Here is a 66,289-nt window from a genome sequence, read left to right as displayed (position 1 = left end):
ACTTTTCTTAGCAGGTGAGCTGTCCTTTGAGAAAGAGATCTCACTCTCACTTGAGGTAGGTGAGTTCTGCAACCATATTTGTGCACAATGTTTGTTATAAACACATTCTAACCTTTGAAATGTGTACCATACTGAACAGGTATAAAACTATTTAGGAGTATGCTGTATCCTTTACCACTCTGTCTTTGAACCTTAAGAGCAAGTTGGAGAGGTGCTCCTGCTCTGTCTCTTTAAGAGCTGTGCAGAAGGTGCTGAAAGCTCGGGGGCCACGTTTCGGGAGAAGTGTCAGCAAACGCCAGCTCCTCTTTTGGGATGTTGTCTCTGCCTACAAGATTCAATTCAAGGCAAAGTCAAAAACGTTCTACAGAGACTCTTGTACTGTTCCACCATAAACACACTTCATAGATCAGTGACCACAGATACGTACTGAAAGTATAGTCTGGGATATCTGATGATTTATACAGAAGTTGTTTAAACGTATTTGATTATTTCATACCCTTTATTGAAAACACCTTAACTACAAAAGCTGCAGGTTTCCAACCCTGATCTGGGAGTACACTTTGCCCTCGACATTTTGTGTTTTCCACACTGTTCAATTAAAAGCCCTTCTAGAGAAGATGTGTGTTGGGAACAAGAAAAACTCAAAGAATGTGCAAAGCAGAGTTGGAAACCTGTGGCCAGGGCCATAATACCCAACCACTACCGAATTAGAGAGCCTTCTAAATTGCCAGGCAATCAGAGTTGCATCTTTGTGTCATAACTCTTTGCCCCAATCCCACTTAGAGATCAGTCATCTTTTCTTCCCATGACCAGATATTTTGTTGACCGCCATTGTAAAAACTGCTTCCCAATATATTACAAAATCCAGTTTGAACCCAGTTCAACCAATTTTCCCATGTCCTGCAAATTAATTGCATATGCCTGCAGAAGCTACAACACAAACTCAGGCCTTACCAGAATGGTTTCTGCCATAGCCTCGGTGAGGATGCCTTCAGCCTGTAAATACTGAATGAGCAGCTCATCCACCACCAGTTCTTTACAAAGTGCCACCGAGTTCTTAATCAGGGTCACCTTGTCGAGCTCCTTCATGCCACAGCCCCCGAGCATGGTGCTGTGGAGTGGAGTGGAGTGAAGTGAAATGTGGTTGAAGGACAGACTGACAGAAATTTGAGTCTGTACCAATAAACAACCAGGTTCTAATAGTAATCAGATACACACAACACGTTTTCATAAATGGTTACATGGCCAGCAATATTATCACAGTAACTAGTTAGCTGTTTAATGATGATATACTATACACCTTTTGTTATTGTTTAAATCAATATACCTGCTTTGATGCACTGGTTCACTATCTCGATCATCTGTTATTATATACAGCGTGTTAGTATTGGTTATATACAATACATAAAGTCTTACCGTGTTTTAGTTCACTGGTCCACTTCTAATATTAGAGGACAATTCCTTTTTTTTAGGTACACAGTTACACCAATGTGCTGAAAAGCCTCATTAACAGGAATTCAACTTTTCTTTGGAGGAACCTGAACACCTGAAGTTAGCTAGCAAGCTGTTTCCTTTAGCTGGAAACACACACACACACACACACACACACACACACACACACACACCAAACATTTAAAAACACGATAAGATTCGGTGTAAACTTGTCAAAGAAACGATTTTTCCCACCTGAAGTATTGCAAGCTAGTTAGCAATTACTGTATGCATCTAGCTAGAAACAAGCTAAAGGCTAGTCAAAGTTACTAGATAAAGAAAAAAGCATAGCCTTGCTAACGACTCGCCTGCAATCTGTAATAAACACAACGCATTACATTACACCGAGTTACCGCATCTAATGCTGCAGGAGGCTTTCGTGAAGATTCATCAGCATGCACAAAAAGGTTATCTGAGGTTACAGGGGAAAATAGGTTTTAAAAAAATAATTGACAATACAAGCAGTGTCTAGGAGCAACTTCCGCGCCACTGGGCAGCGAATGAGCGTTTTCTTCCCTTCTTCATTCTCTTCAGGTTGAACTGTACTACCCGTGATTACTGCCACATACTGGTGTTAGAAAAAACCCAAACCAGAGCAGGGAGTGTTGTGCGAAAACAATAATCAACGAGGGATTGGAGAAACAACAAAGAAGTGTTACCACTGTGAAGCAGTTTTATCTCCCCACTAAATCCATTTGCTCTAGTCTATTGCCAAACATTACAGTTGATCACTTATTAATGATGTCTTAGTTCCAAAATCTTGTCCAATTTTGATTAGCTTGTGTCCACTGTAATCTCTTATACATTTGAAGAACGGGCGCTTTTGAGGATGGATTGGATTGTAGTTAATGTCAACAGTCTGCTACATCGACTCAGGACTACTTTTTCGCTTCTGATCATCATCACTGTACCACGCAACATCTTATGTCTGCTATAAATGGACATTCGGTGCAACCCACATAAGGATGGGTTCCCTCGTGATTCTGGTTCCTCTCAAGGTTTCTTCCTTATGCCATCTCGGGGAGTTTTTTCTTGCCACAGTCGCCACCAGCTCGCTCATCAGGGACGCTGGAAACTGTAACTCACATTATATTAATATATTAATACAAAAGAATTGAACATTTTGTTATCTAATGAATGTATCCAGTCTGAACAACCACCACATAGATCACAAGCAAAGAAATGACGATGATCAGGTGATCAGAAATGTTTCTGTTCCCAGTCATGTTTACATCACTGATTTCCTCTGTCTCATCCATGTTAACCACAGACTTCTTGTTGCGTTCTTCCTTGCTTTCTGTTAGCTTCGTAAACTAGTCTACGTCTGTGGTGTATGAGGAAATGATTCACCAGTGGTAGATTAAAAAATCCACGAAATGACACGAAATAGGTTGATGGGCTGAAAATGGTGTGCAATAATAAGAAAAAACATTGATCATGTCACCAAATAGATTCAAACTCAAGTAACGAGCCTGGTTTTAAAATTTAAGAAGTTTAAAGTAGAGATATTTGTGTAAAAATGAAGAGTGAAAGTAAAAAGTTATCAGTAAAATAAATAGTGAAGTAAAGTACTGATGCCAAAAAAATCTGCTTAAGTACAGTAATGAAGTAATTGTACTTCCCATCTCTGCTGTACTTTACTGGTCAGTGCTACAGTGTTGCCGTGTTTACTGTCTGTTTGTCTTATGATGTCCTCTTTCTTCTGCAATAAATGCACATGTGCACTTTATGTAGTTAGTTTTGACTTTTGTTAAGTTCTGGAGTCTATGCTCCTTTTGTGAATTGGGGGAACATTGTCAATTCATCCACTTCATATCACTTAATCCACAGAACCAGTGCTTGAATTGAGTCAAGTCTAATGGGGGGATCCACAGTTGTTGGGATGGGGGTCCCAAGTTGTTGGGATGGCGGATGGGTCTTTCTGTCAGATTCAGCTATTTACAATGTAACGCAAAACATTGTGAAAGTGTTTAAGGGCCTGTTTAAGGATATTTTTTATTAGTTAAAACATCAAAAGGATGGCAAAGTATCAGGCAATGTCAGGGTAAGAACACACGTTAATGCGTAACTTTTACACCTTGAACAGGCGATAGTGGTCTGTCTGGTTTTGTCTGTGCTTGGCTTCCTGTCTTGGTTGCAGTCGATCTTTTGAGTGCAAACTCAAATATGTACTGGATTTTTGCCACATTCTTTCCGTAAATATAGGCTACTAGCTTCAAATGAGGTTTGCTTTCGTCTGAGCACCCCTACATAACCAGGCCTATTAATAATGAAGAATTAGTCATTTATGTTGAATAAAAAACCCCTGACATGAAGTAAACAAATATAGTAGAAAGGCAGAAAGTGAAAATTTCATATTTTTCATATCCATTTCATAACTGGCTTCAGGTAGCGGCGCCAAACAAGCGGTAAATGATATCACGCGTATGGCGGTTTTTAGATGTGGGGATGTTTGCATTTTAAAGTCACATGACAACTATTTAAATAAACAAGCTTATGTCACACAAAATTTACCATATCCTAACTGCTTAAATTTAATCAGATGTGTAATTCATATATTTTTACTAAAATAATCCCCCCTCAATTCGAACACTGCACAGAACTGTCACTCACTCACTCACTCACTCACACTCAATCTTTGCTTTTGCTTTGTCTGACACCATCAAAAGCCACAGTTATAGTCACAGAGATTACACTTTCCCATTCTGATGACTAATATAAATATTAACTGAAGCTCTTGACCTGTATCTGTGAGATATTTTGCATTATGCTGCGTCCACGTGATTAACTGATTGGATAGCTACATTGATTTGTATACAGGTATATAAAGAATAAACTGGACAATATATATAAATATTACACTCACTGAACACTTTTTTAATTAGGAACTCTATATTAATACTGGGTAAGACCACAATTTGTTTTCAAAATAACCTCAATTCTTTATGGCATGGATTCTACAAGATTTTAGAAACATTTTGTTTAGAGATTCAGGTCCATGTCATTATTGAGCACCTTCACACTGTGAATCTCCTGTTCTATAATCTTATTCTACAGGTTATTCTATTGAATTCAAATCTGGTGACTGGAAGTAGCCATTACAAGATGGGCTGTAAAAGGCTGATTATGGACAGCAACAACACTCAAACAGTCTGTGACAGTCAAACGATTTTGTATTGTTATTAACAGGCCCAAAGTGTGTCAGGAAAACATTCATCATGCCATTTGACCACTTTTACCAGCATAGACTGGGGACAAAATGCACAGGTTGGACTGGTGGATTCATGCTGTTGGCCTCAAATTCTAGTTTTACCATCAGTGTGCCTCAGCAGAAATTAAAGTTCATGACAGCAGGGAATATTTTTCTAGTCAAATGTCCAGTTTTGGTGAGCTGACTTCTGCTCCAGCCTTAGCTTTATTGTTTTGTCTGTTGTAATCCATCTGCCTCAAAGTTTGACATATTGTGCATGAAGTATGTGTTGTGTGTTGCTTTTCTGCAATTCTTTAATTGTGCAATTGAGTGCTTAACTGTTATTGTGGCCTTTCTGTCAGCTGAAAACACTCCATTCTTCATTGCATTCTCTCCTCAACAAATAGTTTCTTTTCACAGAACTGTTGACTGGCATTTTTTTATTTATTGCAGAGTAACTCTATAGACTGTAAGTATAGAGTAACTCCATAGACTGTTATGGGTAAAAAAAAAATCCCAAGAGATCATATAAAAACCTTTGGCATCAACGTCAGACATGTTAATATAAACCATCAGAAAGAGGAAAAACATGAAACATTTTTTCCTCTTTCTGATGGTTGACATTAACACGTCTGACGTTAACATTGCTTGAATGAGTTGGTGTACAAGTGTAGTATTAAAGTGCAATCACTAAGCACATGCGTAAGAGAGAGATAGAGAGAGAGAGAAAGAGAGAGAGAGAGAAAGAGAGGGAGAGAATAAGCTGTTATGATTTAGGAGAATGCAATTTGTAAAGCAAATCTTTTAGTAATTCATCAGAATATCAGTGTTCAGCTTATTGTAAAAAAAAAAAGGCTGAGCAGGCTGATCATCAAAGCTTTATTAATTTTCTCCCACTGCCAGCAAAACTAATTTATCCCACACCATAGAAAGCTCAGTATTTAACATTCTGTTTAGATGAACATTCAGACGTGCTAACAGTTACAAAAATTGTTGTTGAGTCGTACCTTGTGATTTTGACCACAACAATCCTTAGGAGTTTGTATCCTATTGTGAAACACACCTACAGTCTTAGCCAGAGTCCTAGACACCTAGTTTCCAGATTCCTACACACAGACAGAGCCAAAGTTTTAAATTGGAAGCAATTAACAAGTCAATATCCTGGAAATTACTACTTAAACTTCAGTATGAGTACATAAGTGGTTAAATCTTCCTTAAAATAACTTTCAAACTAAAAATGAAGTGCAAATAAATTCCTTATTATACAACTTTGGAAGTGCTTTTTTAAAGGTCAGATCAGTTTTATATCTCGTTCTATTTCTTTGTGCAAACATTTAAAGTGAAATCTTACTCCACAGAGGAAAACCCCCCCATCTTATTTAGATATCTATAAAGCTCAATAAAAGGAAAAGAAAATACAACAGAATTAATAATGCTGCACATATTTGCAATAAGCATATAGGCTTGATTTCTGGAAACACTTTTAATATTCCATCGCAAACATTCTTTCAATTTCAGTCAGTCTTTCACGTCTTCAAATTATTCCAAAATTAAGCCTTGTCACTTAATGACAATTATCTTTAGAATGCACATTGCATACAGTATTGGACGATTTTTAACTCTCCATTGGCTCACCAACCGCTCTGACAAAAACTTTAATAATACATAAACAGTAATATTATAAAACGCTGTAACATTTTGAAATCAGTCACTGAGTATGTCACTTCAGCACTGTGGTGTGTTTTCCAGTGTTTTCAATGCAGAAGTAACAGGTAAATCAATAGAATCTATATTTACATCAGCAGAATTGAGGCATTCAAAAAAGACTTGTAGAGCAGTAGCAAAAAAAAAACCAGACAGTTCAATAATATCAACTGGAAGTAATAACTAATAACATTGAACCACTAAGCAAATTAATATTCAATTCAATTTGTAGGCTTCTTTGGGAATAAACTGGATTTGAATGCTAAAGTATGTCTCAAACGAGTCAAAAGTGTCAACCGTTCTGCTGCACATTTTACAAGGAGAAAGATAAGATTGTGTTGAAGCACAGTATTAATTGCCTAAGAGCAGTACAGGAAATACATAATGTGGGAAGTGCTTTATTTGAATAACTCAAATATGGAGAAGCCTTCCTGGCCTATGCCTCGCTAAGCCAATGCTCAGCACACTCAGTCACATGCCATGATCACATTGGAAGCAAATGGTCGTCCCTTTCCTCTGGCTCTTCTAACGGCTCAGTAACCACGCCCCTATAAGTGGGTGGTTCCTCTCTGCTGCCACGGGAGCGGCACACAAAGTCACATCCGTCCTGTAAAAATACAGAAATTCATTTAGAAGTAAAATTATTAGAAATAAATACAAAGAGGTATAAAAAACAATAAAAAATAAAAAAAACACACCCAACACCTCAAATATGGTAACTTTTTGTAATTACTCAACATTTCATTCATTTGATGAAAAAAGGGCTTTATTTACCCAGCTAGTCTCTATAGCATCACTGGCTAAAAACTGTGCACAAGAAGAGCTCTACTTTTACTGTCTAGCAAATAGTACTACTAGTACTTGAGCAAAATATTATAGTGCATGCGTATTATAGTGCATATTGTTATTATCTCTTTAGGCTCTGTAGCTATTCTGGTTTGGCTGCATTCACCCCAACCCTAACAATACTCTGAGTTACTTTAGTACTGTTCTCCTCTAAACCTTTGATTTGATTTGATTGATCTCCAAGATTGCACTACAGATGTCTGCCTCGGTGTGGAGCGATTTTTAATTTTAAGCTATTTTTGTTTATATTTTGAGATAATCAGTAGCTGTACTTATAGAAGACACTGTAAATGACATTCTGGAATCAATAAATGAGAAAAAAAAAAAGAACATTCTGTGTATAGCTGTGATGTAAATAGTTGGCGGTTTTAAAATAATTCCATATTCATGAATTCATTAACAAAACAAATAAAAGGAGTGAGAAGGAGGGACTTACGGCTGATAAATTGCCTATTTCTGACCAAAAGCCGGTGTTTGGAAATTGTTCAACTCCTTTTGCTCCAACAACCAATCGTTGGTAGAGAAATCCACTGATGAGGTAGACAGCCAAGGAGGAGATGCATCTAAATAATAATAATAATAATAAAAAAAAAAAACATTGTTTTCAAGTATGATTCTATACTAGTGTTTTGTGCAATTCCAGTCTAAATCTATGCTGCAGCTGGTTTGATAATGATTGCTATACTCACACCATGAGAAGTATGGATCCAGTGCTGAGTTTGGATTCAATCTTAGGACACACAGCGCTGGAGTCCATCTCGAACAAGTAAAAGCAGTCAGTGTCCCGCTCTCTGTCCTCCAGAATCACTGACAGCTGTCCCTAAAGAAGTGGAAAAAAGGCATGTGCACAGTAGGGGTTGAAACTGAATAATTAATCAGTTACAGGGCCAATTATAAAAAAAAAAGTTTACAGCTAGATTTTGTGTCCTGCTGTAGGTGGATGTGGTTTTAAAATGTAAGCCCTCGCACTTTATCATGGGTGAGTGGGACTTAGCATATTTTAATGTGGTTGGACATTTCTTCTTCAAATTTTCAGAACAGGCAGGATTTTTTTTTAAATAAGGATGTAACTAATGATAAAGAAGTAGTAAAGTCAAACGGTGAGCTCACTGCAGCCTTAGATCTGTCACAGGAAATCATGATCATGGCTTTCCTTGACTCCTGTGTGCAATGCTCATGATAACGATCTCCACCCAGGTAGATCAGCATTATCCAGTCACCTGTGAAGAAAAGACAAACAAACAAACAAATAAATGAATAAAATATATATAATTACTTTAGGCAGCTACATACATATTCACTGATCTAATCATGTAGACAAGGAAATGTTTCTTTGTTGGCATTGGTATTTCCAAAAGTATGAATTTTGGATATTAATAAGGTGTGCATCTAATTGAGCTTTCATATTTGATCAATTATTGCAGTATATTAAAAAATTAAACAGCACTAAACCCGCATTTGTCGTGTTTTTGCGTGCATGTGTTGAACACATTTTTTTACGTACTTCCTTTAACAGCCTGTGTTGAATTGTACCTCCCGATGAACACTTTCTTGTCGTCCGAGCTCTTCTGCACCACTCCTGCACCTTTCACCCCATCAGCATCCCCACACACCTGGAACACGTACGTGTACTTATCCTTTCCCACTTCGGTTTCAACAGAAAAACTATCAGAAAAGAAGTAGAAAAGCGTTGCACTTTTGTTGCAGATCTCCTGGATAAGGATACATTTGTGTGAAGCAAGCGTGGCAGCAAACATCTGCTTACTTCTGATTGGTAAGTGGCTCCAGGACTTTGAGCACATCTCTCTCAGATTGGTTCTCATGGGCTAACTTGCACTTCTGTGTGTTGTCACTTGTTAGTGCTTCAGTGGCCATTAGTACAAGAAAAGCCAGCAATCTCAAATACAGAGGCTGGGCCATACCTGGAACCTGCACAGAGGTGCATTATATAGTTATTATAACACAGTGTGGCTTTCTAAAGACAAAGCCAGTCACGAGATTTGACCATCTAAGATAAAGAAACTTTACATGGAGTAAAAGTATCAAGCAAACAAAAGTCTACATTATGGATCAGACATGCATTTAAGTATTGGGCTGGAGCACATGGAGGACAGAGAAGGGATCAGTCCATCATTGTTTACATCTATTGTCAAAAGGACAAAATGAGGTAGACAAGAAATCATAATAAATGTTCATGAAAAATCTCATTACTAAAAAAAAGCTAAAACAAAAGCAGATAACCATCAGGAGGAAGAACATACCTTGACAGTTATCCAAGCTGTTGTATGAGACACGATGGAGCAATATGAAAGTAAACTAGCCAAAGCTGGTCAGGTGACTTGGGGTAGCTAGCAAGTTCCTGCTACCCGGATTAACAAGCTTGTTCCAAAACAAGTAGATTTTACAGCAATAAAACAGGTGCACACGTCCACGAGCAAGCGTTAAAGCAACAGATCACGGATATAAATTATGGTCACTGTTACACATCGGTTTCCACTTGGTAGCTAACGAAAAGTCTCACCATTCCGTTTATCGCCCCTGAACGCGGAAGTGAAACTGGACCACTGGCCCACGTGACTGCACAAGACGCGGAACCTGGCGTTGTCCATGGGAGGTTGAGTTTCACTGAATTCACCTCGCATGTATTGGAAGTGTTTGGATGTTGGTGGTTGCTGCGCACTTTGTGAAAGATGAACTTTGAACTTGCTCAACTAAACCTGCTATGGCTGATTCAGTAGATGTGAACTGTTAGTTTTCTAATTTGCTCATCTGTAATGGGAAATAAACACAAGGAGCATGTCATTTAAAACCAGTTTTACACATGCGGGTTATACACGTGGTAGAAAACCTAATATTTAATACCATTTCCATACCATAAAAAAAAAAAAAAAAAAAAAACACCCTTTCACTCATGTTTTGTTTCATCATGAGTAGATACTGTATGAATATTATAGTAGATTATAAACTTCTGGAAGGCTCATTTTTGTATACAGCTTTGCTTATTAATTGCCTGTTTTATGCCCTAAAAAATATGGGGGTTTGACTAATGAGTTATCACACAAGATTAGCAAATTTACTTTTACTTTTTTTTTTTTAGATTACTCAAATACACAAATACACTGCTGAATTTCAGCACAGGGATCTCCATTTTGTCAAAAATGATTCGTTCTGACGTGCATCGTGATCTTTTGTAATACTTATTTAGCATTCATTTTTATGCTGTACCAGGTCTAGTTTCTGTTTCCACCATAAATACAGTGCAGTGTTACAATCTTAATCTCAGCAACATTAAGATTAATGTCCTATCAACACCCATTGTAGAAATTTAAATGCACATCAGTCACACCCATTTCTTTGACCTGGCTGCCATCTGTGATCTGTCCTTACAGTTTACGAATACAATGGGAACAGTAGGTTTACCAGATTACTTTGGCCTTGTTTGACTTCGTTCAGGGATCCAAAGGTGCATGTCATCAGTTGACAGATTCACTTATCAGCTTCGGACCTTTGAGCTGGATACATGATTGATCTGGATTTCAAGTGAAAAGAATGAGTGTATTTTCAAAATCATCATAATGAATGCAATCATAAAATTGCATCATTCACTATAGTCTTTTTCCCCTTTCTGGTTTTGTAGTGTGAAATGTAATTGCTTTATGAAAAACTTGTCCCTGTTTATCTGCCTTTAGTGTTGGCAGTAACTTTTAATATTGAATTTTTCCAAGTTATCTCTTACACACTTTCAATGTTTCCAGTTTCTCCTTTCTCCCTTCCCCCTCACCTTTTACCTGTTTATACCTGCCTCAGCATGGAGACACACCCAACACCTCTCATCTTACCAATCACAGTGCAGCCGAGACACACTTAAAAGGTCCACTTCCGGTTTCTGTGTAAGAAAAGAGTCTTATCGAGATGTGGGAGGAAAGGTGATATGTCTTGGACTATAGTTGGGCAGCTGTTTTAGTTACACTGGATTGCTAGACAGTTTGAAGGAGTTCCGGAACACCTTACCCTGAACAGAGACGTGTGTTCCTGTATTCCTTATGTCCAAGTGACAGAGAAAGTGAGAAGGAAAATGAGGGAGGATCCATGTCTCTCTGTTCAGGCTTGTTTGGGAATTTGAGGAGGGAGGAGGGGAAGGAACCCTGAGAGAGTGGAACGCGGAGAGTTAGTCCTGTAAACATTTGGAGCTTATGTTTTAGAAGAACAGAATGATTTAAAAAGACGTAGGTCAATCAAGAGTATCAGTAAAACATTTATCTCACTCTCCACACTGATCCACTCAGTGAGCAGGCGCAAGTATGTGGAACTTTTGTGTGTTGCGCAATTCCTTTTAGTTCTACAGTGAGAGTGAGAGAAGAACGCTGTCTTCTCCAGGGACACTGCTCAGGTGAGATTTATGTGAAAAGTCTTTAACATTCTCCCTTTCTTGTGTTCTAAAATTGACAATGCTGTGATTTCCTTAAGAATTCAGTAAATGACTCAGTTTGACTGAAGTTAGCAGTGCTTTTGGTATATGAGCTATGATTTATTCGTAATGTTGTCAGCCATGTTAAAATTCTCATGGTTGTAGACTGTTTTCATTGGCTTTGCTTTTGTTAGGTTAATGAAAGTAAAATCATTAGTTGTTTATATTGATTTAAAATAGAATGTATACATTTTTATAAAAAAAGAAAAAAAATTAATTGCAGTCCTTACAAAGTGATTACAAAGTACTTACAATTGTGCTAAAAGTAAAAAATATGTTATAATGCCGATTTCTTTCGGATGTTGTACTGATGTTTTCATGACTGCATAATTATCCAAAGAATTCTAAAGCTTGTTATGCAATGTAGACATTCTGATATAGTTCAGTTTCAGAATTATACACCAATATATTTACAACAATTCTGCTCTTGTATATTAGCCTAGAAAACATTAATCATAAAACAATATCATGTTCATGTGCCTGTTTTGTTATTTGGCGTCTGGTACCTCCTTTTCTAAAAAACTTGCATAGCAGACAAATCAACATACAACGATAAATAAACGGTGAATGTCAGTAATATAATTATCCCTGACAGGTTGTCTAAATTATGTTGCCATGGGAACCAAACGCACAAATCGGACCATCGAGGAGTCTTTACAACTGCCACACAGCCCAGCTACTCCTGACAGGGACAATCAATCTAATGAGTGGATAAGTTGCGAGGCCAGACAACAAGCTGGTCCAAAAATTCAAGTTGAAGAGAGAGCAAGGGCAGAACGGAGAGCTAGAGAGATGGACGGATGGGACAGAGCAAGAGAGGGAAGGAGGGATTTGGAGCAAGACCAAAGAGAAAGGGAAAGATTTGCTCAATTGAAAGGTAGACTAGAGGAGATAGACTTGAGAGTAAAGGATAGAAGGAGAGAGAAAGGCAGATACACAAATGGAAGAACCACCTTTATTGAACATCATGAAGAGGACAGAGAAAGAGAGAAAGGAGACACTTTTCCCAGGACAATGAGACCAAGTAATGAAAGAGAAGGAAGAACGAGACATTCTCTTGATCAGAGTTATGAACTGATAGAGAGAGGCAAAATTGGAAGTTCGAGGGAAATAGACATGATTGAAATTGAAAGAGAGAGAGAAAGAGAACGAGCTAAGAAAAAAGATAAAGATACCCAGCGATACAGAGAAATGGAAAGGCAGAGAAAGAATGAGCGAAGAATTTTAAGAGAAGAGATGAAAAGAAATGCAGAAAGACAATTAGAGAAGGAGGATTTTGACAGACTACGATGGGACCCCAGTAAAAGGGGGAGAAGAGAAGAGAGATACAGAGATGTCAGTGAAATTGACCAGCAGGTCTTAAGAAGGCGAGAAAAAGACCAAGATCGAAACAGACCCAGAGACAGAGAAGACCGGTATTATTCTCCACAAACAAGGAGAATTAAAGTGGGAGAGAGAGAGAACTTTTCAGACAGAGATGAGAGAGATGAAAGGAGGAAGGCAGTGCAGAAAGAGAGACATAGATACACAAAAAGTGATGGAGAGATGAATGCTGAAAAAAACAGGGAGGTACCAAAGCAAGAGGATGTTGTGGCTGTTAGACTAGATGCTAGAAGTGAGGTAGATAAGGAAAAAGACAGAACCAGGGACAAACTGAGAGAAAGAGAACGGCGTAGAGAGGTGGAGAAGCAGAGGGAAAGAGACAGAAGAAAGGAGAAAGAAACAGTTCTCCGATCTAACAGGGGAGAGCTGAATGAAGAATCTGTGATGAAAAGGTACAGAGAGAGAGAGATAAGAGAGAGGGGTTCGGGCACAGATGATAGAAGACCTGATGCACAAAGAGATCGATTAAAGGGCAATGAAGACAGAAGAAGAGAGAAAGAATTAAATGAAAGAATGTGGAGAGAGCATGGCAGAGAAAGAACACGCATACCTCCTGCAGAGAGAGAGAAGGACGTGTATGTGGAAAGGGCAGACAGGCAGCGACAAAACTATAATGAGGAAGAAGTGACAGGAAGAATTAGGCAAACACAGAGGGAGACAGACAGAAAGGAAGCCCCAAGCATAAGAGAGCGGATACCAGGAAGTGATGTAGAGGCAGACCACTGGAGGAGAAAAAAAATAGATTACTTTGAAGAGAAAGAGAGAAAGCATGCTTCTGCGGGTGACAGGGAGAAAAAAAGAAGCGAGGAAGGAAATGATGCGGCATGGGGTCTAAGGAAAGAAGAGGTAAGAGAAGGCACTGAAAAAGAGGAAACAGAGATGGATAGAGAAAAAGAACAAGAAATATTGGAGGGCAAAAAGAGACAGCACAGGAAAATGTGGCTTGAGCCTCGGCAGAAGAAGGAAGATGAATTCAAAGAAAGAGAGCAAGCCAGGGAGAGATATGCACAGCGATACAAAGAGCACAAAACTTCAAGAGGTGAGGAAGAAATATCCACTGAAAGTAAAAATGGAGGAGAAAAAATATTGTTGGATAATAAGGATGTGGATAATGAGAATTTGGATGAAAGGATAGTAAGTAATGAGACGGTGTTTGATAATGAACCATGCATAGATATCTTGCAAACAGAGGCAGAAAATATGGATGAAATCCTGGAGGAGAGTGACAGAGAGGAAGAACAAGGGAGTGATAGATATGTTAATTCTGAGGGTAAAGAAGAAAATGAGGGAGTTTGGGAAGATTTGAGGGACAAAGTGACGTCAGGAGATGATGGTTTTGTGACAGTTTCCAGTGGTGCTGAAGAGGAGGATGAGAGTTATGAGGATTGCACAGAATTCTGGGATGATTCGGATAGAGAAGGTCTAGCCAGGCAATTACCCAGACGCCCCCATTTAAGGGAGCAAGAGATTGAAGCCAAAATGACCAAAGAGAGAAGTGACCACACAGTCACTGTCTTTTGTGTGGTTGGTCGAACTCTTCCTAGGTCAGGATCCATCCAAAACCCACTCTTGGATCACATGGAGCAGGAGGAGACGAGTCAGAACTCATCTTTGGAAATGGGTGGTATTGCTGGTGATCAGGATGAAGCACCAAGCAGAGACACAGAGGCCAAAGGCACGAGCGCAGACCTCGGTTTGCCCGAGGAGGACATGTCTATCAGCTATGAGACTAAATCCGATAATGCAGAATCTGATCAAATGGCCAAGGAAGGTATCCCATCAGAGGACTTAGTAATTTCTGGGGATGTAATTGCAGAAAAAGACACTGAACCATACCCAGCAGAATCTATTGAGACATTAACCAAAATAGAGGATCATTGGAATACTCAGGTGAAAATGACAGATGGAGAAAACCAAGTGGAAGGACAAAATGAAATGGAAAGTAGTTGCCATTTAGAGGTGACAGAGAATACAGAGAACAGTAAGCGCTTCTCTGCTGCTCCACATGTCAAATGGGCTAAGAATGTGCTCAGCGAGATCTTGGGTTCTACTGAAGACGGGACCAATATTGTATCTCAGCCAAGCACACCTTATGAGCAGGTAGGTGAAGGAACTCCAGCTGAGATGGAAAGTCAAGAAGAATCACCTCTCTATGGCATCGTCCAGAAACCTCGCAGACACAGCCATGAGAGAAAACACATCGACCATGAGTTACTGCATTTCACACAAGAGGACATGAAGATAGACATAGTGGTAGAAAATGTTCTTTTACAGGTAGCGGCACAGTCAGAAGGTGAAGAAGAATTGGATCAACTGTCCGTCAGTCCGGACCAACATAGTCTCTCCTCTGATAATGAGACAGATAAGGAGGGAAACAGTAAGAAGGAGAAGAAACAAAAGAAAAAACCAAGGTGGAAAATTCTAGGCTCTAGCAGCTTCAGAGACTTGGGGCACGAAGTATGGGGAAGGAGGCCTGGGATTCGAAGGACAGTGCAGAAAACGAATCAAGAGGAGGAGGAGGGAGAAGGAGTTGGAAGGGACCGCAGAACCAGAATCTTCACAACAGGTGAGACAAGGCTGAATGTACAATGGTCTTTTGAATAAGTTTTACAAGTGTGCAGCAAAGATTCTAACATGGTTAAAAACAATATGGACACTTTTAAACATGTTTATTACACTGTGACACATTTTGTTTAAGGCAAAATTCTCTTGTAAAGAAATATATATATACAGTGAGGAAAATAAGTATTTGAACACCCTGCTATTTTGCAAGTTCTCCCACTTAGAAATCATGGAGGGGTCTGAAATTGTCATCGTAGAGAAATTGTCACTGTGAGAGACGTAATCTAAAAAAATAAAATCCAGAAATCACAATATATGATTTTTTTGACTATTTATTTGTATGATACAGCTGCAAATAAGTATTTGAACACCTGAGAAAGTCAATGTTAATATTTGGTACAGTAGCCTTTGTTTTCAATTACAGAGGTCAAACGTTTCCTGTAGTTTTTCACCAGGTTTGCACACACTGCAGGAGGGATTTTGGCCCACTCCTCTACACAGATCTTCTCTAGATCAGTCAGGTTTCTGGCCTGTCGCTGAGAAACACGGAGTTCAAGCTCCCTCGAAAGATTCTCTATTGGGTTTAGGTCTGGAGACTGGCTAGGCTACGCCAGAACCTTGATATGCTTCTTACAGGGCCCCTCCTTGGTTATCCTGGCTGTGTGCTTCGGGTCATTGTCATGTTGGAAGACCCAGCCTCGACCCATCTTCAATGCTCTAACTGAGGGAAGGAGGTTGTTCCCCAAAATCTCGCAATACATGGCCCCGGTCATCCTCTCCTTAATACAGTACAGTCGCCCTGTCCCATGTGCAGAAAAACACCCCCAAAGCATGATGCTACCACCCCCATGCTTCACAGCAGGGATGGTGTTCTTGGGATGGTACTCATCATTCTTCTTCCTCCAAACACGTTTAGTGGAATTATGACCCAAAAGTTCTATTTTGGTCTCATCTGACCACATGACGTTCTCCCATGACTCCTCTGGATCATCCAAATGGTCATTGGCAAACTTAAGACGTGCCTGGACATGTGCTGGTTTAAGCAGGGGAACCTTCCGTGCCATGCATGATTTCAAACCATGACGTCTTAGTGTATTACCAACAGTAACCTTGGAAACGGTGGTCCCAGCTCTTTTCAGGTCATTGAACAGCTCCTCCCGTGTAGTTCTGGGCTGATTTCTCACCTTCCTTAGGATCACTGAGACCCCACGAGGTGAGATCTTGCATGGAGCCCCAGTCGAGGGAGATTGACAGTCATGTTTAGCTTCTTCCATTTTCGAATGATTGCTCCAACAGTGGACCTTTTTTCACCAAGCTGCTTGGCAATTTTCCCGTAGCCCTTTCCAGCCTTGTGGAGGTGTACAATTTTGTCTCTAGTGTCTTTGGACAGCTCTTTGGTCTTGGCCATGTTAGTAGTTGGATTCTTACTGATTGTATGGGGTGGACAGGTGTCTTTATGCAGCTAACGACCTCAAACAGGTGCATCTAATTTAGGATAATAAATGTAGTGCAGGTGGACATTTTAAAGGCAGACTAACAGGTCTTTAAGGGTCAAAATTCTAGCTGATAGACAGGTGTTCAAATACTGTATCATACAAATAAATAGTTTAAAAATCATATATTGTGATTTCTGGATTTTTTTTTTTTTAGATTATGTCTCTCACAGTTGACATGCACCTACGATGACAATTTCAGACCCCTTCCTGATTTCTAAGTGGGAGAACTTGCAAAATAGCAGGGTGTTCAAATACTTATTTTCCTCACTGTATATATATATATATATATATATATATATATATATATATATATATATATATATATATATATATATATATATATATACATCTGATATATCTGATATAAATATAAAAGCTAGCAAAAAATGTGTATATGTATATATATATATATATATATATATATATATATATATATATATATATATATATATATATATATATATATATATATATATATACACACACACACATTTTTTGCTAGCTTTTATTTCCTATACATTGCCCTTTATTTCCTATACATGTTTGATCTGATATAAATATAAAAGCTAGCAAAAAATGTGTATATGTATATATATATATATATATATATATATATATATATATATATATATATATATATATATATATATATATATATATATATATACACACATTTTTTGCTAGCTTTTATATTTATATCAGATCAAGCATGTATAGGAAAACAATAGAATAAAGCACAGAACACCAACAAATAATATGCTCTTAAAATTTAAATAACACCATTTTCAGCATCTGATACTTTGCCCCAACTAAAACTTTTTGCAGACACCGGTAGAAGTCACTAAACTTATCTGAGAGTCCTATTTTGTAAAAGAGGAATTTTATGTTTAGGATACATAAAAACATGCATTACCAATAGGCTCCCATGATAATTTTAGGATCATCATAATAGATTTCACAAAGAAAAATGTTTAACACGTCGCTTTTGATGTGAGTTATTCATATACCTTTGAGCACCACATTTCAGGGACATTGCAGGTACTCTCCTTCTGTGGAATTGGACTTTTAATACTGAGTCTCAGGAATGTATAGTTTTGTTTGTTGACACTGTCTTCAAGTTGACTCACAGTGTAGATAGTCTAAACCTGAAGACAATGCAAGTGCATTGCATTGAGATCTGAGAGCTCTAAGACAGTTTAGGTGTGACACATATGTCAGTTTGCTGCCTTGTTTTAATATGGTAGTCTTGGACAAATCATCTCATTTGAAGCCATATTTACTGAACCCATGTTGAAGTGTTTTTTTTGAATACAATTGATAGTAGTCCCTTTATTGACTCTGATAATACTGTAGAATGTCTTGTGCTAAATTGTGCCATATTTTATTTTTTTTGTGCAGAGGATGAATATGACGATCTGAGTAGCACATGGAGTGAATTAGATCTGAGGCAAGTAAACCTTCTGCAGTACATAAGTGTACTAAATAAAATTGGATGTGAAATCATTAGTTAATCTTAGTAATAATAAGAGATTTGGTTTTTTTTTTAATTTATTTTACATTTGTACATAGGCCTAGCTCTTATTTTATAATGCACACTTTTTTTCTTTCTTGCAGGAGTATTAAAGAAACACTTAGCAGGTCAAAAATGAGGAAGTCAAAATATTACAGTAAGTTTGTCTACTTTTGCCTATAGTAAACAGTTTTTGCTTAATCAATGTATATCACATGCACACAGCTTTGAGTCCTAATTTGAGAGAGGGTTTTTAGAAAAAGTAGTAAGCCAGAGCAAGATGGTGTGAAGTAATACGAAGTGCTTTCTGATGCAATTCAATCGGAAAAAGTGAACAGACTTGCATGACGTACATTTGGTAGGTGTGTCCCATATTTTGGCTACGTCAAGTCGTATCTTCTGTATTTTTTTATGTGTCTCCCGACCTTCTGAACCTTTAAGAACTAATCTGTCACTTTTCATCAGAGCTAGGATAGGTTATCTTTCTAAATTCCACTGAACTGTGGATAGTTGCAGACTTCCACTTCCTATTATATTATTATTGTGCAATAGATTTACGCTGTTTTACATGGAAATGTAAAGGAGTATAGAAGGTTAAATGTTAATTTTACATTCTATTATAAGCGATTCCTGTTAATCTAATTGCAGAGTGGCATTATCAGCTAAGCAAAGATGTTTTAAAGTGCATTATGTTTTAACATGCATATTAAACACAACACATTTTTTATGACTGCATTCTTCTGTGCAGATAACCTGAGGTAAACTCTGACTAATTTGCCAGATATGTACATACTCCTCAAGGCCCTGGCAATCTGTACCTGTTTCCATAACCAAAGAAAAGAATGAATATATATATATTTTTTTTAAAAAAGAAGCTTTTACAACAAAATTAAATTATTATTTTATATTTATTTATTGAAAAGAAGTATTTGAGTTGCATACTAGTACTTGTTTCTCTTCCCTCCTTATGGGCAGGTTTGTGCATGTAAACCTGCATGACAGCTGTTGAGTTGCATTTGAATTTTAACTGGTCTGTGTAGAACTCATTATTTGTAGGCAGTAGTGTTGCCTGAACATGTTGCATCATTGAGTGTGTTTTCTATCAGTACTCAGTCATTTTGTTATAAAAAGTCCAATAACCGAAGAGCCTTTAATGAGGTTCTTGGTTGTTTTATTTGTATACTGAAACAAGGTTTTACGTCTTTGTGTCTCTCTCAGATTCCCAGTTGTATCAGCAGTACAGCGAGGTGGTCCAGAACAGGGAACTCATTCATCAGTCTCATTCTGATGCTAGCTCTGTTTTTGGGGATGCTCAGGCTTTCTCAGGATCTTCATCTCCGTCGCATTCTCCTACTTTTGCTCGCCGGCCCCTCCCACCTCTTCCGCCCGTGCCTCACCCTTATTCTGTATCCCACACCAACTCTGTCTCCAGTGGGAGTGTGTCATTGGCCATACCTCATGACACTAATCAGAGGCCCCCATCACCTCGGCTGTCTAGGTCCCTCACCACCTCGCCCATGCTGTGGCAAGACCTGCCCGGAGTAAGAAATAACCCTGAGCTCAAAAATCTTAGCAAGGATGAGAGACGCCTACAGGAGGTACCGTGCTGCTTCAGTCCAAATGCAAAGCTGAATTGGAGATTTTTCCAGGTTTATAAAGCACCCATTTTATCCACTGTCTGTTGTAGGTCAGATTTGAAGTGGTGACATCTGAGTCATCGTATTGTAGCAGTCTGGAAATTGTAGTAGAGCATTTTGTTAAGTGCAAACAGCTCAACATCCTCTTGACCTCACAAGACAAAAACTGGCTTTTTTCCAAGCTCAGTGATGTCAGAACCATCAGTCATAGGTAAGAATAAGCATTACTATGGCAGAGTTGCTCAAGGTTCAGCATGCACTACTAGTTAAACATTGTTTTTTTGTAAGCAAATATGTTATTAAATCTGTCTTTGAAAGCATATGTAGAATTTTATACAATTTCAAAATAAAATTGAAATACTAGCTTAAAGCATATACAATTATTTTCAACTGTTTAACTATATATATTTTACATTTATACTATGATGTAAAATACTGGTTTAAAAAATATTTAATGTCATGTAGAAATTAATTTGTAACTTATTTTTGCAATAAACAATCAGACAAACAAACAGATAAATAATAATTATATAATTATTCTCAATTAGTCACAAAATGGAAAGCTTTAAAACAAGGACATCTAAGAACTTTAATTAAAACCTACAGCTATCACACTCTAACAATGTCTTAGGGGGGATAAAGAAGACCCTGAAAAACTGTTCTTGTGTAGTTTTATCCAACCCTTTATCATTTAAGAAATGATAATAGAAAAAAGGATCTGCCTACTATCACCCCTCCGTGAAACTCAAATAGGGAATACGTTTTCCTTTTTTTAAGTGGGAGTTAGGTGGGAGCCTCCCACCTATGAGAGAGTAGCATTAGGACTTCAGAATTTAGAGTACTGATGTACTGTAACACTGACATCCTCAAAAGTAAACACATTTGTTCTCTACAAAATTTTGCTCTTTGTTTTGTATTAATCTATTCTCTGTTCTAATCTGTACATTTATTGTATTATGCAGCTTCTTCTCCCAGCTGGAGGAAAGAGTAGAGAGTGACATAATGCACTTTACCGTGTGTGACATCATCATCAAACACTGTGCACAATTCCGAGCAGTCTATGTACCCTACCTCACCAACCAGTCATACCAAGACAAGACGTATCAAAGATTAATGTGAGCTTGATTTATGTACATATTTTTGATAAATACCTATATGGGTGTGGCAGTCTGGGAGACTGTTCAGATGTTCAGAGGAAACCTGTTTGATATTGGTGTGTCTGAATTTTGGCAAACAGCCAAAAAAACCTGCAAATCAGTGTTTTTGTATCCTAAATGTGTGTGACAAACTGGGAGATTGTTTCGATATCTGGGAAAACCTGTTAGATATTGGTGTGTCTGAATTCTGGATAACAGCCAAAAAACCCCCCAAATCATTATTTACAGCCTATAATATACTATGACGCCTCAACTATAAGAAATGATATGTCTACAAAATAAAATGGAAGTGCTCCATTTTTTTTTTCTTCAATATTTTCTTTATAGATTTTTGCAAATACCACATCAGATCAGAAGCCACACCATACTGTACATGGACACTAAGCACAATCACACTTAATCACTTTAATTTGTACTGTAAAAATTTGCCATATGCATCCATGCCTGTCTAGATTCATGTATATACATATATTTTCTATAGTTTATACTTTTTTTTATTTATCTAATTTATTTTTTATTATTTTTTATATTTATATTTTTTTATTGTTTACTGTGGTTGACTCAAAGGATTTTCCCCAGCTACCACACAAATAACAAATGTAACACTGTTGTGTGTTTTTAAAATCTCAAATTCTAAATCCCCCATTCTTTATTACCCCATGGTTTCTTTTACAGGAATGAGAATGCTGGATTTCGCCACATAGTAGAAAAGTTGGAGCAAAGCCCAAAGTGCCAGAGACTTCCTTTTCGCTCCTTTCTCATCCTCCCCTTCCAGAGAATAACTCGGCTTAAACTGCTAGTACAGGTACTCTTTAATCTCTCTAAGTCTAACATTCCAAGTGTGATTTTTCCATGTTATCACCTGTCTCATCTTGGTTTTCTAAGACATGGCTCACTGCAATTGCTTGACATAATAAAACTATTCCTACAGAGGACAACTAAACTGAGATTAGAAATGAGCTGTATAAACCTATGTGGGGATGAATGAAACCTATGTCAGGATAAATAATTGGATCAATAGAAATAAGTTAAACGTCTTCCTTTTATACCACCACCATTTCCAAGATATTTAAACCTTGTCATGAAATATTACAATGCTGTCTGTAAATCATGAAGAAATATATATGGGCTGTTTAGATTTTGCATTGGAAAGATTTAAGTAAAGTGCCTGTCACACTTGCATCAATACCACAGACATCCTAACAATTTTACTGTTGTTCTATAAAAATTATTATCTTTTTTTTGGAGTTGACTGATAATTTAATTTGTTAAATGCACAGAACCAAAAATAAAAATGTATGCATTCTAGGACTAGACCTTAAGTTTCTTTTAAGACTTTGGGTTAATTTCTTACTTTGTGTTAGGTGTCAGATTTGAAGGTAACAAATTCTGCCAGATGTAATTGTTTAACCCTCTATCCAAAGTCTACTTTTGAAGTGACATTATTTTACCTTTTCAGTAACATTTTATTCCACTTTATTTCCTACATCTTGATGTCCTGTAGAATATTGTAAAGAGAACAGATCCAAAGACACCAGATGAGGCACAAGCAATTAAAGCCATGAAACTACTGGAGAAGGTAAAAACACACACACACACACACACACACACACACACACACACACACACACACACACACACACACACACACACACACACACACACACACAAAATTGGTGGGGTTAATCAGTTATTCTTAAACTCCCTTACAGATGATCCAAGACAGTAATGACAGTATATCTCAGATGAACAACATTGAATCACTGGTGTCTCTCAATGCAAAGGTGGACTTTGAATGCAGGGTGAGTGTGAGCCTCTCGTGTTGCATTTATATATAACGGCAAGTTTATACTGTGACCTGACAGTAGAGAAAATTAGCTGGCAAAAGATTTTTAAAAACTGCACTGTGTGCACATAATCTACAAAACATTTATATATTTTTTTATTTCCTTGCAGAAAAAGTGGTACCCTGAGCAATAAACTAAGTAAATTATAAGTATATCAATTCCACTGCATGCCCTAAATAATCCATTGTTTGTCAAATGTATGTGTGCATGTGTGTTTTAGACTTTACCACTGATCAGTCAGTCACGAAGGTTGGTGAAAGAGGGTCAACTGACAGAGCTGAGGGACTTAATGTTAAAGGAGAAAGAAAGAACTGCCTACATACATCTCTTCAATGACTACTTGCTTCTCTCATTACCCAAAGAGTATGTTTTTTAAATTGTCTTGACTTTAAAATGGACTGTTTTTGAGATAGAGTGCATCCGGAAAAGTCTTACAGAGCTTCACTTTTTTCCACATTTTGTTATGTTACATGTTAATCCTTATTCCAAAATGGATTAATTTTAACAATTTCCTCAAAATTCTACAAACAGTAACCAATAATGACAACGTGAATGTGTGTTTGAAATCTTTGCAAATTAATTATAAATTAAAAACGAAAAAAATCATGTAAATAAGTATTCACAGCTTTCGCTCAATACTTTGTTAAAGCAACTTACAACCTCAAGTCGTTTTGAGTTTGATGCTACAAGCTTGGGACACCTTTTTTTGGGCAGTTTCTCTTATTCTTCTTTGCAGGACCTCTCAAACTACATCAGGTTGGATGGGGAGCATCTGTGCACAGCCATTTTCAGATCCCTCCAGAGATGTTCGGGTTTAAGTCTGGGTTCTGGCTGGGCCACTCCTTTGTTATTTTAGCTGTGTGCTTAGGATCGTTGTCCTGTTGTAAGATAAACTTAGGACCAGACTTAGGACCAGAACGCTCTGGAGCAGGTTTTCATTAAGGATGTCTGTGAACATTGTTGCATTCATCTTTCCCTTGATCCTGATTAATCTCCCAGTTCCTGCGAAAAACAGGATTGGACAGATGATTGTCCAGATGATGAGCGATCGCCCAGTTTGCCCAGGCGGCTCCGCTCTAGGAAGAGTCCTAGTGGTTCCAAACTGATTTCATTTATGAATGATGGAGGCCACTGTGCTCATTGGGACTTTCAATGCTGCCCCAGATCTGTACCTGAAATGAAATTTACCCCAGATCTGTACCTCGACACAATCCTGTCTCGGAGGTCTCCAGTACCCCACAGGAATACCTTTATGTGATTTTTGTTAAATTTTTTTTGTATGTTCAAGAAACATTGTCATTATGGGGTATTGTTTGTCAAATTTTAAGTAATATAAATAATTAATTTAATCCATTTCGGAATAAGGCTCTAACATAACAAAAAACAACTAAAAAGTGAACCACTGTGAATACTTTCCGGATGCACTGTATCACATACACCGACCAGGCATAACATTATGACTGGTGAGTGAATAACACTGATTATCTCTTCATCATGGCACCTGTTAGTGGGTGGAATATATTAGGCAGCAAATAGTCATGTGCAGCCGAGACTCATGATGCATGTGATGCATGTGGGGAGCGAAGGCTGATATGAGCTCCTGTAGCTCAAAATTGCTGAAGAAGTTCATGCTGTTTATGCTTGAAGGGGTCAGAATTGTTTTGACAGCAAAAGAAGACCAACACAATATTAGGCAGGTGATCATAATGTTATGCCTGACCGGTGTAAATCAAACACTTTAGCTTATACACATGGCATAACACATTGCCGAATTGACACACACTCGTTAACTAGTAATATAACTGTTTTTGTAGAGGTGGTCGGTTTACAGTGATTGATCACGCTCCTGTATCAGAACTGAAAGCCGAGAACTGCAGAATCAAGCTACATTCCCTTCAGAAGAACATCTTTCGTCTGCACATGGGACAAAAAGCGCTATTATTACGAGCAGAAACACAGTGAGTAAAACAAATTCTATATGTTGTATTTTTGTTTATATCCTGAGAAGTGAGCAGTAGTCTGTGGAGACCATAAGTGGGCCCGAGTCTCAATCTTCATCTCAAATGTAAAAGATAACAGACAGGATTAGGTTTAACCATTTCCCCTGCAACATTTTAATGTCATATAAAATGACAAATCCAGTGCAGATGTCATGGAGTCAAGAAAACACTGGATTTAAAGTTCCAGTCCAGAATGTGCATTTGTGTTAGGACTGAGTGGCTAGTTAGCTATGTGTGAGATCATGAGAACAATGGCTAACACCGGTATTAGTATGAAAGCTCAGGAAGTACTGCATAAGACAATGGGAGACTGGTTTATTTTCAGACGATTGTGCCTAAAATCGGGTATATTCAATAATGTGATTATTGCATACTGCTGTATAGCAAGTGCCTGCCGAGGTTAAAGATGCCAGACATTTAATAATATTCCAGCAACAATTTGCAATACCTACTAACCACCTCCTTAATTCTGCAGGGCAGATAAACTGCGCTGGATCTCAGCACTCTCTCAACCTCATCCTGAAATCGACTTAACAGCCGCAAAGGGTGTGTGTCAATTTCTATCCAGGGAGGAAGTGGTGTCATTACAAACAAGCAAGGCTGATCTGTTGTAATATCTTGTCTTTCCTCGTACACAGACATTCCACAGATGCAGTGTATTAAAGCCTTCATTGCGCAGCAACCTGATGAACTCAGCCTGGAGAAAGCTGATGTCCTGCTGGTTCAACAGAGCACTGATGGTAAGAATTTCTGTGTGTGTTTTTGTGTACTGACATATACAGCTGTGACTGTTTAGTGCTGCCATGTAAAGTATAAACACCAACTAAATTGCACAAAATCAAAGTTAAAAATCAATAATGATATTGCCTGTTCTTGTCCCCAAACATTTTATGGAAGATTAATCGTGATCAGTCATCTAAAACAAATAATTGCTGGCTTTTGCACTGACTATCACAGTTCTATATCTTCTCATTTTATATGTTTATATCACAATGTATCCATAATATATTAACTACACGATAATATTAAGTGATGTATTTGAGGAGGCTGATTGATTACTGATTAGAAAATAGACCTGGTGTTGATTTTGAAGCAATCACTAATAAGGTTTCACTGGATTTATTTCCACACATACATTATTCGTGTTTCAAAAGGTTATAAGTTTACATTCTTACTTTTGATCAAGTTTATATTCAAATGCTGCATAAAGCATGCAGCTTATGTCTTAGCAGATCATGAATACCTTGATACACTTTTAAAAAAGATGTTTATCTAGATATGATGGGCTGAAAGTATGAAGACACCTGACCATCACACCCAAATGTGTTTGCTTTTTGCCCAAACTGCTGCTATAAAGTTGGACATACACATTTTTTATGTGCTGTAGCATTAAGATTTTTCTTCACTGGAACTAACAAATCCAACCTTGTTCTAGTCACAGAAGTTACAAAGGCCCTGTAAACAAAAAAAAATATGGTGTCCATCAATACATGGTTTTACTAAGGTTAGATAGGAAAAAATCAATATGACCAGCACAGAGCCCTGACCTCTACCTCTCTTAACTCCTTTGGGATGAACTGAACACCAGGCTTCTTCACCCAACATGAGTACATAACCTCACTATTGAACTTGTAGCTGAGGGAGCACAAAAAATCCCCACACCGCCATGCTCCAAAATCAGATATCAGATATTCTCTCTGAAAGAGTGGGTTTTAGTCTAACTATAAAGGGAGCTTAAAGCTGAAATGAGATCAACAGCAAATGTGATGTGATGGTCAGATTACCCCCCCCCCCCCCCCCAGCTTTTTCATATATGAAAATGCGAACAACTTATGTATACAATGGTGGTGTCTTTTTATGTAGTTTGGCTTTTCTCACCATGCCAGTTTTTCCCCAACATTCAAAAAACAGGCTATTGGGTTTATCGACTATGCTAAATTGCTTTTTGATGTGAAAATGTGCATAAATGCCCCACGATGTCCAGGCAACCCATATTACCCCTGCTTAGTGTTCCCAGGATAGGTTCTGGATCCATAATGATTTTGGTTGGGTTAAAGTTTTGCTAAAGATGAATGAACGAATAAATTTACTCAGTACTTAAACTGAGTCAAGTCTTATGGGGGGTCCCCAGTTGTTGTGTAATTCAGATATTTTTTTACTAAAATAATCTTGTCTATCTTTTACTTGTCATGGGGGGGTCCCTAATGCCTTATGAGCCACCCCCCCCACCCAATTCGAGCATTAAATTTACTAATGAAAGCATTTTTTTTCACCCTGAAGGCTGGTTGGAGGGAACACGTCTGTCAGACAGACTACGTGGTTGGGTTCCTGAGTCTCACCTGGAAACAATAGTCAGTGCAAAGGCTCGTGAGCGTAACCTGATAGACACGCTGAAGATTACAACTGCAACAGCCACAGTGTGAAGCATTTGTAAGCATCTCATTTGGACCCGCTGTATCTCAAAAATCTGAAGCAGTCAAAAAACTATAAGGAGTGATGGAGCTTCAAGAGCCGTGAACACTGAAGATTGGGGATCTTAAACCTGTTCTTAGATTTTTATTACATTAAGGTATTACTGAAACCTTGAATGTGAACTATTACTCATTAGATATATAGATTTTTATATACAATAGTTCTATACTCCTGGTGCATAAGCACTAAGGATTAAATATGTCCATGGACATCATGGTACACAGTGTACATGTTTTGCTTGTACAGAAAATGGAATATGTTTATAAACCAGTGTTGTATTTAGACCAATGCACATTCTTGAGGAACAAATATGTCAACATCCCCTTTACACTGACCAGCACACATTAGCATGCCATAAAAATCTTTCCTGCTGCATTTCAGATAGATGTAACATTTTCTGTAACATAATTCTGCAATGTTACATAATATGTAAGTACATCATTGGGAAGATCCTTTTTTTTTATTTTTTTAAGGTCATTAAAATGAACTGTATTACATTGGATGTGGCAAATATTATAAATAGCCAGTAACTATATGTGAATTTAGTTTGCACCTTATCACAGTGTGCCAAAGTCGAGGCTGTAATTTGGTATTATACTTAAAAATGAAATTGTAATAAAAGAAAAAGGTAGATAAACAAGGATTCAGTAGGAAATCACTTTAGTGTAATTTATAGACAATTCAACAGGATGCTTCATTTGTTTGTTTCAGCATGACAATACCAGCATTGAATAAACAATTTCTTGGCTCATGATGAGATAAAACACTTAGTTTTACAAATAAAAAGAGAAACAAATTGTTGAGTGTATCGCCATAGACATCAACCTTCACAGAATAACGAGACTATCCTTCTACATTTTAAAACGTTTACAGAAAGTGATTGGTTCCTGAGGCATAACTGAAATGTGCAGCAGCCCCAACCCGTAATCAATGATAAAGAACATCATAGTGACATTAGAGGTACGAATACGCCATTAAATCTTAAAATTAAATTCAAAACCACACACGCACAATTCTGAGGCGCACACTCAGCAAGTTATTCACATACACACATGGGCTACGCATATACACATCTGAACTTATCCCAGTTATGATCTGAGGTTTCACTATACATTTTTCTCATGCTCAACAGTCAGTGATGTCCATAAAGAGAGAGGTCACGAGTCAGGGATTTACACCAACACAACAATGATTCCGCTTTATGGAGACCTTTTAGGCCTAAAAAAATGAAGTGTCTGATTTGGTGCAGTTTAGCACAGTATAAAATAAAGAGCACAGGTGTGTGTACCCCTTAAACTATCACTGAACAGTTCAGCAACAGAGTAAGTGCTGAAAGACATGAACCACAAACATATACATACACAGACGAAAACACACACTGGCCTTCTGGAATGTAGCTGAAAACCCCCTGATACAGTACGTCAGTACATTGAACATCACAGGACTATTGAGGGTACAGGGCTCATGCCCAAGACAGACAGCTCTCATAATATACAGACTTCTATATACAAGTGACAGTATCTAGCAAACAGTCTTCCTGGAAGCCCAGCCCTTTTCAGCTCTGTGTGTGTGCACTGTGGAGAAAAACAGAGGTAATACAGTACGGTCTGATTTAAAGTACACCTGATCTGAACAACAAGATGGAGGTTGACAAGGTGTAGATGTGCTCTATGGTGCATTAAAATACAGTGAGGGATTCTATGATACAACACGTCAGAAATCACTCGCTCCCGTCCGATTACCGGCCATCGGCTCTTTCAACCTGATGGGAGATAACACAAAGGGAACTCATGTTGAATCTACTCGCATTGGCATGAACAAACGTGTTCAAATAAACAGTTTATTTGTGTTTGAATAAAAACGTTTGATAGTGTTCATAATACGGGTGTGTGCAGCGATTTTACCTGTAAGAGATTGGAAGGAGCAGATTGTTCTTCTTAAGCGCTTGAACTTTGCTGCGGGTTTGAGGGTCCAAAGAGACGTAGCAACGACGTGCGTAGTCCAGCAGCTTCTCTTTGGAAGGGTCGAACTCGCCCACCTCGGCCAACTTCTCTGGAGCCACAAGAAGCAGCTCTGCAATGGGAGTTGTGGAGGCCACTGTGTTTCGGTCCACCCCATGGATTTGGAAAGCCTTGGACATGTTCTTCAGCCGCTGGTACGTCACCAGAATCTTCTTATAACGAAACAACACTCCAGCAGCGTCCTTCACTGCGACGCAAAAAGACATTCTGAAGCTGAAAATTGTCATATCCTTTACTGGTTTAGACAGTGTTCCCTTCAAAGCTTAATCTCCACACTCTTTATAGGCTAGAAAATCTAACTGCTACAGCAAAAAGGGGAATCTTTTGAAACGATAAGCAATATGACTACCAGGAGAGTGACAATGTGATTAAAAAAAGGGGGTTCACATCATTTGCTTTTTGTCGCATTTATAGCTGGAGGTCCCAAGACAGGCTGGAGTTTCTCAATTCATGGAAAGGTGCTAGGACGCAAGAAAAACGTCACTAAACATTTTATTTCTTGACATTAAAATCCCCGACTCCACCTGTAACTATCATTTTCTCTTTTCCTTCAATTGTCTCAATTCACGATGCAGGACATTATTTTCTATTATATACCTGTAATCTGTGATCAATTCTCAAGAAACCGGGTCGCTCACCTCTCTGTCTCTCTCTGCCCTGGGCTATTCGGAACACCCTTCTCCTCTTCAGGATAGGGTGGCCCCCAGGGGGCCGCCCAGGAGCACCCAAATTCCTTATAGTCATGTTTTCTGGCATCACATCCTCCCCAGACATCATTTCGTCTTCTTCCAGGTAACTGTCCTCCAAATATTCTTCGTCATCTCCCAAAAGTGAGAGTGACTCTGAGGAGTGAGGGAACACTTTACATTGGCCTGAGAAATGTACTCATACTCTTATAGACAACAGTAATATGCATAAACATAAGCTACTTGTTATAATAAGCTATATGCTATAATTATAAGCGATAAATGAGGGTACAGAGATGAGGGCCACCAACAGTATATAAACATGAAGTAAATAGTACAATGGGCAATTTTGATTTATGTGCACAAATACACACACACACAAATACACACAAATACACACACACACACACACACACACACACACACACACACACACACACACACACACACACACACACACACACACACACACACACACACCTGAAAGATCATTCATAGGTCTGTTGTTACTACTACTGCCACTGCTGCTACCTCCTCCCCCTCCATGGCTGTGCAGAAGAGGCTGAGAGTGGGAGGGACCAAATATGGAACTTATCTGGGCACTAATTGGCCCAGAACCAGTGCTCAGAACTTTGGCGTTAGTTGGGGGCTGCTGGGCAGACCGCTGTAGGAATGACTGACGGCTGGCTGAACGCCGAACCTCTGCTTGCTGATCTAAAAAGTTAATGATTAAATAGCAGTTAACGCTGATCACCACAGTACTGACACTGCTTAGGAAAACACGGCATGGACTCTGACCCATTGATGTATATTCTACCTTTTACATACATATAAATTAATAAAATATGCACACAATACTTTTAAGGGTTTATGACATATGTATACAGCAGTATCCTCCTTCATCAACAAGGACATTGGGCTGGGAGTAAATGTATGGCTATGATAGCTAGTTTCCAGTTTGTGGTGGAACAATATGAAAATCATCAGTTCTGACATTGCTGCTTAAGGAACCACCTGAAACTCTTCACATAGTAAAAAACTCTGAGATGAAATCAAAACCCTTACCGCGTTCGTTCTCTCGTCGTCTCCTCCATAAAAAACTGCGAGAGTCATTACCTAAATTAAAACAGAAATAAAAAGTAAAACCAAGAATATCTAGAAACAATAAATGCAAGACATATGTTATAGTCATCTCCTGAATTACTGGAACCCTTCTTCAAAACATTACACAAAATGATAAAAAAAATTTTCTTAAGAAGTAGAAGTATTCTTTTTAAATACTATTTCCTTCAAAAATCATTATTTGTTGGTTTATTTGACCCCTTCCCTTTAAATCTATAAATCTGAAGAAAAAAAAAAAACCCTAATGAGACAGGAGGTCAAAGGAATAAAACAAATAAACTTTTTAAAACAATTTTTAACATTTTTCCAAGTGCCAACAATCTTTAAAAATTGTGTTCTATATAAAGCAAGTTCCCAAACACCAAGTTCCTCTCTCGTGCTATCAGTAATTTTATCACTTTCTTTCTCACCATTGCTTTCCTGACTCTTGGTCGAAAATATGAATCGGTCAAGTTGACAGCGGAGGAAGTCTCTCTCCTCTTCCAGATCTTCGATGCGCTTTTGCAGCCATGAGTTCTTTTCCAGAGAAATTTGTAGCTGTGTGCGCAGGTTTGTGATCAGCAAGTAGGAGCTTGCAGGTGCTGGAGGATCATTACCTAATTTTGTGCATAAAGACCATATACAAAGATACACATGTTGAGATGTTCTAATCAAAACAAGTACTTCACACACATACGCATGCCAACAACATAAATGTTTATGTCTACAACATACAAGTTTCTGGGTGAATTTTTCTTTTTTTTTAGTGAACAAAAAGTATTTTTGTTCACTATTTTTTAAAAGTGTTTTCTTTTTTGACCTTTAACAACGGCCAAAATGCTAAAACCGAGTCAGCATTTCACTGTATTAGGTATGTTACGTGTCTGTGTTGTTTTTTCTACTTTTCCCCACCCCCTTGTGTTGTCTCTCTCTCTCTCTCTCTCTCTCTATATATATATATATATATATATATATATATATATATATATATATATATATATATATATATATATATATATATATATACAGTACAGACCAAAAGTTTGGACACACCTTCTCATTCAAAGAGTTTTCTTTATTTTCATGACTATGAAAATTGTAGATTCACACTGAAGGCATCAAAACTATGAATTAACACATGCGGAATTATATATGGAATTATATACATAACAAAAAAGTGTGAAACAACTGAAAATATGTCATTCTAGGTTCTTCAAAGTAGCCACCTTTTGCTTTGATTACTGCTTTGCACACTCTTGGCATTCTCTTGATGAGCTTCAAGAGGTAGTCACCTGAAATGGTCTTCCAACAGTTTTGAAGGAGTTCCCCGAGAGATGCTTAGCACTTGTTGGCCCTTTTGCCTTCACTCTGCGGTCCAGCTCACCCCTAAACCATCTCGATTGGGTTCAGGTCCGGTGACTGTGGAGGCCAGGTCATCTGGCGCAGCACCCCATCACTCTCCTTCTTGGTCAAATAGCCCTTACACAGCCTGGATGTGTGTTTGGGGTCATTGTCCTGTTGAAAAATAAATGATGGTCCAACTAAACGCAAACCGGATGGAATAGCATGCCGCTGCAAGATGCTGTGGTAGCCATGCAGGTTCAGTATGCCTTCAATTTTGAATAAATCCCCACGGTGTCACCAGCAAAGCACCCCCACACCATCACACCTCCTCCTCCATGCTTCACGGTGGGAACCAGGCATGTAGAGTCCATCCGTTCACCTTTTCTGCGTCGCACAAAGACACGGTGGTTGGAACCAAAGATCTCAAATTTGGACTCATCAGACCAAAGCACAGATTTCCACTGGTCTAATGTCCATTCCTTGTGTTCTTTAGCCCAAACAAGTCTCTTCTGCTTGTTGCCTTTCTTTAGCAGTGGTTTCCTAGCAGATATTCTACCATGAAGGCCTGATTCACACAGTCTCCTCTTAACAGTTGTTGTAGAGATGTGTCTGCTGCTAGAACTCTGTGTGCCATTGACCTGGTCTCTAATCTGAGCTGCTGTTAACCTGCGATTTCTGAGGCTGGTGAATCGGATGAACTTATCCTCCGCAGCAGAGGTGACTCTTGATCTTCCTTTCCTGGGGCGGTCCGCATGTGAGCCAGTTTCTTTGTAGCGCTTGATGGTTTTTGGGACTGCACTTGGGGACACTTTTAAAGTTTTCCCAATTTTTCGAACTGGCTGATCTTCATTTCTTAAAGTAATGATGGCCACTCGTTTTTCTGAACTTAGCTGCTTTTTTCTTGCCATAATACAAATTCTAACAGTCTATTCAGTAGGACTATCAGCTGTGTATCCACCTGACTTCTGCACAACACAACTGATGGTCCCAACCCCATTTATAAGGCAAGAAATCACACTTATTAAACCTGACAGGGAACACCTGTGAAGTGAAAACCATTTCAGGTGACTACCTCTTGAAGCTCATCAAGAGAATGTCAAGAGTGTGCAAAGCAGTAATCAAAGCAAAAGGTGGCTACTTTGAAGAACCTACAATATGACATATTTTCAGTTGTTTCACACTTTTTTGTTATGTATATAATTCCATATATAATTCCACATGTGTTAATTCATAGTTTTGATGCCTTCAGTGTGACTTTACAATTTTAATAGTCATGAAAATAAAGAAAACTCTTTGAATGAGAAGGTGTCAAGTCAAGTCAAGTCAAGTTTATTTGTATAGCGCTTTTCACAACAGACATTGTCTCAAAGCAGCTTTACAGAAAACAACAGTGAAGGTGAATGGTGTGCGTTTGTCCCTGGTGTGTCCAAACTTTTGTTCTGTACTGTGTATATACATATATATATATATATATATATATATATATATATATATATATATATATATATTATATATTATATATATATATATATATATATATATATATATATATATATATATATATATATATATATATACAGACATATACATATATTTTTATTGTAATAGAGGCCTTAAAAAGGACTGAAGAGCAAGAGCCTGGGGGGTGGGGGGAGAGAGGAGAGTGAGAAATGTTTGATAGTTACCCTGTTGGCTATTTGCCCTGTTATATTACCTCACCTGGTTTAAGAACATGTAAGAACGTGTGCACACCTACATTCTACCATGTAGGTATTACCATTGTTTAGACACCCTAGGTTAGAGGGCAGGTGCCACCTCTTGTATTTTTCTGATAGCGTAGCCTAGTGTAGTCAGCTGGTCTGTTGCTGTTTGTTAGTCAAGTTAAGCTTCCAAAATGCAGTCTAGAGCAGTCTTATTCCTATGTTCATTTCTTTGGCACTGTCCACGTTCTTTTGCCTGTGTGAGTGTAGTCTTCTTGACACCTTTGAACAATTTCGAAATAACTGCTTGTTACACCACTACACTTGACTAATAAAGCAGTAAATACTCTAACCTCTTGTCCTACTATTTTTGTCCAAACAACCTGCAACAACTAAATGATTATTGTTCCCACACTCCCATAGGCCTAGCCAAGGTGGGAAGGTAACAGGTATCTCAAGCATTTGAATGCTCATTTACTAGTTCAATAACTGTATGCAAATGAGGCTTAAGTGACACATATACAGCGACTCGCAACAACAAAGTAACTGGAGACTATTCAGATTTGGCAAAAGCATGCAACATCTGGAAGTTGACAAAGTTGAGAAAGATAAAGACAGTAGCACACACGCTATTTATCCTGAAATGGTTGTGAAAATAGAATGCCAGCTGCACCCCCTGTTGATCAAAGTTACTATAGAAATGCATAATTGCCACTTCATTGTACAGGGACTGGTGAACGATCAAATGTCAAACGTTCATGTCAAATGTTTTTGAAATGATAAAGGCTTCAAATCTCAATGTGGAAAACATCTCTCCCAAAACCTAAAACTTGTAAACATGTATCTTTCATAGAGCTGAAAAATGGTATTAAAATGCTAAGTTAAGGAGTACAGAATGGAAAAAAATATGTTTGAAGGGTAAACAAAACAATAGAAAGTAATCAATTGTTTGTTTAAATTGCATAAATATAAACATAGTTGTTTTGCAATACATGTTAAATATTTTTTTTTAAACTAATTTCGAATCCAATCCAATTTCAATAAAATGTTCGGTCTTAAAAATTGACCCAGTGTGGAATAATTGTAATGCAGACTCACATTGACTGTCGAAGTTTTGCTCGTTCTGGTTGTAAAAGCCACCCTGCTGTTCATAGTTGCTCTCCTCAAACGGGATGGAGATTTCATATGCATCCTCATTTTTGGGGGCTTTGAAAAACAAAAGCACAATAAGAACAGAGGACACTGACAGCAGGAACATTTTTTAACCGCGCTCAAATACATTCTGCACGTCAGAATCATGACAATTATAATTATAACATAACAACATGCGTATAACCGTTTATTAAATGTGAATGTTACATAATGCGGCGCAATCCTTGTTCATGTTCATACCAAAAATAAAAATCGTATTCATATACACTTTCTAGAAACATTTTCTATTTTGAAAACAGATTTTCTTTGGTCATATGCAAAGGTCAAATGAATGCAAATGGAGGTAATCTATCAAACTTAGGAAAGGTGGTATTGAAAATACAATGCGACGTAATACTTGTAATACTTATATGCCTTCTAACAGAAACTGACATCTACATGAGAAGCTTAGAGCATCTTCAGAGAACCCTGTTTGAGAGAATGCTGTGGTTGTGATTGGACATAAAGAGCGAAGTAAAACATTTCTGTTGAGTTTTTACTGTTCATATTATTATGACTGCAGTTGAAGAGAAAACATGCTTTATTTGAAGAAACAGGTCAAATTTATTAGTCCAATTATTTCTTGATCATTCAAGGTAAACCTGCATGCATGCAAAGGATGAAACCTTTATATAGAAGGGTTTATATATATGCAGTTTGCAGAGTCTGGCCTTTATGGAACTGAGAGTAAGATAGAAATCTTACTTTGCAACTCTTGGGGACTGGCATGTTTCCTAGTCGCTGTTTCTGCATCGTTCATATTTTCCATTTGCTCGATTCTGTGTGTTTCAGGCTGATTTCACATAAACATACAAATGTTACACATTTCCGAAGTGCAGCAGAGGAACAAGCAGCTACCACACAGTCTGATTGTACACATAACCATGCAACAGCAACGCAAATCAGACGAGGATTTTTTTTTTTCTATTTTCATGGAATGATAGATTAGCTAACTGAGCTAGCGACAAATATTAGCTGGATGAATAAATAAATAAACAGCAGCACTGTGACACCCGGGCCGGGAACAAGCGCGTACCCAGATATCTGATGAACTAAATATAAGATTGCACGAGTCACGACGCCATTTCGTATTGGAATTTAGTTGTGGTTAGAAAGCACGAGCCCGGAGCTGGAGGCTAAAACGCTGCTCGCGGAGGAGGAAAATCACCATCATTTTCCCATCGTTTCACCACAAAGAGGCACGTGAGAGGCACAAACCGTTTAGTGGTCGCGAACTTCTTTATCAGGCGCATATAAAAGAAAAAAACTAAAGAAATTATAATTGTATTAATTACAAATAAATAAAAGTTCAATGCACTTCTGTGTCAGGGTGTTTAGATAAAGAACCGCTAACAATAACAATTAAACGTCTTTTCCCCCGTTCTGCCGTCGCTCCCCAAATATGACGTACTTCCGCATCTCTCTCTCCCTTTCTGTCATCCAGAGAGAGATAGAGATAGATAGAGAGAGAGAGTGTGAGAGAGTGTGTAAATGAGAGAGTGAGTGTGTGAGAGAAAGAGAGAGTGAGAGAGTGTGTGTGTGTGTGTGTGAGAGAGAGTGTGTGTGTGTGTGTAAGAAAGTGTTTGTGTGTGAGCGAGAGAGTGAGAGTGAGTGTGAGATAGAGAGAGAGAGAGAGACTGTGTCTGTGTGTGTGTGTGAGAGAGAGAGAGTGTGTGTGTGTGTGTGTGTGTGTGTGTGTGTAAGAAAGTGTGTGTGAGAGTGTGTGTGTGTGTGAGAGAGAGAGAGAGTGTATGTGTGAGAGGGATAGTGAGTGTGTGTGTGAGAGATAATGTGTGAGAGAGAGAGTGTGTGTGTGTGTGAGAGAGAGAGCAAAAGACAGAACGTGAGTGTGTGTGAGAGAGAGAGCGCGTGAGTGTGTGTGAGAGAGAGCGAGAGAGAAAGAGTGTGTGTGAGAGAGAGAGAGAGAGAGAGAGAAAGAGTGTGTGTGAGAGAGAGAGAGAGAGAGAGAGAGAGCGTGAGTGTGAGAGAGAGCGAAAGAGAAAGAGAGCGTGTGTGTGAGAGAGAGAGAAAGAGAGAGAGCGTGTGTGAGAGAGAGAGCGAGAGAGAGAGAGAGTGTGTGTGAGAAAGAGAGAGTGTGTGTGAGAGCGAGAGAGAGTGTGTGTGTCCCAGGTGTAGTATTGGTGCTGGTGGTACAGTGGTATAATGACATTTATAATGACATTATTGATTATTATTATTGACTATATAAATCAGCTTAAACGTCAGCGTGTTTAATCCAGTGTTGGTCCAGTTTTCTGACTCAGAATCGAAAGAAACACACACAGCACACAAAAGCAGAATGGTCAGGTGATACAGGAGTGTGAATGTGGATCTGGAAGGAACAAATGAGCTGCTTAAAAATATAAATTAAAAAAAGATTTCAGAAGGATATCTTAGTAGAAGGTAGGTGTAGGTGATGAGATCATTTTTTTAAGCACATCATATGTGTGTGAATGAGAGGGAGGGCAGTGGAGTGGTGCGGTTGCAGGGAGAAGAGGTGGAGAAGGTGGAGGAGTTTAGGTACCTGGGGTCAACAGTGCAAAGTAATGGAGAGTGTGTTAGAGAAGTGAAGAAAAGAGTGCAGGCAGGGTGGAGTGGGTGGAGAAGAGTGATAGCAGGAGTGATTTGTGATAGAAGAGTATCTGCAGGAGTGAAAGGGAAAGTTTATAGGACTGTGGTGAGACCTGTGATGTTGTATGGTTTAGAGACAGTGACATTGAGTAAAAGACTGGAGGTGGAGCTGGAGGTAGCAGAGCTGAAGATGTTGAGGTTTTTGTTGGGAGTGATGAGGATGGACAGGATTAGAAATGAGTTATTTAGAGGGACAGCACAGTAGGACGTTTTGAAGACAAGGTGAGGGAGGCGAGATCGAGATGGTTTGGACATGTGCAGAAGAGGGACATGGGGTATATCAGTAGGAGAATGCTGAGGATGGAGCCATGCGGAAGGAGGAAAAGAGGAAGGCCAAGGAGTACATTTATGGATGTGGTGAGGGAAGACATGCAGGTGGTTGGGTTAAGGAGGCAGATGTACAGGACAGGGGGGTGTGGAGACGGATGATGCACTGTGGCGACCCCTAATGGGAGAAGCTGAAAGAAGAAGATATGTGTGTGTGAGATCTTTTTTTTTTTTTTTTTTGCTGCACACGTTATCAAGTGTGAAATCTAATTGGTGTTATTGATTTCCTGTCACTGATAAGCCTCAGGCTGAAAATAGGCCACCTTTTTCTTATTCACCACGTTCCATCAGGACATCATATCTGCTGAGAATGAAGGACTGGCCCATTGTAAGAGCATCCTGGTATTCGCCGTCACCGTGGACCTCTTTGAGATTTCTATAGTACGGCTTGGAGTCTTTGTGCCACTCGAGGTTAAAGGTCAAGACTTCGGTGATCTGCTGGTCTACTCGGGCTTGCTGATGGTCCAGATGTCCATAGTTGGCTGGGTGGTACAGTGGCAACATCGAAGGCCTGAGCCTAGTAAAGGTGTTTTGGTGTAACCAAGTTGACCTTATCTCGCACACTCAGTAACTGAATACGCAAGAGTCGCCGTACAGCATAGGCTGATCTTTGATTACCTCCGACGCTCAAATCTCCAAGAATAGTACACACGTACATATACAGTGAGGAAAATAAGTATTTGAACACCCTGCTATTTTGCAAGTTCTCCCACTTAGAAATCATGGAGGGGTCTGAAATTGTCATCGTAGGTGCATGTCCACTGTGAGAGACATAATCTAAAAAAAAAAATCCAGAAATCACAATGTATGATTTTTAAACTATTTATTTGTATGATACAGCTGCAAATAAGTATTTGAACACCTGAGAAAGTCAATGTTAATATTTGGTACAGTAACCTTTGTTTGCAATTACAGAGGTCAAACGTTTCATGTAGTTTTTCACCAGGTTTGCACACACTGCAGGAGGGATTTTGGCCCACTCCTCCACACAGATCTTCTCAAGATCAGTCAGGTTTCTGGCCTGTCGCTGAGAAACACGGCGTTTGAGCTCCCTCCAAAGATTCTCTATTAGGTTTAGGTCTGGAGACTGGCTAGGCCACGCCAGAACCTTGATATGCTTCTTACAGAGCCACTCCTTGATTATCCTGGCTGTGTGCTTCGGGTCATTGTCATGTTGGAAGACCCAGCCTCGACCCATCTTCAATGCTCTAACTGAGGGAAGGAGGTTGTTTCCCAAAATCTCGCAATACATGGCCCCGGTCATCCTCTCCTTAATACAGTGCAGTCGCCCTGTCCCATGTGAAGAAAAACACCCCCAAAGCATGATGCTACCACCCCCATGCTTCACAGTAGGGATGGTGTTCTTGGGATGGTACTCATCATTCTTCTTCTCCAAACACGTTTAGTGGAACCAAAAGTTATATTTTGGTCTCATCTGACCACATGACTTTCTCCCATGACTCCTCTGGATCATCCAAATGGTCATTGGCAAACTTAAGATGTGCCTGGACATTTGCTGGTTTAAGCAGGGGAACCTTCCGTGCCATGCATGATTTCAAACCATGACGTCTTAGTGTATTACCAACAGTAACCTTGGAAACGGTGGTCCCAGCTCTTTTCAGGTCATTGACCAGCTCCTCCCGTGTAGTTCTGGGCTGATTTCTCACCTTCCTTAGGATCATTGAGACCCCACGAGGTGAGATCTTGCATGGAGCCCCAGTCCGAGGAAGATTGACAGTCATGTTTAGCTTCTTTCATTTTCTAATGATTGCTCCAACAGTGGACCTTTTTTCACCAAGCTGCTTGGCAGTTTCCCCGTAGCCCTTTCCAGCCTTGTGGAGGTGTACAATTTTGTCTCTAGTGTCTTTGGACAGCTCTTTGGTCTTGGCCATGTTAGTAGTTGGATTCTTACTGATTGTATGGGGTGGACAGGTGTCTTTATGCAGCTAATGACCTCAAACAGGTGCATCTAATTTAGGATAATAAATGTAGTGGAGGTGGACATTTTAAAGGCAGACTAACAGGTCTTTGAGGGTCAGAATTCTAGCTGATAGACAGGTGTTCAAATACTTATTTGCAGCTGTATCATACAAATAAATAGTTAAAAAATCATATATTGTGATTTCTGGATTTTTTTTTTTAGATTATGTCTCTCACAGTGGACATGCACCTACGATGACAATTTCAGACCCCTCCATGATTTCTAAGTGGAAGAACTTGCAAAATAGCAGAGTGTTCAAATACTTATTTTCCTCACTGTATTTATCTGAAATAGAAATTGTATCTAAACTTGTTTTAATACCTCAGAAAAATATAATCTATTATATTTAAAATTATACAACATTAAAAATTCCAAGGTATCAAATGGTTGTGTATCACAGCATGGAAATGTAACTTATGTAACAATGGGAACTTTTCTGGTTAATATAATTTGTTTTCCCCTCAGTGTTATAATAATTCAATTTTATTGTCCATGGATTAATAATTCAAATTACGCCTATAAAATTTTTAACACAGGATTTCTCACATGTATACCGTCACTGAATATCACTGCTCTATCCATATTTATATTTAGTGCATTACATTTTTTTCTTTTAAAAAAATCCAATTTTTTATATTTTCTATTAAATAATTAAACAGGCAGATCTGATTAAAGACTTGTTTCAAAGGTCAGAATGATAAATTTCTTACATTTATGCTTTGTGTTAGTGCTTGGGTTATTTATTCAGGTTAATATTTTTATTTAACTATGATGCAATTGCATATTTCAAACTGTTTGGATTAGTATGGAAACTGTATTTGATTAATATTGTATTAATATTGCAGGTAAATACAATACACCATCTTCCATTTTTAATAAATATTGTATTTACAAAAGTACTTTTTGTACTTTAATAATACATTCTGACAAACGGCATAAATTAGTGAATAGTTCCAGTTCTCGATACTTTTGAATTGTCGGCACGGTCTTTCATACACAAATTTCGAACAAACTTTGTGTTTGAAGACTGAAAGTCACATAAATCTCTTGAGGCAAATTTTCACATCTTGTTACAAGAATACTTAAGAGTTTAAAACAAATGTTTTGATCAATATGGTGGTGCGTTTTCTCATCCTGAATTTATCAGACCTCATGTTAAAATCAATTTCACAGTATGTTGATAGGAAGGAGGGGTGGCCAAAGAAAGATAGCCAAACGGATTTCTGTTTGTTCAGACTCATCCCAAAGGCTAGTGTGAATTAACAGTTGTGGCCAAGTTTAACATTTTCACATTCATATTTATGTAGTTTGACAACTGTAAATAGATCTGCTACGAAATTAATTAAAATGCCATTTAGCAGACGATGATGTGGCTGCCAAATTTACAAGTTGAAAAACAGGTCTATGAGATGATCTGCTGGAGTGCTGAGAATCATTTGTGCAGCATGATAGGAACCAAAACATTAGCAGGAAAAAAACAACAACAACAAGACATAGCAATTACCAAACAGTTGGTGAGAGCTGAGTGACAAAACCAAAAAAATACAACTTCACTGCAATATTAAGTTGGTACACAATAACATAGAAGGCTTAAACAAATAACCGAGGCTCCACCGAAATTTTTGGTACTCTTTTTTGCACCTTTTCTGGAACATCCATTCTGAGTGCTATATAAAGTCATTTGGTATCAACATGTTTGGTATCAACAGTCAGGTCACTTAATACCATTCCTTATTCTTACAAAGGCAATAACCAGGAGAAGGGGCAGACATATAAGTGCACAGCAAGGATACATGTAAAGTGTGGTTCTGAACAAACAAACACTAAATGATAAATACATATCATATAAACAAAATTACTGTCAAAGGGAGGAGCTAGGAACTGACTGAGTCGGGCTCTGCCAGATGATCACGTGACTTCGTTCTGATCTCTGTGGGACAGTCTCCCCAAGTCCATCACTAACTTCATCACCTGTTGAAGGGAAACAAACACTACATTTATTTATTACTTATTATTACTTAATATATGAAGTTGCCAGTTTAATCACACATTTTAACAATCAAATTGAGAAAGTGGATACAGGAATCGCTGGCAACGTGAACATTTATTTACATTACAGCACAGTCTAAGTCTTAAATCTAGCTGGCCAGAAGGTGTTGATTATTTTTTATAGACAAAGCTCTGATATTTGTACCAGCAATATCAATTGCCTTTCTTCCTTTAAAATGTAATAAAAGATGGATGAATCAAAATTTCAAACGAACAAGCTTCAGTCTTCTTCAAACCTAAAATATGGAAAAAACTTTTCCTATTTCAGCAGTTTTCACACTTCACAGATGAGATCAAGTTTACACTGAGCACATGTGGCAGATGTGAAGGAGTCTGAAGATGCTGTGGGGACCATTTTTGCTGCTTGCAACATCAAGAATGTCCAGTTATGGTTGCTGGTCAGCGATAGGCTGAGGAGTAATATCCTTAGAGGGTCAAGCTAATGAAACCTTTATTGCCAGTAGCTACTCACAACCATTGTTAGACCTTATGCTCTTTCGGTGGGCCCTGGGTTTCTACTGGTGCAGGACAATGCCTGAGCATGTGGGCAGTTTGGGGATGACTAAGGAATTGATACCATTGAATAGCGCTCACGTTCCCCAGACCTGAATCCAATTGAACACCTCTGGAAACCAATGTATCAGTTATGTATATGAAAAAAGCCACTAACTAGCATGTATTTAATTGCAGTATAATTTAGGACTGGCTGGAATCTTTAAATATGCGCAATTGCTATTTGTAATTCAAACGAATGACGTTAGTGGAGGTTGAATACCTTTTCATGGCACTGTAAAAACATTTGGGGGGAACCACTATTGACTCACCAATGCGAAAATTTATGTAGCCTTCCCCACCACTGAGGATGAGATGTGAGGTAGAGGCAGAACCATCTGCTGAAGATCCACGGCAGCCTGAAATGATGTCAGAAGCCAGTCAAGCTGAGAAGTTGCACTACATTTTAAGTTCTACAACATGAAGCACATAATGTGGCATTGTTAAATTAAATAAAACAGAAGGTGTTACCGGGAGCTAAAATGATAAATTTAACTGCTTGACGATGGCCATGAAAGCATAGTTGAGCTGAAGCCAATGTGCAATATGGGATAGAGGACTCAGAACCTGTTTGGGCAAAATATTAGGAAAAAAAAAAAAAAAGAACATCAGGTAAATACTACATACTTAAATTGCTTAAACGGGTTAAAAAACAAAACAACAAAAAAAAAACCTCACTGAGTGACAGCGGAATGGAGAAAACAGCACCACTTCCTGTGCCCAACCACAGCCGCCCACAGATCACGGACAGGGCAGAGATCTGAAGAGGTGAAAGGGACAGGAATGCACTGCCTGCAAGAAAGAAAAACCAATATAAATTTATCTTTTCATAATCGGTTAAGAAACATTTGATGTGCGACAGTATAAGTAAACCTTTAATTTGCCTTGAAGGGTGAATTTTGACAAAACAGACAATTATTTTTTTTCTGCCTAAATAAAATATACACTGATACATATACAAAACGTATATACAAATATAACAATAATAATAGAGATCATGTTAGGCAGTAAAAAAAGCTGTAATTACTGAGTGTGTTTCCTTACACAGTGAAACTCAAGCTTTGATAGTTTGTAAAAATGGTCATAAACCTAATAGATTTAAGTTTATATATAAAAATTAAACTGTCAAATATTCTTCATGGGCATACAGCATTCCTCCATTTGTAAACATAGCAGTAACAAAAGGGGAAATTTGGCCAACAAAACTACGAATTATTTAAAGATTACTGTAAGAGTGAACAGTACACGGTTGACTTGATGAGGCTCCTGCTGGTCAAATAAAATATGACTTGACGTTTAAGTCACTGATAAGACTAGAGAGAGTCTGCGGTGTACAACTAATGTGACATTTTTATTTTAATAGCTATAGTTATATAGCTCAATTACATATTTTATCCAGCCAGTGTCTTTCAGTGGAATTGAAAAATAACCTTTAAATGCTAGTATTACTAGGTCATTAAAATATTTTTAAAACTTACCTAGAGCTTTGGTTACCATTGATGAAACATCAACCTCCTGTAATGGCCGTCCAGTTGTCCAATCAAACAGCCTGAGCGTAGCATCCAGCCGACAGGAAGCCCAAACTCCGCTTCCTGCTGCACATAGGAAGCGAACCTGTTGTTCGCTTCGATGAGACACAGCGAATGTTTTCTGTATTGCCAAAAGAGAAGGAAAGAAAGAGGTAAACATCATTTGAACGTTTTTTTTTTTTTTAAGTTCCCACTGAGATTCAGTTCCATGACGGAGCTTCCCGTCTGTACATACCTCCACCTTTCTATTTTGAACATCAATCATCAACACTTTGTTCCAGTATCCCACCCAGAGACAGCCGTTCTTGGCTAGGCAACAGCGAATGGGCTGCAGAGGAGTTATGCCTAGTGAAAGTACTTCATGGGCATGAAGATTCCACCCACCTACAAAAAGCGACAAAATTTTTTTTAATTTATTTATAGCATGTATGGTTCTAATCCAATTTATTGAAACTGATTAAAAGATGAAGTGTACCAGAACTGTAGCTGAAAAATGCAAGCATTCCGTTGCCTAATCCAGCAATCACCTGACCTGATGAGAACCTAAGGACAAAAAAAATGGTTTAAAAATAATTGTCTGCAAAATCTGATAATAGCAAACACAGGGCCAGTAAATAAAAACTCACGTAAGAGAGTGCACCCCCTCTGAAAGACTGACTGACTGCATACAGCGCCTCCGAGAGCCAGAGGCTGAATGAATGAGCAAGCTGATATAGAAAAAAAAAAGGGAATTAAAAAAAGTACTTAATCTGAATACACAAAAAATTTATTGGAAGCATATTAGCCATTCATACCCTCCATCCTGCGTCCCAATCCACACAGTCCCAGATGTTTCTCCTAAAGCAAGAGATGAGCCAAACAAGAATCAGTATCCAGTCAGAAGCAGTTGTCAGACTAAGCAGGAACTATTTTAAGCATGCTTGATGGCTGAACTGACCAGTGGGAGGCACAGCACAAATGCACAGAGCAGGAGAGGTGGGTGGAAGGCTGAACTGATCCAGGAGGGTATTGGACCGTGCTGGGTCAATCACTGTGACATCACTACTGGAGGCAGGACCAGTGATCACCCAGACAGAACACTGAGATCGGCATACGCATGGAATGTGTATGAGAATGAATGACATGTTATGGAATGTGGAAATTATGTGTTCAGTTAAAAATGATAAGTCATATATTGAAAATGTTTCTCAAGATCAGAACTTATATGCCTCAAACTGAATATAAAGAGAGTCGACTTTACATTTGTTTTACTTAATTTGAGGTCATGTTCATGTAAGAACAGGTATGCAATTATCCTTTCTGTGGTTCCTCTGTAATTATCCAACACGCAGTGACCTGATCTAGAAGTTCAAGTTGTAACAAATCAAGATTTCAACATACGTGCTGCTCCCCTGACACCTCTGGTGGAACTGCTACAGCACAGGTCAGCTATAAATAAATAAAAAAAATAAAAAGACAAACCCCCTCAGTAAACATAACAAACATGCATGCAGTCAACAATTGAGCTATCAGCTACTGATGACCTGTCTGTTGGTCAGAGTTAGGAAAGATTATTTGATCAAAACCTTTCACAGATCACTGAGCCCTTTTTTACACACACACACACACACACACACACACACACACACACACACACACACACACACACACACACACACACACACACACACACACACACACACACACACACACACACACACACACACACACACACACACACACACACACAGAGTGGTGGGCCGTCAGGGCCAGCAAAGCCTTCTCTGCTGGCCTGAACACTATCAGTGTATGTGGATGTTAGATTTTCTTGTCCAATCAGATTTCAGCCTCCATGTGCTGCCATGTCAAAAAAAATAAAAATAATAATTTTTCAAGAAAAGCTACACAAGCTTGTCTCTGCCTGGGAAAGGGTTTGTTCGCCACTTCCAGTCCAGTGCCTACGAGCGGTACCACTGGATTACAGTCTCTGAGGAGCGGTGCAAATTATGAGTCTGCATTATTAGTATGCATCTCTGGTGAGTAGGTTGTATTTTATTTACATTTTTAATGTTTTTAGACAAATATTGATTCTGAACTGCTCCAGATGATTTAGGTGGCACAGTTGTGGTTGTAGTGTAGAGGTTTTTAGCTTGCTTTTAGTTAAATGGTTTTTACCTTCCATATGTGAAATGTCTCTCTCTTTCTGTAATACCAAACGTTATTATATTGCGTATTACATATTATAATCGTGATGTGATAGTGCTGGTATTAAGAGGTGGATTAAGTCAGGTAAGTCCCCAATGAAGGCCCAGGTACCAAATGCATGGCCGGACACTCATACTGAGATATATATATATATATATATATATATTAGTTTATATAGCATTTTAACTTGCCAAAAGTCATCTAAATTTAGTAAATTTCAGTAAAATCTTTATTCTTGAATTCTCACCAACATACCCTCAAGAATGCATTTGTGAAATGGATATAACTGAATCTAACCTTAGCAGAAGCATCTCTTTGGTCAAGCAATCGCAGCTGTATGAGGGCAGGCATGTCTTTAGGCTCCAGAGTTGGGTCCTTGTTCTGATTCACACACGCACACAGAATCAGAAAATCTACCGATTTGATTATTTTACTGAAATGGCAATGACAAAAAATGTTCACTGCACATCTGCTGTTGAGGAGAGCAGGCATGCATGTGCAAGTGTGTGCATACCTGTGTGTCAGTGTGAGAAACGGGCATGCTCCAGCCATGCACCTGTCTTTTTCCCAGTGTTCTCCACACGTGAGAGCGGATTTCCCGATATAATTCTTTCCTCCTCAGCCTGGGAGATACGGAATCCCTGAGGAGACAAGGAGAGTAGCCATATTAAAGCTTGTAGTCAAAAAAACCTTTAAATTGCTTGGTGGTATGAGGAATATAGCAGCGGTTTTAATTAAATCCAAATATATTTGTGAGATGAACACATGCATCCATAAACTTGACATGGAGAAAAAGCCTGCATACTCTGTCTGAACCATGCTGACGGATAGCTTATGAGGTGAGCCCACTGGTGAGGAAGTTGGAGGTGCAACAGGGGGGACAGTAAGGGCCAAAGCAGCTGGCGCCAAAGCAGCTGGAGCTAATGCAACTGGAGCAAGTTGGTCCTTTGTCAAACCAAGAAAACGGTTAAACCTGAAAGACAAACACAATCCTCATTAAAAGATCAAATGCTTATTCAGGACAACTCAATAAATTATCGGGACCCTTCTGTAAAATAGGCAAAAGTAATCACTAAAAGTAATAAACATTTTCCTCAGCAGAAAAGCTTATACTGTGTTATCTAACAAAGCAGGAAGCACCTGTAAAGGGGTCTTGTAAGTTGTCCACTTCTATGTGCAGAATATTTTTAAGCTCCTTTATATTAATAGATTTGTGCATGTGAACCTCGCTCTCTTGAGTCCAGGCAAGAGCGTTGTCCACTCCTCCATATAGAAATTATAACTATATCTATTCTTAGTTTAGTGCATGTGGAACTCAGATTTCAGAACACAGATTTTCATTAGGGTTTAAATGCAAAGCTGTGATTTTGCAAACTGCCAACCCTTTCAACTGATTTTACCAGGCACAGAGGCAACCAGGATTTTAGTGAATATCTCCTCGTTTTTAACAGAATTTATAATGCAATCAATCTTGAGTCCCTAAATTGCCAACTACAAAACAGTCTAAAGCACCAAAAATCTACTCATTTCTTCTAATTATTTTCTTCCCATTGACCACAATCTATGGTTCTATTTGTTTTCCAATATTGGGGCTGAATTATTTTGGCACAACACACAGTTACAGCATCTAATAATAGTAATAATAATAACAGTAACAAAAGTTTTGAAAAAGGTCTAAGGTCTGAATGTAGTTCTGAAAATTGTAAAGCATGATCCTGATTGGGTGCATTTTTTAAGGGAAGTAGGTGTATAATTACAGATGGTCCCCGAGTGACGATGGGTCGACTTACGATTTTTTAATCTTACGATGACGAGAGCGATACGACAAAATTGTAAAAATATTTAAAATTTCACGGCACAGGCAGCAGCGTATGATGTACGACACGTTGGACGCGCAGCTGGGATGAGCGTATCTCTCGCCCTGTGAGATGCCCCACTCTGTGTATTTTTTTCTGTTTTAAACAGCAATCTTCCAAGCGCCCAACTAAGACTCCTGCTTGTAGTGGAAAAAAAATCAAAAGAGGAGAAAAACCATCAGTTTAGAGCAGAAACTGAAATTATAAATCAGCATGAAGCAGGAAAGACTTTCACAGTCTTTGACTTACGATGGGGTCAATCTATTGAAAGTATTCTTTAATACTGTCCATAATTTTTCACATTTAAACAGGATGTTTATTAAAAAAAACCCAAAAAAACAACCCATAAAACCAAAGTAGAAATAAGATAAAAAATTCCACTGGAAACTCCAGAATTGATTATTTATATGTAGGGGAAATCAAATTGAACAAACCTCCTCCATACACTGCTTTTCTTGTCATCTGGAATATTTTCAGTCTTAGTATTCCTTTAAGAAGAAAGAAATGCAAGTCAGCCTATGTTTAAAAAAACCAAACAGTATCATTTGAAATTTAGTTAAACAGACCCATGAGCCTGTGCACGCCGCAGGGCATCCTGCAGTTCAATCAACCGCTCTTTATACTGATTCTTCTCCATGACTACACGAGCCATCTCTGAACGCGAGAACCGGCGATTTGAGGTAGAAAAAGAAGTCTGGTGGGGAAAGAATATAAAAGTAGATGTCATATGCCATTAATTTGTACTGGACACAAGGAAGACATTTATAACTGTGGATCATAATCCATCTGTCTAAAGCTTCAAAGCCTGCCTGAGCGTTTATCCTGTTCCAGCTCTTATAAACACCTGAACCAGGTGATAAAAGAGTTGCAGCAGTTGGATCTCCTTGTTTGGCCGTACGTTTTAGTAATGACATAAGATAGAAAAGGCTCATTTTGGAAAGCACAATTTGACATATATATTAACAAAAACTTACGTCAGAGTCCTCAGCCTGTGATGCTTCCAGTTCTTTGCGAAGCCTGCGATACAGAAAAAATAAATACATTAAAAAAAGGCATGTAGGTTTTGACCAATCACTGGGATTTTGTGGTATTTTAAGTGCTGTTCGTATCAGATACCTTCGATTATATACATAAAAAAAATGCTTTCCTGTAAATCTTAATTTCTTACTCATGATGGCATATCTACTACAATAACTAATGCATATGTAACTAAACATGTCAGAAAGAACAGTCAAGAAAACTAGGACAGGTTTGTTTCATATATTTTTGAAAAAGTATATTTTTACATGCTTTGTATATGTTGTATTTTGTGGAATAATGTCAAATCTGCCACAATAAGTGATAAGTGATTTTAAAGACATTTCCTTTATCAGCAGAGCTCTTTTGGACACATAGCTCTAGCAGGAAATGTGAATTTCTATTAAAAACCTCATTAAGCCTACCACGGTCATCATTTCTCCTTTTTAAAATAGATTTGCTTGAGTGTCAGGGCTCACTGGCAGACATTTCCATGTAGCGCAAGTACATTACACAGTGAACCTATGCATTTGAACTATGATGCAAATAATTGAATGAACAGAAAAAAAATGAACAGTTTCAATAAGAAACAAAATAAAAAATAGTAATAACTTCTCAAAATTGTACCACTCTGTACTCTAATATGAAACAGCTGATTTTGTTTTGCCATGTAATATGATTTAGATTTATTACATACTGTAAGAACAGGTATGGCATTTTAAAAAGTGCCAAAGAAAAAGGAAGTGTTAATGAACCTGAAAAGCGGAACAAGATTAATGGTACACTTTACCGTTTGGTCTCCTCTTCCATCTCCTTGGTTTTGCTTTCCAGTCGGCTGATGGTTTCCTGACAGGAAGTGAGCTCCAGGTTCAGAGCAGATCTCTCATTCGTCAGTTCCTCTACACGAGAAATAAGGGCCTTACGAGCAGCGTCTACCATCTCGCTAAAAGAATAAAAAAAATTTTTTTACACGGTCTAAACATTATCACCAATAAGCATATATATTTTTTTTGTACAGTGGTGTGAAAAAGTGTTTGCCCCTTCCTGATTTCTTTTTTTTTTTTTTTGCATGTTTCACACTTTAATGTTTCAGATCATCAAACTAATTTAAATATAGGTAAAAGATAACACAAATGAACACAACATGCAGTTTTTAAATGAAGGTTTTTTTATTATTGAGGGAAAACAAAATTCAAAACTACATGGCCCTGTGTGAAAAAGTGTTTGCCCCCCTGTTAGAGTTCAATTTCTCTAGCCACACCCAGGCCTGATTACTGCCACCTGTTCGCAATCAGGAAATCTCTTAAATAGGACCTGCCTGAAAAAGTGAAGTAGACAATAAGATCCTCAAAAGCTAGACATCATGCTGAGATCCAAAGAAATTCAGAAACAAATGAGAAAGTAAGTAATTGAGATCTATCAGTCTGGAAAAGGTTATAGAGCCATTTCTAAAGCTTTGGGACTCCAGCAAACCACAGTGAGAGCCCTTATTCACAAATGGCAAAAACATGGAACAGTGGAGAACCTTCCCAGGAGAACCTTCATTTAAAAACTGCATGTTATGTTCACTTGTGTTATCTTTTACTAATATTTAAATTAGTTTGATGATCTGAAACATTAAAGTGTGACAAACCTGCAAAGAATATAAGAAATCAGGAAGAAGGGCCCACACTTCCACACTTTCACCACTGTATATAATGCTTCTTAGTCAGTACTCAGTCAGTTACTCTAATAGAGTTTGATGTTAAATACTGTTAAAAAAGACATTAACAGGGGAGATTTTCAAAACCAGTCCTTTACAGTAGATTATCATTCTGATTATCTAGTGTGACTTGGTGCATGACTATCCTGTTTAGTGTTCTGTCAAATGCCTACTTGAGACAAGCAAACAAGCTCTTACTGGGTGTGTTTCAGTTCCTCATACTGTGAAAGAATCTCCTCAAACTGGACTGTGCTGCCTGTTTGGAAACCACACAGAAGAAAAAAAAACAAAAAAAAAAAAAACCACACCCACGTCTGACATGACTTAATCTAAATAAATAAAAAAGAAAGCAAAAAGTTGACATTTTCACACTGGTTTTAAACCTACCTCTCACGCTGACACCTTGGTCCACACTCTCCACGTATTCCTGGCTAAGCTCTGAAAGCTCAGAAAATACAGAATCTGTGTTTCTCATCTCCCACTCCAAACTGTCCAAGTCCTTTTCTTTTTCCTCAATTTCATTTTCTTGATTGCCTTCCTCCTCGTCCTCACCTCTCTCTTCTTTAATTTGTCTGATCTCTTCCCCTAGACTGCCGTTTGATTCTCCTATTTCTGCTCGAACTGGAGTACTGAGCAAAAAAAAAAAAATACAAATTGCATAATAATAAATTTTTTATATATATATATATATATATATATATATATATATATATATATATATATATATATATATATATATATATATATATGATTAACATTTGAAAATTTTTTTTTTATTAAACTACAACAAATTCTAACAGAATATTTCCTTCATTCTGAATAAGAGAAAAGAATTCTTTGAAGAATCAATGTAATCAAGATTAGACAGGAGTTGCAACAGCTGCTTAATAAGTAACTAGATTTGAGTCTTCAGTTCATAGAGGAAAAGAGCCTTTATTCCAGCTAAAATGATTCAGAGAGCCAGAAATCAATCAAACAAAAACAAAAAGTGGGACATAATTATGAAATTACAGAAAATGAAAGAACAACAGTTATTGATGTTTAAAATGAACCTACAATATCTATTTGATAAATTGTACCTTGCTTCCACGAGGCCCTGCAGCTGAGCCAATTCTGGAGTAGAACTTATGATGTCGTTGATGAAAAAAGAATTATTCACAGTTTCCATTTTGATTAGTTTAGTGTCTGTGGAAGTTGACGTTTCTGATATTTTGGGGTTGGAAGCAACATCAGGTGTCGCCACACGCTATATGGAAAAAAAAACAACGGGAAGACAGTCTTGTGTGGAAAAAATTTACTTGTGAGCAGTTATATTATGCAAATGTGTAAAATTACCTGGATGGCTGCATTTTCTTCAGGTGGCTCTGTACTTTTGGAGCGTATGCGATTTCTGCAATAGAACAGGTAACTTTCATAAAAACACAATGTAAAATGTGGGAAAAAGTTCATGCTAGTATTATGGCAAATAATATCTATATATCTATATATATTTTTATTATTAAACTGCGAATAATGCAGCACGCATTTTTGTTTGATAATTTTTATCAAAACTATAAATAAATATAAAAGAGGCGAAATAATAACCTTTAGCACAACACACGATGTCCTTTCTTTATTTAGATTTTATTATTTATTTTTTTTTCTAATAAATTCCACCGAAATTTTGTTCCAAATCCGGCAATTAAAACCGTCCATGTGGAAACATGGAAGAAGTTCCGTTTGGTGTCCTCTTGATTTTGGTAATTTAAAACATTATAATTACTTTAAACATTTATAAGAATATTTTGCTCTATGATAAGTATGGGTTCACTAATAATAAACATACATTTGCATAAAGCAGCCATAAAATTTGTCAAATATTTAATAGCGCATTATTGTCATAAGCAAAAATTTTGATTTTAATGTAACTTGCATCGTGAACATCGAGCATCACGCGAGCAGCTTTCTCTCAACTCAGATGATGGTTCTTTCTCTCTCGCGGCGTAATACAATGGGAGCTCAGGTCAGCTTCCCACGTATTTGTCCTCGTTCTGCGTGTATACCTCATACAGGCAGCATTCTCCGAATGTACGGTTTACTACAGTATTGTGACCATGTGTGTTCTCATGGAAGGAGATTCTCCTCTGAAAAAATATCCCTCCTCCTCGTCTCCCTCGTGGCAGCCACGTGACTCTTTTCATAGGTAACGTGCAGGTAAATTTGTTTTTGATTTTTACTTTACATTATGTACTAATCATTGTTATTTGTTTCAGATACATTAGGGATAATTTATACATAAAATAAAATAAAAAATATATTTATATGAATATTTCTGGGTGTGTGGAACAGATTATCTGAGTATACATTAATTTCTATGTAAATGTCACAAACATTTAGAAGAATATTTTGTCTTCATGCTCTATGTTGAGTTTGGGTTCACTAATGATAAACATACATTTGCATAAAGCATCCATATTTGTCCCTGCCTATGTTGATTATAGTACTACAAACTTGAAAAGTATTAATTTAAGGTACATTTAGGACAGATAAAAATGTGCTATTAATTTGCGATTAATCGGGCGTTAACTAATGACAATTGTGTGATTAAATATTTTAATCGATTAACAGCCCATATTTATTTTATATATATATATATATATATATATATATATATATATATATATATATATATATATATATATATATATATATATATATATATATATTAATGCATTGCCTCAGCATACAGTAAATAAATAAATCATTTCACACAGGAAATTAAGACATATGTAACTAACTTTGTATGAATGTTAATACTATTAAAAAAAAAAAAAAAAAAAAAAAAAAACATATGAGACAATAATAAACTTTATCGTACTCCTAAAAAACAAAGTAAGGCATTTTAAAATACCTTAGAGGGGACCCTTCCCTTTCCAGCTCCTTTTTCTTTTCCAGTAGATCCCGATATGTCAGAACTAACTAGATAGACAGATAGAGGGAGGAATAATATTGTTCTGAAACATGCTCTGTGCTAATTATCAAGGTAGAAGTTAGATACTGACCTTGCTGTGTGTGTGTTTCAGTGTGTTTAACTCTTTAGTCAGACTTGCTTTCTGCTCCTCCAGAGCCACCACTGAAGAAAACAGAAGCACCTGATATGTAAAGACACGTTTAAGAAAACTGAGGTCTAGATTTCTTACCAACATTTAGAAACTCCAGTATTGTGATAAAATAGAAAGTGTGATCATAGCTTGATTATATAACTATTCTACTTAAGGATATTACTAAATTCCTTATTTTAATTAGTCCATGATGTGGATCTTCTAACAGAAACAGGCAACACTATTTTGATCAGAAATGTACTTCGCCTATTCTTTAGACTGCAAGTTTCAAACCTGATAAAGAAAATGCGGCACTGCTCTCTGGGTGGCGTTATTAGTTCCCTTGTCAATCAGAGTGGCACTAGCCAATCGTGGGCTTCTGTGTGCTTGTATGCCAAAGAAGACATTGCGTTATTTCATATGATCATTTTGCAGCTGCCCTGTGATGCAACATTGGCAGCAGTTCAAAAAGCTGCTAAGGTTGGCTTCACTTAACGTCAAGGAAACAAGTGTTAGCCTTCACCCTCTCTGCATGGCAGCTGTCGTGCTAGGAAAAAGCTGGTTAGTGGTAGAAAGTAACTGGGGTGGGGGGTGGGGGGTGGGGGTTTAAAACTAATAAATAAAAAGTACAACTCTGAACTGCTTTGGCATTCTAGCATGAAAGCGCAAACATGTAGGGAAAAAATGGATTTACTTTGATCAGCTTGCTCTCTGGCTTTCTTCTCCAGATCCCTTTCTCTCTTCTCCCGCTCCTTGTCTCTGCCACGTATCGCCCTCCTCTCCTGCTCAAACTGATCATCCAACTCCAAATAACGCTGCAGCGGTAAGAGAGGAAATTGATGCGTATAGGTATTTCTTTTAAAATATTATATATAAAAAGTCCTGCTCAGGCACAGAATAAATAGAAAAAAGAATTAAAAATTAACTCAAAATTAAGCTTGGATTGTTTAATCCAGTACAAATACTAAACTTACCTCTTGGCTCTCCCTACGCAGCATTCTCTCTCTCTCATATCTCTCCAGCAGCTCTTCCTTCTCCCCTTTCTCCTTCTCCACAGCATCCTCGCTCTCTCTTAGCTGAGCCCGACAGCTGGCGAGCCCTTCAAGAACCCACACCAGGATGGGCAGCAGTGATTCAACCACATCTGCTCCATGAGTTTCCACAACTGACTATACAGTAATAAGTAAAAGAAAATACATAGCACACAAAGAGATCAAGAGGGGCAAAAATAGCAGTGAAATGGTAAGAAAACAATGTGCTGTGGCTATATCCTTTACTGAACAGTACATATGATGACTACATATTTTAGTCCGAGACTCTTATCTACAGGCACAGGCACTAGAACAGGAAGAGCAGTTCACTACATCAGGGACTTTTCACATGGTGGACAGCTACATTTCACTTCCTTTTTGAAACGATGGCAAAACAATGTTGTATAAAAACTTAGTACAATTTAGCATTCATCTATGTGACACTTCCATACAGGCTCTGGTTGTCTGACATCTCAGCCCAATCTGCCATGTGACATGAACGTGCAAAGTGTGCATTGGTTTACCTGGAGCTCAGAGTACAATTTTCCAGCCTCCTCACTGACAATGTCTGGGTCCAGCTCCAGGTCTCCCATCACACTCAAGGAAGTTTCTCCATACTCCATTTCTTTTTCCTCCTAAACCTTGTCCCAATGACTGATTCCTGTATTTCACTTTACCTCCCTGCACAGTTGCTTATTTTCTCCAGGAATTCTCTTCCTTTCGTAATTTAAATAAACTTATCGCCCATTTTGATCACCCCAACATGTTCTAACGACTGTGGAACACAAACAGACGACAGTATGTCTACAAATACACATATGTATTCCAAAATCTAAATAAAAACCCAACTAGCATTAGTTAATAAAAAGGTGCAGCGTACTTTCACATGCTTCTGCCTCATTCAACCCACACACAAAATTTCACAAGAGACCCAACAAGCTGCTTTTATACTGAAACAAGCTTAACTAATGTCTGGTGGTGGCTTGGTGTCCATCCTGGAAAAGAGGAAGAAAATGATTTCCTTTAATTATCATAGCAGCAATTTCCTGATCATCAAGCACTTTTTGTAACATGAATATCATTGCTGTTTGTGAACAGGGGACTTGTGGGTGTAAATAAATGTGTGAAATCTGGCTCATTAAGAATTAAAATAAAGTGAGCATTCACAGTTTGACGGTTGCTTCTTTTTGTGTGTGTGTGTGTGTGTGTGTGTGTGTGTGTGTGTATTTACTATAGCTGTGACAATCACAACGCACTGTTATTAAACATATTTATTACTGACTCAAGAGTGCTGATTTAACAGGGAACTGAAATTGAACGAATTCAACTCCCAGCTCAATATCTAAAATACAAGCAAGCCTATGAATACTGACAACTCGTGTGTTTAATTGGTAGAAAGCACTGGAAATAACTAGACTGGCTCTAGCAAAATAGACAAAAATTTACATTACACCATTAAACAATGGGCATGAATATGTTCCCAGTTGGAGCAGGACCAATCTATAATTATGGGATTGGCTGAATTTATCAATGATGCTCTGGGAAAGGAAATGGATTCAGAAAAAACAAAAACAAAATAATAGTACAGAATTAATTTAGGTTCAGGATGCATGGGTGGAATTAGGGAACTACAGTTAGAGATGTAAGACCACCACCCTGGCTGTGTTGACAGGTCGCATGGTTTTCTCAGGTAGTAAAGTTTTAGGTATAAAACTAAAAAGAGGTGAAATATTATCAGATCAAATATGCTCAGTAGATTAAAGACCTCACATATTACTTTAAGATAGAATCAATTATACATAGAGTCTATTATGCTCTGCTGTGAGAGGAGACAGGGCCTAAATGTACACACAGGACACACTTCGAAAAGGAGAAGACACAAGACACCTTTGAAAACTCACCGGCTGTTTTTCACTCAACCGGTAACTGCGGGTCGAAACGAATATATATATGTGTGAAGAGAAAGAGAAAGAGAAAGAGAAAGATCAGCTCACCTGGAGCTGTTATTGAGACTCGGGGATCTTCTCCGTCCTGTAGGCTTTCCAGTCGCGTTAACTTGAAAACCGTATTAATTACTCTGGAGCAGGTTAGGGAAGGGGCGTGGACACGAAAGTAATAAGCGTGGCAGTAGGCAGGTGATAACCAATCAGATTAAAGAAAGGGGTAGAATCCAACCAATCGAGGAGTTTTGGAGGCGGGAAGAGGTGCGCCTTCGGGAGGAAAAAAACTTTCTGAAAGTTGAAAATAGACACGTGACGAGAGGCAGTCATGTGATGCAGGGCCACGGATGGGGGGGAGTTAAAACCACGCAGAATATTATGCATTCCTAACACCGTGTAAGCAACAGTGAATGAACGCTCAAAGGTCATACCCTATTTGTCGTCTTCCGAATTGACTGTTTAATGTATTCGGCAGCGAGTTACCCCTATAATGTCTTTCACGCATATCAGGTTTCAGCAGAGACTCCACCACTGGCAGAGATGGCAAAAGTGCACACATCCTCAAGTAGAAGGACAGATACTTATGTTTTAAAAGACAGGTAAAAAGTTGAAGTACTGACTACACTTTTTAAGTAAAGTATGGCTTTAATTTTTTCCTTAAGTTAAAAAATTACTACTACATGTTTTAGTGTCATCCTGGTAACTGGACCTCACATCATAATAATAATACAAAAGAATTTCAAATGTTGTTATTTAATGAATGTATCCCGGCTGAACAACCACAATATAGAACACAAGCAGAGAAAAGGTGATGATAATCAGGTGATCAGAAATGTCTCTGTTCTCAGTCATGTTTACATCACTGACTCCCTCTGTCTCATCCACGTTAACCACAGACTTTTTGTTGCGTTCTTCCTTGCTTTCTGTTAGCTTCATAAACTAGTCTACGTCTGTGGTGTGTGAGGAAATGATTCACCAGTGGTAGATTGTAAAAGCCCCGCATGACATGAAATAGGTTGATGGGCTGAAAATGGTGTGTAATAATAAGAAAAAAATATTGATCACGTCACCAAATAAATTCAAACTCAAGTAACGAGCCTGGTTTAAAAATGTAAGAAGTTTAAAGTACAGACATTTGTGTAGAAATGTAGAGTGAAAGTAAAAATGTCTAAAAATAGTTAAGTAAAGTACTGATACCAGAAAAATCCACTTAAGTACAGTAACAAAGTATTTGTACTTCATTACTTCCCATCTCTGACCACTGGGAAACACCAACCCCATAGACTATTTCACGTTTTCTGTTTTAAAACGTGTTAGATCAGGTGCGACATCAGAGTCCACAGCCAACCTCATCCACACACAAATACGATGTAATCAATTATGCTAATTCCTGCTTGGGTTATTCGAGGTGGCCAATTACCAATAGCAACAAATCCAATAACAAAGTTAAAATGACAAGTAAAGAAATAAACTAAGTTCAAGATCTAAGGTTGTGGTGTCACAGAAGACTTTATTCAGCAGAAATACAGCCAGGCAGGCCACTGAAGTACCCAAAAGCAATACCCAAGCAGCCACTGAAGTACCCCAAAATAATTAACACACTGTTTTGATATATATATATATATATATATATATATATATATATATATATATATATATATATATGTATATATATATATATATATATACACATACACCCATCTACTGTGAGAAACAGAATCTAAAAAAAATCCGGAAAAATCAGATTGTTTAATTTTTTTTATAATTTATTTTAATTTTATTGCATGAAATAAGTATTTGATACCATAGAAAAATAGAATTTAATATTTGGTACAGAAACCATTGTTTACAATTACAAAGGTCAGACATTTCCTGTAGCTCTTCACCAGGTTTGCACACACTGCAGCAGGGATTTTGGCCCACTCCTCCTTACAGGTCTTTCAGTTTTTGTGGCTGTTGCTGGGCATCACGGAGTTTCAGCTTACTCCATAGATTTTCTATAGGGTTCAGGTCTGCAGACTGGCTAGGCCACTCCAGGACCATGAAATGTTTCTTATGGAGCCCCTCCTTAGTTGCCCTGGCTGTGTGTTTTGGGTCCTTGTCCTGCTGGAAGACCCAGCCACGACCCATCTTCAATGCACTTACTGATGGTAGGAGGTTGTTGCCCAAAATCTCACGATACATGGCCCCATCCTTCCTCCCCTAATACGGTGCAGTCGTCCTGTCCCCTTTGCAGAAAAGCACCCCCAAAGCATGATGTTTCGACCACCATGCTTTACGGTTGGGATGGTGTTCTTGGGATTGTACTCATCCTTCTTCTTCCTCCAAACACGGCGAGCGGAGTTCTATTTTGGTCTTATCTGACCACATGATCTTCTCCCATGCCTCCTCTGGATCATCCAGATGGTCTTTGACAAACTTCAGACGGGCCTGGACATGTACTGGCTTGAGGTGGGGGACCTTGCATGCGCTGCAGGATTTTAATCCATGACAGTGTAATGTGTTACTAATGGTAACCATTGAGACTGTGGTCCCAGCTCTCTTCAGGTCATTGACCAGGTCCTTCCTTGTAGTTCTAGGCTGATCCCTTACCTTTCTCAGGATCATTGATACTCCATGAGAGCAGATCTTGCATGGAGCCCCAGTGTGAGGGAGATTGACCGTCATCTTGAATTTCTTCCATTTTCTAATAATTGCACCGTTTTTGCCTCCTCATCAAGCTGTTTGCCTATTGTCCTGTAGCCCATCCCAGCCTTTTGCAGGTCTACAATTTTGTCCCTAGTGTCTTCAGACAGATCTTTGGTCTTGCCCATAGTGGAGAAGTTGGAGTCTGATTGATTGAGTGTGTGGACAGGTATCTTTTATACAGGTAACAAGTTCAAACAGGTGCAATTAATACAGGTAATGAGTGGAGAATAGGAGGGCTTCAAAGACAAACTAACAGGTCTGTGGGAGACAGAATTCTTGCTGGTTGGTAGGTGATCAAATACTTATTTTATGCAATAAAATGGAAAATAATACAAATCTGATTCCAAAAAAGTTTGGACACTGTACAAATTGTGAATAAAAAAGGAATGCAATAATTTACAAATCTTGCAAACTTATATTTTATTCACAATAGAATATTGATAACATATCAAATGTTGAAAGTGAGACATTTTGAAATGTCATGCCAAATATTGGCTCATTTAGAATTTCATGAGAGCTACAAGTTCTAAAAAAAAAAGTTTATGGAAAAGTTAAAAGTTAAATGTACATATAAGGAACAGCTGGAGGACCAATTTGCAACTTATTAGGTCAATTGGCAACATGATTGGGTATAAAAAGAGCTTCTCAGAGTGGCAGTGTCTCTCAGAAGTCAAGATGGGCAAAGGTTTATCAATTCCCCCAATGCTGCAGCGAAAAATAGTGGAGCAATATCAGAAAGGAGTTTCTCAATGAAAAATTGCAAAGAGTTTGACGTTTGACATAATTTCATCCAAAGATTCAGAGAATCTGGAACAATCTCTGTTCGTAAGGGCCAAGGCCAGAAAACCATACTGGATGCCCGTGATCATTGGGCACTTAGACGGCACTGCATCACATACAGGAATGTTACTGTAATGGAAATCACAACATGGGCTCAGGAATACTTCCAGAAAACATTGCAGATGAAAACAATCCACCGTGCCATTCGTCGTTGCCGGCTAAAACTCTATAGATCAAAAAAGAAGCCATATCTAAACATCCAGAAGCGATCCAGAAGTGCAGGCGTTTACTCTGGGCCAAGGCTCATTTAAAATAGACTGTGGCAAAGTGAAAAACTGTTCTGTGGTCAGATGAAGAAAAATTTTAAGTTCTTTTTGGAAAACTGGGACGCCATGTCTGGGACGCCATGTCATCCGCCATGTCATCCGGCCTTTCTGATGGTATAGGGTTGCATGAGTGCGTGTGGCATGGGCAGCTTACACATCTGGAAAGCACCATCAATGCTGAAAGGTATATCCAAGTTCTAGAACAACATATGCTCCTATTTTCCAACATGACAATGCCAGACCACATACTGCATCAATTACAACATCATGGCTGTGTAGAAGAAGGATCCGGGTACTGAAATGGAGAGCCTGCATTCCAGATCTTTTACCCATAGAAAACATTTGGCGCATCATAATGAGGAAGATGCGACAAAGAAGACCTAAGACATTTGAGCAACTAGAAGCCTGTATTACCAAGAATGGGACAACATTTCTATTCCTAAACTTGAGCAACTTGTCTCCTCAGTCACCACATGTTTGCAGACTGTTATAAAAAGAAGAGGGGATGCCACACAGTGGTAAACATGGCCTTGTCCCAGCTTTTTTGAGATGTGTTGATGCCATGAAATATAAAATGAACTTATTTTTTCCTTGAAATTATACATTTTCTCAGTTTAAACATTTTATATATATTATTTATGTTGTATTTTGAATAAAATATTGAAATTTGGAACTTCCACATCATTGAGTTCTGTTTTTATTCACAATTTGTACAGTGTCCCAACTTTTCGGGAATCGGGTTTGTAATTTAAACACCATACAATGTGATTTTCTGGATTTCTTTAATTCTGTCTCTCACAGTTGAGGTGTACCTAGGATGACAATTACAGATCTCGCTCCTATTCTACAGATCTCGCTGATCTTCCTTTGTAGTTGGGAAAAATTTGATCAGCAGTGTATCAAATACTTATTTGCCCCACTGTATTTGTATGACAGAAACACTCTATGAAAAGGTTAAAAGGTTAACACTATAACACTATAAGATCTACAGTGGCATGCATTTACAGAATCAGCAAACACCCAGTTCCCACCAGCACATAACAATTAATGCAGATATGACTTCAGTCATCAATATGTCACAATAGCAGATGAAAAAATCATTATTAAGTGCTAGGTCTACTTTTTACAGCTGAAATTGCAGTACACATGGTGAACCTTGTCGAAAAATGCTGCTGGGTCAGAACTACAGCAATAACAAATACAACATATAAGTGACTTTTATTAACTCAAGATAGAAAGCGCATGCATGAAAACATATCCAATCTGGATATAAACAACTAAAAAACTAATTACTAACTATATACTATTAGTATTAACAGACCCTTTAAATAAATCTTTAGAAATCTAGGTCATGTGGATTACTTGCATATAATTGTACATACATTACAGGAATTTGGGCATTTTCTAGTCAGGCTATCAGATTTCTTTATTTAAATTAATTGGGCAATAAATAATATTAGACAGTTAAAATAATGGGTCATTGTCAGATTTCCAGTTGTCTGGATGTTTCCCCCATTTCCCATAGAGACAGGGAAATTTTCGATTAGCCTTCATCACCACTACACTGACACACGAATCAGGCTTCCTGATGACCTCACACCAGTCTGGATAATCTACAGGCTGTGGATTGCTGCAAGGAAGACAGATAAAAACAGATTTTAGTGTAGATGTGAATTTCTGTAATTGCAAAGTCTGCCAGTCTGGTACATTTATGTAGTTACATGCACCTTTATGTGGTTACATAAACTTGAATGCTGAACTAAAGTAAATGGAAGGTTGTGCAACATAAAAGTAATTAAGTGATTGTGTTACATTCTCATAACACACAAAAGCTTGCACCCATTAAATACATATCTAAAATCATTCAAATTAATTTATTTCATTTATACTAATCTAAATAACTAACATGCTGCCTTTTTAATATCATACACCATTAAATATTATTGATAAAATCTTGATAGTCCTGCTTTGGAGTAATATTAATTTGACAAATGATTGTGACAAGCACAATGATCCGAATCACTTACTGATCACAGCAGCCTACTCCAAAGGGTTCCATGCACACACAGTGGTAGCAGTCATTAGTAATCCAGCTGTCACCAATACCAAAGACTTGACCCTGGTATTCACAGCTCCCTGTGTAGCAAAGATTACACATACACAACCGAAATCAATCAAACTGATAAAAGTTTAAAAGATTGTACAGATTGTACATATGGAGAATATGCTCTGTAAGAAGCATATCAAGGTTCAGGCGTGGCCTAGCCAGTCTCCAGACCTAAACCCAGTAGAGAATCTTTAGAGGGAGCTCAAACTCCGTGTTTCTCAGCGACAGGCCAGAAACCTGACTGATCTAGAGAAGATCTGTGTGGAGGAGTGGGCCAAAATCCCTCCTGCAGTGTGTGCAAACCTGGTGAAAAACTACAGGAAACGTTTGACCTCTGTAACTGCAAACAAAGGCTACTGTACCAAATATTAACATTGACTTTCTCAGGTGTTCAAGTACTTATTTGCAGCTGTATCATACAAATAAATAGTTACAAAATCATACATTGTGATTTCTGTATTTTTTTTTTTAGATTATGTCTCTCACAGTGGACATGCACCTACGATGACAATTTCAGACCACTCCATGATTTCTAAGTGGGAGAACTTGCAAAATAGCAGGGTGTTCAAATACTTATTTTCCTCACTGTATATATATATATATATATATCTTCTTCTTCTTCTTTCGGCTGCTCCCATTAGGGGTCGCCACAGCGGATCATCCGTCTCCATACCACCCTGTCCTCTATATCTGCCTCTTTTACACCAACTACCTGCATGTCTTCCCTCACCACATCCATGAACCTCCTCCTTGGCCTTCCTCTTTTCCTCCTACCTGGTGGCTCCATCTTCAGCATTTTTCTACCAATATAATTTATGTCCCTTCTCTGCACATGTCCAAACCATCTCAATCTCGCCTCCCTCACCTTGTCACCAAAACATCCTACATGTGCTGTCCCTCTAATAAACTCATTTCTAATCTTGTCCATCCTCGTCACTCCCAACGAAAACCTCAACATCTTCAGCTCTGCTACCTCCAGCTCCACCTCCTGTCTTTTACTCAATGCCACTGTCTCTAATCCATACAACATCGCAGGTCTCACCACAGTCCTATAAACTTTCTCTTTCATTCTTGCAGATACTCTTCTATCACAAATCACTCCTGTCACTCTTCTCCACCCACTCCACCCTGCCTGCACTCTTTTCTTTACTTCCATAACACACTCTCCATTACTTTGCACTGTTGACCCCAGGTACCTGAACTCCTTCACCTTCTTCACCTCTTCTCCCTGCAACCGCATCACTCCACTGCCCTCCCTCTCATTCACACACATGTACTCTGTCTTACTCCTACTGACTTTCATTCCCCTTCTCTCCAGCGCATATCTCCACCTCTCCAGGCTCTTCTCAACCTGCTCTCTACTCTCACCACAAATCACAATATCATCTGCAAACATCATAGTCCAGGGAGACTCCTGTCTGACCTCGTCCGTCAACCTGTCCATCACCACTGCAAACAGGAAAGGGCTCAGGGCCGATCCTTGATGCAGTCCAACCTTCACCCTGAACCAGTCTGTCGTACCTACTGCACACTTTACTGCCGTCACACTGTCCTCATACATGTCCTGCACCACCCTCACATACTTCTCTGACACACCTGACTTCCTCATACAATACCACAACTCCTCTCTCGGCACCCTGTCGTACGCTTTCTCTAAATCCACAAATACACAATGCAGCTCCTTCTGTCCTTCTCTATACTTCTCCATCAACATCCTCAAAGCAAATAAGGCATCTGTGGTGCTCTTCCTCGGCATGAAACCATACTGTTGCTCACAGATGGTCACCTCTTCTCTCAGCCTGGCTTCCACTACTCTTTCCCATAACTTCATGGTGTGACTGATCAACTTAATTCCCCTGTAGTTACTGCAGGTCTGCACATCTCCCTTATGCTTAAAGATCGGTACCAGCACACTCCTTCTCCATTCCTCAGGCATCCTCTCCCCTTCCAGAATCCTGTTAAACAATCTGGTTAAAAACTCCACTGCCATCTCTCCTAAACATCTCCACGCTTCTACCGGTATGTCATCTGGTCCAACCGACTTTCCATTCTTCATCCTCTTAATCGCTGCTCTCACTTCCTCCTTACTAATCCTATCTACATCCTGCTTCACCAACTCCACATCCTCCAACCTTCTCTCTCTCTGATTTTCCTCATTCATCAGCTGCTCAAAATACTCCCTCCATCTTCTCAACACACTCTCCTCACTAGTCAACACATTTCCCTCTCCATCCTTTATTGCTCTAACTTGCAGTACATCCTTCCCAGCTCGGTCCCTCTGCTTGGCCAATTGGTATAAATCCTTTTCTCCTTCCTTAGTGTCCAACCTCTTATACAGTTCCTCATATGCCTTTTCCTTCCATCCCTTTTAACCTGCTGCCGCATCTCCTTGTACTCCTGCCTACTTTTCTCATCACTCTGTCGATCCCACTTCTGTTTTGCCAATCTCTTTCCCCTAATGCTCTCCTGCACTTCCTCATTCCACCACCACGTCTCCTTGTCTTGCTTTCTATTTCCAGATGTCACACCAAGTACTTTTCTAGCTGCCTCCCTCATCACTCCTGCAGTAGTTGCCCAATCATCCGGCACCTCTTCACCACCACCAAGCCCCTGTCTGACCTCTTCCCTGAACCTCACACTACACTCTTCCTCCTTCAGTTTCCACCATCTTATTCTTCTTTCAAACCTTACTTTCCTCCTCTT

The 66,289-nt window shown here is 38.4% G+C and overlaps 5 protein-coding genes across 16 annotated transcripts in view; 1 reads left to right on the top strand and 4 right to left on the bottom strand.

The window, feature by feature from the left end:
• casp2 (caspase 2, apoptosis-related cysteine peptidase) overlaps positions 1-2,016 on the bottom strand; it is a 13,711-nt gene extending 11,695 nt beyond the window's left edge. Inside the window, exons 1-5 of one of the 5 annotated variants that reach the window (XM_083551814.1) lie at positions 1,687-2,016; positions 1,417-1,577; positions 955-1,111; positions 176-325; positions 1-66 (exon numbers count right to left, since the gene is read on the bottom strand). The exon at positions 1-66 is cut by the window's left edge and continues 12 nt beyond it. In XM_083551814.1, coding sequence (XP_083407940.1) covers positions 1-66; positions 176-325; positions 955-1,107 — 369 coding nt within the window. In that variant the 5' untranslated portion in view covers positions 1,108-1,111; positions 1,417-1,577; positions 1,687-2,016. The remainder of the gene's footprint in view (positions 67-175; positions 326-954; positions 1,112-1,416; positions 1,578-1,686) is intronic. The other 4 variants (XM_083551813.1, XM_083551812.1, XM_083551816.1 and 1 more) reach the window with 4 other exon arrangements.
• A 3,530-nt stretch (positions 2,017-5,546) lies between these two features.
• Positions 5,547-9,866, bottom strand: m6pr (mannose-6-phosphate receptor (cation dependent)). 2 transcript variants are annotated; one of them, XM_083552280.1, is made up of 7 exons: positions 9,753-9,866; positions 8,997-9,160; positions 8,736-8,896; positions 8,342-8,451; positions 7,921-8,051; positions 7,668-7,794; positions 5,547-6,992 (listed from the first exon to the last, which is right to left on the bottom strand). In XM_083552280.1, the coding sequence occupies exons 1-7, from the start codon at positions 9,753-9,755 to the stop codon at positions 6,870-6,872; spliced, it is 819 nt and encodes a 272-aa protein (XP_083408406.1). In that variant the 5' UTR covers positions 9,756-9,866; the 3' UTR covers positions 5,547-6,869. The 2 variants fall into 2 exon arrangements, with proteins under 2 accessions (XP_083408406.1, XP_083408407.1); XM_083552281.1 differs by lacking the exon at positions 9,753-9,866 and adding an exon at positions 9,493-9,629.
• A 154-nt stretch (positions 9,867-10,020) lies between these two features.
• Positions 10,021-28,400, top strand: arhgef5 (Rho guanine nucleotide exchange factor (GEF) 5). Of its 2 annotated transcripts, none has more exons than XM_083550719.1 (15): positions 10,021-11,621; positions 14,627-15,648; positions 18,539-18,587; positions 18,755-18,807; positions 19,869-20,248; positions 20,338-20,498; positions 21,250-21,402; positions 22,120-22,249; positions 22,949-23,023; positions 23,157-23,246; positions 23,512-23,654; positions 25,106-25,249; positions 25,767-25,837; positions 25,930-26,031; positions 27,572-28,400. In XM_083550719.1, the coding sequence occupies exons 2-15, from the start codon at positions 14,661-14,663 to the stop codon at positions 27,712-27,714; spliced, it is 2,682 nt and encodes an 893-aa protein (XP_083406845.1). In that variant the 5' UTR covers positions 10,021-11,621; positions 14,627-14,660; the 3' UTR covers positions 27,715-28,400. The 2 variants fall into 2 exon arrangements, with proteins under 2 accessions (XP_083406845.1, XP_083406844.1); XM_083550718.1 differs by having other exon boundaries at positions 12,295-15,648.
• Positions 28,401-28,406: 6 nt separating this feature from the next.
• On the bottom strand, positions 28,407-37,474 carry ccdc106a (coiled-coil domain containing 106a). 3 transcript variants are annotated; one of them, XM_083551961.1, is made up of 9 exons: positions 37,025-37,474; positions 36,512-36,599; positions 35,714-35,821; positions 32,003-32,188; positions 31,536-31,586; positions 30,951-31,184; positions 30,423-30,626; positions 29,668-29,971; positions 28,407-29,525 (listed from the first exon to the last, which is right to left on the bottom strand). In XM_083551961.1, exons 2-9 carry the CDS (start codon positions 36,573-36,575, stop codon positions 29,477-29,479), a joined length of 1,200 nt encoding a protein of 399 aa, XP_083408087.1. In that variant the 5' UTR covers positions 36,576-36,599; positions 37,025-37,474; the 3' UTR covers positions 28,407-29,476. The 3 variants fall into 3 exon arrangements, with proteins under 3 accessions (XP_083408087.1, XP_083408088.1, XP_083408086.1); XM_083551962.1 differs by having other exon boundaries at positions 36,843-37,249; XM_083551960.1 differs by having other exon boundaries at positions 36,512-37,248.
• Positions 37,475-41,614: 4,140 nt separating this feature from the next.
• Positions 41,615-57,881, bottom strand: LOC310731319 (C-Jun-amino-terminal kinase-interacting protein 4). 4 transcript variants are annotated; one of them, XM_083550889.1, is made up of 29 exons: positions 57,740-57,880; positions 56,626-56,740; positions 56,270-56,520; positions 55,689-55,883; positions 55,409-55,529; positions 54,676-54,746; positions 54,525-54,592; positions 52,970-53,024; positions 52,714-52,880; positions 52,022-52,263; positions 51,833-51,890; positions 50,723-50,875; positions 49,890-49,932; positions 49,482-49,609; positions 49,350-49,403; positions 47,865-48,032; positions 47,574-47,700; positions 47,357-47,440; positions 46,256-46,303; positions 45,813-45,954; positions 45,670-45,712; positions 45,502-45,582; positions 45,351-45,418; positions 45,111-45,259; positions 44,825-44,996; positions 44,025-44,138; positions 43,818-43,913; positions 43,619-43,705; positions 41,615-42,716 (listed from the first exon to the last, which is right to left on the bottom strand). In XM_083550889.1, exons 3-29 carry the CDS (start codon positions 56,366-56,368, stop codon positions 42,607-42,609), a joined length of 2,943 nt encoding a protein of 980 aa, XP_083407015.1. In that variant the 5' UTR covers positions 56,369-56,520; positions 56,626-56,740; positions 57,740-57,880; the 3' UTR covers positions 41,615-42,606. The 4 variants fall into 4 exon arrangements, with proteins under 4 accessions (XP_083407015.1, XP_083407014.1, XP_083407016.1 ...); XM_083550888.1 differs by having other exon boundaries at positions 56,632-56,740; XM_083550890.1 differs by having other exon boundaries at positions 54,676-54,765; positions 56,270-56,740; positions 57,740-57,881.
• Between the last annotated feature and the right edge of the window lie 8,408 nt (positions 57,882-66,289).

The sequence above is a fragment of the Silurus aristotelis genome, assembly GCF_946808225.1.
Source record: "Silurus aristotelis genome assembly, chromosome: 1".
Taxonomy (NCBI): domain Eukaryota; kingdom Metazoa; phylum Chordata; class Actinopteri; order Siluriformes; family Siluridae; genus Silurus; species Silurus aristotelis.
Note: the sequence above shows the minus strand (reverse complement) of the source record. Positions and strands in the feature narration are given on the sequence as shown.

Excerpts from the sequence above, each read along its gene's own strand:
- m6pr (XM_083552280.1), bottom strand. Across the intron at positions 8,452-8,735 it reads AACACAGGCTGTTAAAGGAA|GTGACTGGATAATGCTGATC; the intron begins GTACGTAAAAAA and ends TTTTCTTCACAG. Across the intron at positions 7,795-7,920 it reads GGATCCATACTTCTCATGGT|ATGCATCTCCTCCTTGGCTG; the intron begins GTGAGTATAGCA and ends ATTATTATTTAG.
- arhgef5 (XM_083550718.1), top strand. The coding sequence starts at position 12,315 with ATGGGAACCAAACGCACAAATCGGACCATCGAGGAGTCTTTACAACTG. Across the intron at positions 18,588-18,754 it reads TGGAGTGAATTAGATCTGAG|GAGTATTAAAGAAACACTTA; the intron begins GCAAGTAAACCT and ends TCTTTCTTGCAG. Across the intron at positions 25,838-25,929 it reads CGACTTAACAGCCGCAAAGG|ACATTCCACAGATGCAGTGT; the intron begins GTGTGTGTCAAT and ends CCTCGTACACAG.
- ccdc106a (XM_083551961.1), bottom strand. The coding sequence starts at position 36,575 with ATGGAAAATATGAACGATGCAGAAACAGCGACTAGGAAACATGCCAGT. Across the intron at positions 35,822-36,511 it reads CAGTCCCCAAGAGTTGCAAA|CCCCCAAAAATGAGGATGCA; the intron begins GTAAGATTTCTA and ends TGTTTTTCAAAG. Across the intron at positions 31,185-31,535 it reads ACGACGAGAGAACGAACGCG|ATCAGCAAGCAGAGGTTCGG; the intron begins GTAAGGGTTTTG and ends TTAACTTTTTAG.
- LOC310731319 (XM_083550889.1), bottom strand. The coding sequence starts at position 56,368 with ATGGAGTATGGAGAAACTTCCTTGAGTGTGATGGGAGACCTGGAGCTG. Across the intron at positions 47,701-47,864 it reads GTCAGCATGGTTCAGACAGA|GGATTCCGTATCTCCCAGGC; the intron begins GTATGCAGGCTT and ends TTGTCTCCTCAG. Across the intron at positions 44,139-44,824 it reads AATGGTAACCAAAGCTCTAG|GCAGTGCATTCCTGTCCCTT; the intron begins GTAAGTTTTAAA and ends TCTTTCTTGCAG.